At 39.5% G+C, this 72089-nt stretch overlaps 1 protein-coding gene across 1 annotated transcript; it reads left to right on the top strand.

Moving 5' to 3' along the window:
• Positions 1-17598: 17598 nt before the first annotated feature.
• SLC10A2 (solute carrier family 10 member 2) lies at positions 17599-35521 on the top strand. Its single transcript, XM_060079784.1, has 6 exons — positions 17599-17975; positions 24738-24856; positions 28981-29069; positions 30241-30416; positions 32655-32812; positions 35364-35521. Exons 1-6 carry the CDS (start codon positions 17599-17601, stop codon positions 35519-35521), a joined length of 1077 nt encoding a protein of 358 aa, XP_059935767.1.
• Positions 35522-72089: the final 36568 nt, after the last annotated feature.

Below are 72089 nucleotides of genomic sequence, written 5' to 3'. Positions count from 1 at the left end.
AAAGGCACCATAATCAGATGCATGGTGGTTCCATATATTGGAGAGTCTGTATTTTAAAAGAAGTATGACTACTGTTTTCAACAAGATTGCAAACAATTGATAGTTATGATCTGAGAACTGGCCAATTTCAAAATAATGAAAATTCTAAAAATAAAAGGCACAATAACTGAAATTAGGTAGATATGAATCAGTTTAGCAACAGAACAAACACAGCTAAATGAAAAGAGAATTGGTGAACTGGTAGATAGACCAGAAGAGAAGATTCAAAATAAAGGATAGAGAAAATATTATAGAAAATATATGAGAGAATAAGCAATTCAGAAGACACAATAACAAGACCTAAAATATATATAATTTGTGTCTGAGAAAAAATAGGGCAGAAATAATATTTGCAAAAGACAATGGCTGACAACTTGCCAAAATTGAGGAAAGATGTCAAACAACATATTTAAGAATACTATAAAGTCCAGGCACGATAAATAAAAAATATACCTAAATACAACATATAAAATGCTGACAACCAAAGACAAAGAGAAAATATTAAAATCAGGGAGATGGGGGAGGGAAAAAGGCAAATACCTTCAAAAGAGCAACAATAAGATTTACAGTTAATTCTCAATGAACGCAATGAAATTCAGAAGAAAATGGAATCATTTCAAAGCTCTGAAAGCAGGTAGCTGCTGAAATAGAATTTCACATCTAGTTTAAATATCCTGCAAAAATGAAGATGAAAATGAAAACTAGAAGAATTTTCTGTTAGAAGCTCCTCCCTAAAGAAACTGTTGAGTGCTGTTTTCAGGCAGAAAGAAAATCATCCCAGATGGAAGCTCAGAAATGTAAAAAATAATAAAGAGCAACAAAATATTAACTATATAGATGAGATCAAATAAATATTAACTATGCAGATGAAATAATAGTTTCTTTTTATTTAAGATAGAAAAAACATAAAATTCACAACATCAGTGGCATATGTCAGGAGTGGTTACTTGCAGTATCTGGGGATAGGACAGAAGTAACAGTAAACTTGGACTTGATAACTCAGGTGTGCATGTTGTAATTTCTACTGCAACCACTAAAATAACAATAATAGTAAGAGTGCATAAAACTCCCAAGGATGTAATAATAGAAAATAATAAACCCAAAATAAGGCAAGAAAGAAAGAAAGGAAACATCCAATATGTTCCAACAGAAAGGATTTAGTAAAATTAAAGGCTTAAACCCAAATATATAATAAATCACATTAAATATGAGAAAGAATTTTTCAGAACAAATAAAACTTAAAGTGAAACTCTAAGTGGCTGCAAGAAAAACATCTTAAATATAAGTAAATAGAAAGATTAAAAATAAAAGAATACAAAAAGATGTACTATGCAAGCAGTAACAAGAAGAAATTTATCATAGTCATATTAAAAATTGAGAAAATTTATTTTTTGACAAAACGTATTACCAGAGATAGAAACAGCTGTAATAAAGAAATGTTTAAATCATTAAGAAGACATAATTTGAGATTTCTAGAATTTAATAAAATAGCTCACAATACATTAAACCAAAGCTAATAGAACTTTAAGAAGGTGTAATATATTCACAATTATCACAGGATATTTTAATGTACCTCTCTATATAACTAATAGAACAAGCAGACAAAAAATGGTGGAAATACAGAATATTTTAAAAATATGATTAACAAACGTGACCTAAATAACACTATACTCAAAATTGCAGGATACACATTCTTATCCAGTGCACACAGAACATTTACCAAAATGGAACATAGGCTCATTCATTAAACAAATCTCAACAAATTTCAAAGGATTAAAGCAAAACATGTCCCTTAACCACAATGCAAGCTATAAATTTCTTTAAAAGATAATTAGGAAACTCTATATATTTGATAAATATTAATATATACCTCTAAATAAACCTTGTATTAAAGAAGAAATTTTTTAAAAATTATAAAAGATTTGCCACCTAAACATGCCTCCCTAAAGACCATAGTATGGTTTTGCTTCTTTTTTGCATTTTAAATAAATAATATCACAGAATATGGGTTCTGGTAATGGCAGAGTGGCTCATGGTGAGCTCATCCTCCTACAGATATCAATTATAAATTTTAGCAAAAATATTAAAAAGAACTATTTGAAGGTAATGAATAGCCACCAAAGGCAGGAAGAAACCAAAAGATATTTTATTATTTTTTTAAAAAGGAAAGGAACCACCTGGGTGAGATCTATGATGACAAAGCTTCTTTCTGAAGGCAGCCATCAGTCCATGCAGTGTGGTGTAGAATTAAAGCAGAAAGCCACACAAGCTTGAGATGTCAGAGAAAAAGAAATTGGGATTGCCAGAGAATCTAAAAGGGAAAATCCCAGGAAGAAGGAAGATATAGGGAGATTTCCCCAATTCTCCATATAATCTTCCCGAAATCCTTGGCTAACTCCTCAAAAGCTTATGTGCAGGGGAGCCTCTGAGGAGCAAGGCAGAAAGACAGAGCTGGGAGTCTGAAAGAGGTGGACATAATTTTCAGCTTCTGCCCACCGCAGAAGAAAAAACTTTCGATTTGAGCTCCTACAAATTAGAGGGGTTTTGTAAGCACTTCAGACTTCCCATCAAAATCAAAGAAGGGCCATGCTTCAAAAATAAAATCTATGTCTCAAGACTAAGAGTCTAGCCATAAGATTAAACTAAGTATGAAACTAAGAGCCTCACTCTTACAAAATGAAAAGCTGATACAAGTTCAGTGTAATAAGCCAGTAATTTAACTGTCTACTGGGTCAATAAGAAACACTCTTCAGAAGAAGATCCTATAATTAAGGTCTCTGCAACATGTAATGTACAATATCCAGTACACACTTGAGAAAATAAAACCTAGACATGTGAAGAAACAGGAAAATGTAACCCATACTCAAGCAAAAATGTAATGATCTCCAGAAAAGACCTAAAAATGTGACATTTAGTCTCAAAAAACTAGTAAAGTCCAGCACCCTTCCTCAAATAAAAAAAAGTCTAGAAACAAACAGGTTGGATACATAACCCAAAGGTAAGAATTTCAACATGTAGTATCCCATCCATGGGTGAATAGATGAAGAAGTTATCTATTCATATATATATATATATATATATATATATATATATATATATATATATATATATATATATATATATATATATATATATATATCATGGACTAGGAATAGTACTCAGCCATAAAATAAAAAGAAATCTTGTCATTTGCAGCAACATGGATGGACCTTGACAGCATTATGCTAAGTGAAATAGGCCAGATGGAGAAAGAAAAATAATGTATGATTGCACTCATATGTGGAATATAAAAAACTAATAAACAAAGAAAATAACAGAATAAATGAATAAACCAAAACAAACAAGCAGATATAGAGAACAGGGTAGTGGTTACCAGAGGGGAGTGGGCAGGAGAGAGGATGATGTGGGTAAAGGGAATCAACTGTATGATGACGGGGGAAAATAAATTTTTAGGGTGAGTGCACTGTAGGGTATGCAGAAGTAGAAATATCATGTATAAATGAAACTTATACAATGTTATAAAACAATGTTACCTCAATAATTTTTTTTTAAAAAAGAATATTTTACCTAGTCAAGTTGCTCTTCCAATAGGCAGGCAAAAAGTATTCATTCTCAAACAGGAAAGAACAGGTGATGAGCCTTTCTGGATAAAGCTAATCAATGGAATACACACAATTAAAAAGATAAATCAAAATCCAAAAATCATAAAAGGAGAACTCAAATCTTCTGTGATGAATTAAAATTGGCCACAATTTTTTTTGTCATTTTCCCCAACGAAAGATGAAGGTTTTTCTTCCCTACCTGGAATCTGCAACAGAAATGGCACTGTGCCAGTTCCAGACATAGATTTCAAGGGGACTGGGATGCTTTCTCTCAGAATGCAAGTGTCATGATGCAAGAAAGTTCTAGCCACATGGGGCGGCAGTGTATAATTGTTACAGGCAACAGCTCCAGCTGAGCTTCCAGCCAACAGCCAGCATTAATTACCAGCATGTGAGTGATCCATCCTAGATGCTGTAGTCAACCACAGAAGCATGGGAATTAATATTATGGTTATTGTTTTAAATCACTAAGATGTGGGATATTTTGTTACACAGCATTTAAAAAAACTAAAACACTAATATAGAAGAATTGATAGTAAGCAATAAATCCATTTTTAAAAAATCTAAACATCCGTGAAACATAATTATAAAGCAGGATGTAAATATTATAATGACTGCAATGAGAAAAAGAATATTATGACTCATCATGGCTCATACTTCACGTCGAGTATAAGCCAACATCCTTACAATGGTTTATAGGGCTCTGCTTGGTCAGCCCTTCCAATCTGTAAACTTCTGCCCTCTTCTGTTCCTCTCTTATTCACTCACTCCTGTCCAGCCCTGTTGGCCTCCTCACTGGTCCTAGAACTTCCAGGCATGGCTGAGGGATTTAATCTAGGTTTCCTATGCCTAGAATCGGTACACCAGCTATCTGACTCCACTCACATCTTTTCTGAAATCTTGCCTTCAAAATGAATTATTCAAGAGAATAACCTTCTCTCAACACCCATACCTGGCATTACCACTTCTTCTTACCCTTTGTTTTTCTATTTTTATTTACTAAATTATCATCATGTTTACTTTCATTATTTATCTTCTATCTCCCTCTGACTATACTACAAGCTCCACAAGGACAAAAATCTATTCATTCTATTCATTGACGTATCCCAAACACCTAGAACAGTTCCTGGCTGATAGTAGGTGCTCAAATATATATTAAGTAATACAGTCAGAAGCTGGCAGATTGAGAAGAAATGTGAGAATGATGATTTTCCCTATCTTTTATGCTAGGGAGTCAAAATTGCATAAAATTCATTATGAGTTTTTAAATGCATTCAATGTCTTATGCTTTCCTTAATACCCTCTCAATATTTACTTGAAATCCTTTATTTTACATTTTTCTGATAAATTCATATGAAATCACTTTAATGTATCTAATTTTTACAAGAGTGTGCATACAAGGTCTCATTTTTATAAGCTTATCTCTTTCTCTGCCAACAGAAAGACCTTACCCTTCCCTCAGTTTATCTGCATAGGGACACATTTGACCTGATGCTCACTTAATATTAACAAGGGTTATTTCTAGAGGCTGGTATTTGGACATTTTTCTTACTTCCTTCTTTGAACCTGTTTGCATTAATCAAATTCTTTATAATAAATATTTATCAGTTGTAAAAATTATAAAGTTAAATTTAAAAGATAAATTACTTACTGCTTAATGAGCTATCTGTACCCAAATGTCCCCAAGGTAGCTCATATTCAACACGTACCAAAAAAGTTGACTATCTTCATCCTATTTACCCCAAACTTGTTTTCTTGTGCTTCATGGAGGATGAGACCTGCTTATAAAATTGCAACTTGAAATTCAAATCTCTCTTTGACTCTGTCTTAACAAGGCACCTAGTTACCAAGTGTTCTTCGTTTATAATTTTAATTAGTGTCTCAGATCCATGTCTGCTCCTCAATTCCATTGCTGTGATCAAAACCCCTGTGCAGGAAGCAGTCCAAATTCCTTCATACATCACTGAAATATCTGATCATTTGTCCTTAATAGCTTTTCCTACCTCTGTCATTGTCTCTCCCCAGCCTAAGCACCCCTCCTGTATTCTTAAAAGCCTGGACAATTTGCCTATATGTAGTCTTTCCTGTATTTTATTAGTTTTGTTTTCTCCTCTCTTTGTATTTAGTCAAGTATCCTTTGGAAAGTCGAGTGTTTCAAAGTGCAAAGGAAAACAAGGAAATATTGTCTGTCTGTTTTGTTATCTTGGTTTCCCCCCAACCTAGAAGTTTGATAGGAGCTAGAGTACATGAAGATGGTGAAGAGATGGGGAACCAAAGGGAGAAAATCTGAGAAAGAAGACACACCAAAGGGCATATTCCAGTGTTAATGTCATCTGCTTAATTAGCTGCCCCTGACACTTGGAGAGGTCTATTGCCCGGATACCACTGCTCCAGTTTTGGTGGGTGGGTGTTTTATTAGAAAGCTTGGTACTCTGAACTTTGTTTTTCAAAGTACAATTGAACATGGCCTCCTGACATGATTGACATATAATTGGCATGCAATGGCTAGGCCCTGGGTCCTCTCTGAGGTCCAGGCAGTGGTGAAGCCACCTCCTAGGGCATCATCTCTGATGGGTTAGAGGTCAAGCTGTGGTGGAAATGACCAGTTCTTTGAGGACCAAGAGAGACAATGGAAATCCAGGCACTTGTAGAGAAGCATCGGAAGTCAGAGTGAAACCATGTTCAAGGACTTGTTAGGTTGGGGCTGGCAGTAAGGCTGAGGTCAAAGAGGGGTGGAGGAGAGTTGCTGAGCAAGGACAGTAGGTCCCAGTCACATAGCAAACTGATAGGTGAGGCAGGGAGGAAAGGTGGAGATGACTGATACAGTCAGAACACAGGAAGCTGCATATGGGCATCGACCATGGAAACACCCATGACAGGGCTTATCACAGCCTGATACAAAGCACTAAGCAAAGGTCCAACTGAATGTTGCAGGAAGAGAATATTCTCATGCATTTAGTTATCAAGGGCATCTTTCCTGACACCATTCTGGTGCCAAATATACAGTAATGAGTAAGCAAGAGCCATTCTCCAGAAGGAACTCATAGGGTTGGTGCTATGGATTAAATTGTGTCCCACGCAAAATTTGTGTGTTGAAGTTCTAACCCCCAGTACCTCAGAATGTGGCCTTATTTGGACATACAGTCTCTACAGATGATCAATTTAAGATGAGGTCATTAGGGTGGAGCCTAGTCTAATAAAATTTATGTTTAGGTCTCATTTCAAGTTTTATTTTTTTACTTTTCAATTATGTTTTATTGGAGTAGAGTTGATTTACAATGTTGTGTTAGTTTCAGGTATACAGCAAAGTAAATCAGTTATACATATACATATATCCACTCTTTTTTAGGTTCTATTTCCATATAGGTCATTATAGAGTATTGAGGTTCTTATTAGTTATCTATTTTGGGCTTCCCTACTGGCGCAGTGGTTGAGAGTCTGCCTGCCGATGCAGGGGACACGGGTTCATGACCTGGTCCGGGAAGATCCCACATGCCGCAGAGCGGCTGGGCTTGTGAGCCATGGCCACTGAGCCTGTGTGTCTGGAGCCTGTGCTCTGCAATGGGAGAGGCCACAACAGTGAGAGGCCAGCATACCGCAAAAAAAAAAAAAAAAAAAAACCTACAATGAGACATCTTTTCACACCGGTCAGAATGGCCATCATCAAAAAATCTACAAACAATAAATGCTGGAGAGGGTGTGGAGAAAAGTGAACCCTCTTGCACTGTTGGTGGGAATGTAAATTGGTACAGCCACTATGGAGAACAGTATGGAGGTTCCTTACAAAACTAAAAATAGAACTACTATACGACCCAGCAATCGCACTACTGGGCATATACCCTGAGAAAGCCATAATTCAAAAAGAGTCATGTACCAAAATGTTCATTGCAGCTCTATTTACAATAGCCAGGACATGGAAGCAATCTAAGTGTCCATCAACAGAAGAATGGATAAAGAAGATTTGGCACATATATACAATGGAATATTACTCAGCCATAAAAAGAAACGAAATTGAGTTATTTGTAGTGAGGTGGATAGACATAGAGTCTGTCATACAGAGGGAAGTAAGTCAGAAAGAGAAAAACAAATACTGTATGCTAACACATCTATATGGAATCTAAAAAACAAACAAAGAAATGGTCATGAAGAACCTAGGGGCAAGACAGAAATAAAGACCCAGACCTACTAGAGAATGGACTTGAGGATACGGGGAGGGGGAAGGGTAAGCTGGGACAAAGTGAGAGAGTGACATGGACATATATACACTACCAAATGTGAAATAGATAGCTAATGGGAAGCAGCTGCATAGCACAGGGAGATCAGCTTGGTGCTTTGTGACCACCTGGAGGGGTGGGTTAGGGAGGGTGGGTGGGAGGGAGGGAGACGCAACAGGGAAGAGATATGGGGACATATGTATATGTATAACTGATTCACTTTGTTATAAAGCAGAAACAAATACACCATTATAAAGCAATTATATTCCAATAAAGATGTTAAAAACAAACAAAAAGATAAAAATAAATAAATAAATATATTAAATGCCCCAACCAAAAGACACAGACTGGCTGAATGGATACAAAAACAAGACCCATATATATTCTGTCTGCCAGAGACCCACTTCAGACCTAGGGACATGTACAGATTGAAGATGAAGGGATGGAAAAAGATATTCCATGCAAACGGAAATCACAAGAAAGCTGGAGTAGCAATACTCATATCCAATAAAATAGACTTAAAAATAAAGACTGTTACAAGAGATAAGGAAGGACACTACATGATAATCAAGGGATCAACCCAAGAAGATATAACAATTATGTATGTTTTTGCACCCAATGTAAGAGCACCTCAATACATAAGGCAAATGTTAACAACCATGAAAGGAGAAATCAACAGTATCACAATGATAGTAGGGGACTTTAACACGCCACTTACACCAATGGACAGATCATCCAAAGAAAATAAATAAGGAAACACATGCTTTAAATGACACAATAGACCAGATAGGTTTAGTTGATATTTATAGAACATTCCACCCAAAAGTGGCAGAATACACTTTCTTCTCAAGTGCACACAGAACATTCTCCAGGATAGATCACATCTTGGGTCACAAATCAAGCCTTGGAAAATTTAAGAAAATTGAAATCATATCAAACATCTTTTCTAACCACAATGCTCTGAGATTGGAAATCAATTACAGGAAAAAAATGTAAAAAACACAAATTCATGAAGGCTAAACAGTGCGCTAGTAAATAACCAAGAGATTAAAGAAATCAAAGAATAAATTATAAAAAAAACATAGAAACAAATGAAAATGAAAACATGACAACTCAAAACCTATGGCACACAGCAAAAGCAGTTCTAAGAGGAAAGTTTACAGCAATCCAATCTCACCTCAAGAAACAAGAAAAATCTCAAATAAAGAATCTAACCCTACACTTAAAACAACTAGAGAAAGAAGAACAAAGTAAACCCAAAGTCAGTAGAAGGAAAGAAATCAGAGCAGAAATAAATGAAACAGAAACAAAGAAAACAATAGCAAAGATCAATAAAACTAAAAGCTGCTTCTTTGAGAAGATAAACTAAATTGATAAACCCTTAGCCAGATTCATCAAGAAAAAAAGGGAGAGGATGCAAATCAATAAAATTAGAAATGAAAAAGGAGAAATCACAACTGACACCACAGAAATACAGAGGATTATAAGAGACTACTACAAATAACTATATGCCAATAAAATGGACAACCATGAAGAAATGGACAAATTCCTGGAAAGGTACAATTTTCGAAGACTGAACCAGGAAGAATTAGGAAATATAAACAGACTTATCACAAGTAATGAAGTTGAAACCATAATTACAAATCTTCCAACAAACAAAAGTTAAGGACCAGATGACTTCACAGGTGAATTCTATCAAACATTTAGAGAAGAGCTAACACTGATCCTTCTCAAATTCTTCCAAAAAATTGCAGAGGGAGAAGCACTCTCAAATTCATTCTATGAAGCAACCATCACCCTTATACCAAAACCAGAAAAAGATATCACAAAAAAAGAAAATTAGAGACCAATATCTCTGATGAACATAGATGCAAAACTCCTGAACAAAATACTAGCAAACAGAATCCAGCAACACATTAAAAGAATCATGCACCATGATCAAGTGGTATTTATCCCAGGGATGCAAGGATTCCTCAGTATATGCAAATCAATCAATTTTATACACCACATTAACAAATTAAGGAACAAAAAACATATGATCATCTCAATAGATGCAGAAAAAGCTTTTGACAAAATTCAACACTGATTTATGATAAAAACTCTCCATAAAATGGGCATAGAGGGAACCTACCTCAGCATGATAAATGCCATATATGACAAACCCACAGCAAGCATCATACTCAATGGTGAAAAACTGAAAGCATTTCCACGAAGATCAGGAACAAGACAAGGATGTCCACACTTGCCACTCTTATTCAACATAGTTTTGGAAGTCCTAGCCACAGCAATCAAAGAAGAAAAAGAAATAAAAGGAATACAAATTGGAAAAAAAGAAGTAAAACTGTCACTGTTTGCAGATGACATGTTACTATATATAGAAAATCCTAAAGATGCCACCAGAAAACTACTAGAACTAATCAATAATTTGGTAAGGTTTCAGGATACAAAATTAATGCACAGAAATCTCTGGCATATCTATACACCAACAACAAAAAACCATAAAGAGAAATTAAGGAAACAATCCCATTTACCATCACAACAAAAAGAATAAAATACCTAGGAATAAACCTGCCTAAGGAGTGAAAGACTTGTACTCAGAAAACTATAAAACACTGATGAAAGAAATGTAAGATGACATAAACAGATGGAGAAATATACCATATTCTTGGATTGGAGGAATCAATATTGTAAAAATGACTATACTATCCAAAGCAATCTACAGATTCAATGCAATCCCTATCAAACTACCAATGCCGTTCTTCGCAGAATTAGAAGAAAAATTTTACAATTCATATGGAAACACAAAAGACCCCAAATAGCCAAAGCAATCTTGAGAAAGAAAAACGGAGTTGGAGGAATCAGGCTCCCAGCCTTCAAACTATACCACAAAGCTATAGTAATCAAGACAGTATGGTACTGGCACAAAAACAGAAATATAGATCGATGGAACAGGATAGAAAGCCCAGAGGTAAATCCATACACCTATGGTCACCTAATTTATGACAAGGGAGGCAAGAACATACAGTGGAGAAAGGACAGCCTCTTCAATAAGTGGTTCTGGGAAAACTGGACAGCTACATGTAAAAGAATGAAATTAGAACACTCCCTAACACTATACACAAAAATAAACTCCAAATGGCTTAAAGACCTAAATGTAAGACCAGACACTATAAAACTTTCAGAGGAAAACATAGGAAAAACACTCTTTGACATAAACTACAGCAAGATGTTTTTTGACCCACCTCCTAGAATAATGGAAATAAAAACTAAAATAGACAAATGGGACTTAATTAAACTTAAAAGCATTTGCACAGCAAAGGAAACCATAAACAAGACAAAAAGACAACCTTCAGAATGGGAGAAAATATTTGCAAATGAAACAACAAACAAAGGATTAATCTCCAAAATATACAAACAGCACATGGAGCTCAATATCAAAAAAACAAATAATCCAATTGAAAAATGGGCAGAAGATCTAAATAGACATTTCACCAAGGAAGTCATACAGATGGCCAAGAGGTACATGAAAAGATGCTCAACATCACTAATTATTAGAGAAATGCAAATCAAAACTACAGTGAGGTATCACCTCACACCAGTCAGAATGGCCATTATCAAAAAAATCTGGAAACAATAAATGCTGGAAAGGGTGTGGTGAAAAGGGAACCCTCCTGCACCTTTGGTGGGAATGTAAATTGATACAACCATTATGGAAAACAATACGGAGGTTCCTTAAAAAACTAAAAATAGAGCTACCATATGACCCAGCAATACCACTACTGGACATATACCCTGAGAAAACCATAATTCAAAAGGAGACATGTACCACTATGTTCATTGCAGCACTATTACAATAGCCAGGACATGGAACCAACTTAAATGTCCATCGACAGATGTGAAACATATATACAATGGAATATTACTCAGCCATAAAAAGAAGTGAAGTTGAGTTATTTGTAGTGAGGTGGATGGACCTAGAGTCTGTCATACAGAGTGAAGTAAGTCAGAAAGATAAAAACAAACACCGTATTCTAACACATATATATGGAATCTAAAACAAACAAACAAACAAAAAAATGGTACTGATGAACCTATTTGCAGGGCAGGAATAAAGATGTAGACATAGAGAATGGACTTGAGGACACAGGGTGGGAGGGGGAAGTTGGGGCGAAGTGAGAGTAACGTTGACACATATACATTACCAAATGTAAAATAGTTATCTAGTGGAAAGCAGTATAGCACAGGGTATAGCACAGGGAAATCAGCTCGGTGCTTTGCGATGACCTAGAGGGGTGGGATAGGAAGGATGCGAGGGAGACTCAAGAGGGAAGGCATATGGGGACATATGTATGCATATGGCTAATTCACTTTGGTGTACAACAGAAACTAACAAGTATTGTGAAGCAATTATACTCCAATAAAGATCTATTAAAAAAAAAAAGGAACTGATACTTCCAGGTCTTCCACATCTGCTTGTGTGATCTGAGCATAAGGAAGACTTACTTCCTCTGAGCCTCAGTTACTTCATCTGTAAATTGGGGGTGATAATACCTTCCTTACAAAGAGATAGACTATTATTCTATGTTACAATGTCATGATCTTACTGTTCCAAACTTGACAGATGATAACTGAATAATTTAAGACCCTGGTGACCTTCTCTAAGAAGCCAAATTTCACTTAATCTATTGATGGCATAAAAATTTACAGACGGTAAATGACTGAAGAGCTGAGATTATGAAACCATTCCTTGAAATTACGCATCTACGTTTCCACCAGCTCTTGATGATGTGATCACATGGTTGAATATTCTCAGAGAATCTGGCTCAGGTAGGAACACAGGTTCTCCATTTTTTTTAAAGATAGTGTCAACTTTCAAGTTTAGTGCCACTTTGAAATCATTGTGTGGGTTGCAGTGTGTGATTAGCTGTATTTGTATAAAAATGTTTGCAGGTTTGAACCACTGCAAGAAATAGCGATGGTCATCCTCCTAATAAGAGAGGACATGACCCAGAAAACAAACTTATGGTTACCAAAGGGGAAAGGGGCTGGGGGAGGGATAAATTAGTTTGGGGTTAACACATACACACCTTACTATATATAAAACAGATAACAAACAAGGACTCACTGTATAGCACAGGGAACACTACTCAATATCTTGCAAAAACCTATAACAAAAAAGAATCTGAAAAACAATATATGTATATGTGTATATATATATATATATATACATATATATATATATATATATATATATATATATATACACACACACACATATGTGTGTGTGTGTATAACTGAATCACTGTGCTGTACACCGAAAACTAACACAACATTGTAAATCAACTAAACTTCAATAAAATATTTTTTTTTTTAATATTGTGGGTCACTGAGGAAGCAAAAAGGACAGAAGCATTGCCTTCTATAAAGAGGATTTGCTTGGAGGTTTATCTAGAATTGATTAACCCAAAAGTACTTTATTAAAGATTCACAGAGATTAATGTTTTTAGATATTTAGAAAATGTTTGATCACCACAAAATTACTAAGCCATAGTTAGTTAGTAACCATAGGATGGTTAACAGAACCAATCCTTGTTAAATGGTAAAAGCAAAATATCCATCTCCTTACCTCCCTCCTAATCTTGATCCTTCCCAAACCCCCCACTTCTACCCCCTGCTTTATTCTCACACAAAATCATCTCAAGTCTAGTGTTATCTTCTGTCACTTGACTTCCCTAGGACAGGACATATATCTCCTCCCAGGCTGTTCCTACCAGGACAGAAGCATTGTTATTTTTAACTTCCTATTGAAGTATGGCATACTTCTGAGCTCTTCAGTCTCTTTTCTCCTGCATCCAAGGGTAATACCATCCCGACCTCTAACACCATAGATTAGTGCTGCCTGTTTTTGTATGGGCTCTTTTGAGTCTGGTCTCTTTCACTCAACATTAACCTTGTCATGGTAGATCATCCATCCTAACTGATGTATAAAATTACATTGTGTGAATAGATCACAATTTATGTACCCATTTTACTCCTGATGGACTTTTGAATAGTTTCCAGTTTGGAGCTATTATGAATAGGGCTACCATGAACATTCTAGTTCATGTCTTTCAAGGAACTCAATTTATGCATCTGTTTAGGTCTTTACCTGGGACTGGAATGACTGGGTCAGAGCCCAAGTGTATAATTTAGCTTTAATCGTTTTGGAAAATGGTTATGCCTCCCCCAGACTTTTAATAAGGTTTCACATTCATTCATAAAAGCCTTAAGAATTGGCCCAGTGTTTCCCACAGAAGAAGACCTAGAACTCAGATCTTCTGATTTCCAAGTCCAGTGCTTTTCACATTCAGTAAATCCTAAACCCTTCATACTACTTCCTCTCACCAATACTTTGCTGTTTTTTTTCTTTAATGCAACTCAGATGCGTGGACAGCTAGTCATTCATAGGCTATTCTCCCCAGGGTATTTTTGCCTCAAAGAGGGTCCTTGGAGACTCCAAATAATAACTCTAATTGTGGACTTGCAGGTTCCACAAAAGGATGGGAGAAAGGAGAGAGGAAGGTCATTTCAGTCAGAGAGAACAGTTCTCCGGAATCTCTCAAGTCCCAAAAGACTGTTGGTCTGAATAGAGCCATCCCTGATGAAACACAATAGAAAATAAAAAGCTCATCTTTTATCATATGAACTTCAGAGCAAACACCTTGAAAAGCTATTAAATCCTCATTTCTCCAGAGCGATACACCAGAACCAGAGGGGGAAGCCTGAGCTCTTGAGTTGACTCACAACCCTTGGTTTCTCCACCCAGAGAGCTAGGAACAGAAATCTGCTGCTGGTTTCTTGAAGACTGCCTATAGTTGAGCCCAGGGCATGAAGAAACTGAGCAGAAAAGATTGGAAAAGGTGACAATGGAAATCTAGCCCCAGCCTCCTGACGGCCCACTCAGGTGTGCATCTCTTCCCCGATTCTGTGTCGTAATGAAAGCAAATGATTTTTTTTCATATTTAGATCTTTCCTATTCATCCTGGTCTGATGCCTGAATTTAAATGCAGCTGAAGTTCAGGGTATTAATTAATTGTGAGTCTCTCCGATACTTGAATAGAAGGCCTCTCGAGACTTAATGTGCAAATTTATGTAAAAACAATGTGAAAATTAGAAATGCATTGGCACATTTGTTTTAACCAGAACTGTAGCACTCTGTCTAGTCAAACAGACTGCTCATTTGCAAGTTGTCTATATGCAAAGCATTCTGCCCCTGGGAGCCTCAAATCTCCTTAGCAAGTTGTCTGAAATTTGAGCAGAGCTTTGTTCTGATCCTGCCCTCTCTCTCTCCCTTCACTTTCTCTCCTGCGGACCAGAGGCTCAGTAGGCTTTCACCTGGCAACTCCAGGCACGGCCAGAACATGAAGCCCCTCCCGGGAAAAATCCTAATCCTTCACCCCACCCGACAGGACCCCAATATCCCTTTCCAGACCGGACCCAGTGAAGTAAAAGAGGCTGCTTGCAGGCAGGGCCTGGGCTAGCTTTCAGCCTCTCGGGTGATGCTGGAGGTCAGAGAAGCGCAGCTGCTTGGAAAGCTGACGGGCCCTGGGTATGTATGTGTCAAGTGCATGATTCTGCAGCTCTGCACCAGGCTGCCCCTCACCGCCCCCCAGCTTGGCTGGAGATGAGCCAGCACAGCAGGTGCCAAGGTGCAGCGGCAGGGGGCGCGTTCAGCTCATGCGCCCTTGGCTGGCTGGCACCTGAGCTGAGAAGTGGGTCAGAGATCAGGAGATGCTTGGAGCCAGCCAGCAGGGCAGGGCCAAGTCATTCCATACCTAGGAGTGGAAAGGGAACCCTGACGGGAATGAGCTAGCTAATCATTTAGCTGTGGGGGTGAGAAGGGTGGTGGGAGAGACAGAGGATCTCCAGGACCCGGCAAGCAGCCAGGCGGAGCTGATGGAGCCCACCCACGCGGGGAAGGTAGCTGATGAAGAGCGCTCCTGGGACAGGGGGCTGCGCCAGCAGTGAGTGTGAGTCACTGTCACTCTTTGAGGACAGAGTGCAAGGTTTTTCCAGCAGCTCAATCCAAGATGAAGAGGCCATCGCCAGGGACCCCAGGGGCTGAGGTTATTGGCTCAGTTGGCTCCTTTGCTTAGTGGCCCCCCTGTTGCCCATAGCTCATGTTCATTCAAGTTATGGAAAAGTTTAATTTCGCACATCAAGTTGCTCTGTAAACACCGTTTTCAGTAAGTTCTTCAGTAAGTAAGTGACCAGTAAATTCAATTTTTACCAGCTTGGGTGCTGTTAGGGTCACCCTGATGTCAGTATTCTGAGACCAGTGTAGTCCCTGGATCAGCATCATCACCGTGAACTGTGAGCTTGTGAGAAATGCGGACGCCTGAGGCCCACCCCAGACTTCCAGATTCAGAATCTGCATTTTAACAAGACCCACCCGGGAGTTGTGAGTACGCTGAGTTTGGAGAAGCTCCTTTCTAAGGTATTTCTCTCAGTCGCCTCCAAGCCAAACTGAGTTTCAGTATTTCCAGTTATCTGCTGGGTAATCTTGAATAAAGCACTTCATTTCCTAGACTCTCAAGTCCTCATCTGTAAAATGGGGATGCTAACCCTATTTAAGGTGATTAAATTGAATAATAAATTAGAATTTGTCCTAAAAATTGTGAATCATGATCCAAATATTCAATTTTATTCTTATGCCGCATCCTGACCCAAAAATTGGATTATAAACTCCTAAGAATAGGAAGAATCTCTCTTCTGCTTCTTTTTTATCTTCCCTATATGCTGAGGACAGCTTTCTGCTCATAATAAGTTTGACCATTTGACATGCACAGAAATCAACCTCCCTTGGAACCTCAGATCCCCCCCAAAAAAATTTCTAATTTCCATTCCTGACGTCAAGTACAAAGAGCTCCCATCACTTTGACCTAATCCTCTGAGGTTCACCCCTCCAAATAATTGTATTGTCTCTTGCTATGAAGCACTTTGTTACCATGGCAACGCATACATAATTGTGTGTGTAAGTAACTGACGGGGGCTTTCCTGGCCGCCTTCCCACCAGACGGAACAGAAAACATCCTACCCTCCTGCATGTTACTCTCCCATAGGTTTGCATCAAGACCCTACAAGTTTCTCAAACGTAAATATTCTTTATACACACTATAGACCAATACACACAGACAGAATAATACAGTAGGAAAACTAGTAGGGGAGGAAATTGATGGTCTGGGTTCCAGCTCAGAGTCTGATACTAGTGGGCAATTTGATTTGTCACAAGGCACTGGACTTCTCAGGACCCAGTCGCCCCCATGGCAAGGAGATTCTTTCCTGCGGCTTAACCCCTACAATGTTCTGTAATAGTCTGAGTTGATTTCAAGTGTCATTTAACTGACATTATTGAACAAAGCTTCCCAGCATTAAATATTAACACAGCTCTTTTTATATGGCACTGTTCATTATCATGTCAATAAATGATTAAATAGAATTCTCTGTCTGGACCAATAATTTGGCAGGACTTTTATGATTCATAATTTGTGCTGTGTTGTAAGGTTACCTCTCGAAACTGACATACTAGCATTTATTGTTTTTTATTGCCTCTCTGAGGTGGCTTTTGAAGGAGACACCAGGTGACATATGTTTCAAAAGGGTTTAAAAGTGACGCAGTTGGAGTAGACAGTACTTACCTAGTGAGGAGAAGAGGACGAGTGCTTCTGTGGACCTCTGTGAGCATTTGAGCAGAAAAGCCAGCAATGAATAATTCAACGGTCTGTTTGGCCAATGCAACAGTTTGTGATGGCGTGTCCTGTGTGGTGCCAGAGGACGATGTCAACACCACTCTAAGTGTGGTCCTGAGCACGGTCTTAACCATCCTATTGTCTCTGGTGATGTTCTCCATGGGATGCAATGTGGAAATCAAGAAATTCCTAGGGCACGTAAAGCGGCCGTGGGGCATATGTGTTGGCTTCCTCTGTCAGTTTGGAATCATGCCCCTCACAGGATTCGTCCTCTCAGTGACCTTTGACATCCTCCCCATCCAAGCTGTAGTGGTGCTCCTCATGGGATGCTGTCCGGGAGGAACCACCTCCAACATCTTGGCCTATTGGGCTGATGGCGACATGGACCTGAGGTAAGATATCTAAACCTCCCAGTACTGCAGTCACATTGAATTAATCTTCTCAGAAGCCTATGGCGTTGTGAATGTCCGTCTGATCTGCCATTGATCTAGGGTCCAACTAAGAATTGAAACAGGAGACGAAATGTCTTGACTCGCCTTCCTATGCAGCTGCTTAGCTCTGCGAATTTAGGGGTTCTATTTTGTGTTTGTGTTTTAAAATCTAACTCAGTTAACAAGGAGTTGTATAATTGCTGTTTCTCTTTGGGAAAAGAGTCAAAGTTTTTCAAAAAAGAAATCCTTTCCAAGCCACAAGCTGCAGCTGAGAAAGTTTTCCTTGTTGGTATCAGAAAAAAAGAAAAACAAAAAAACACTTTCTTTGTGGTGATGAGGAGCTTTGAATGCAATCGTGAAACTAAATTGTTCATTAAAAGTTAGACCCTAGGATGAGACAATGGCCAAGCACAGCCAGTTTTTTGGACAAGCTTTTTCTTGGTATAAGGTATAAGAAAGATTTTGTACATTTGCTTCACTTCTACTGGCATTAAACAAACAAAAAAAGAAAGTAAAGAAAAAAGAAAACCACTACAACAGCTTTTTTAAAATTATGCTTACCTTCCTATAAAATAAACAGAAAATGGTTTCTCTGCTTCCCACAGAGTAATCTAAATTGCAATGTTTGCCCAATTCATCCTGTGCCAGTCTGAACTAGCACTGGAAAAAAAATAAAACTAATAGGAATAAGACAAAGCAGTAATGCAAGGACACCAAGAATTTTAATGCTGCAAGTTGAATAGACAAATGTCTTTTTTCTTCCCTCACCATTCCTCATTTCCTGTGAAAGGTATGCCTTTCTGCAAACCTGCCAGGTGTCAGTGTAACGAGTGCTTATTAGATACCGTACAGTAGGCAATGGGCTCTGTGGATCACGTTATAACACTCAGAAGCAAATGTGTAGAAATATAAACAGAGCAAAATGTCAGACTGGGTTCCAGGTTGATCCAGAGCCTAGTGGGCAACTGGAAGCCTGCCACCTGAGCCCAGCTGGTGAGGATTTCTCCAGAAGCTTTAGAAAAGCCATACAAACGATATACCTTCACGTGACATCTCTCTCACATAAGGAAATACCATCTACTCCTTGCAATAGATTTTTTTTCTAAGGAAACTCTTGTGAGGAGCAAAGGATGACAAGTGCTCTTCGGGTTTAGTTAATCTGTGAACCACCCTATAGTGATAAGGCCTTGTTAGATTTCAACTTGGTGTGACCTGGATGAAGACACAGAGGTGAGAATTCTACAGGCAAGTTGCGGGGAGTGAACTGAATTGAATACAGGACTTTGCCACCAAACAGCTTTTACATAATATTTGTAACTTTTTAACAAAACAGAAGTCTTGTACCTCCACGAAATGCCACACGTGTCATCATTCTGTAAGACAGAAAAGTGTGTGTGATGCTGAGTTGAGCAGCTACTGGGGCAGATTCCCTTCTGGGGGCTGAAACTGTAAAAGCCTAACCTAAAAACTCTAAGGTACACTTTCCTGTGGTTTTAAGGAAATCTTATTTCTCTGGAAACAGGAGATGATTATGTAATCTTATCTCCCTCGCATAACAATTCCTGTAAGGAATAAAAATATTAAGAAATAAGAACCAGAATTAGAATTTGGAGCCTTGGTGGAAAACCCCCGGCTGAATCAGTATAGATGAATCCTTCAGCAAGTCCTCTCATGGGACACGTGGCATTGAAAATTGTTAATTTTCATTCTAGAAAGTGTGCACTCCACAGATCTCCCTTGTCTTGTGAACAACACCAGCACACATCCAGTGCAGTCATCACCTCTCTAGCGACTTCACCTAACCGGAACTCAAACAAGACCCAGTGAAAGACTCTGCACACCCAAAGTAAATCATACTTCATCTCATAGACGTTCCTCACACAGGACCCACTTACTCTCCCGATTGTAAAGCTCTAAAACTTTTCCCCAACACAGAGGATGAGAAACAAGAAGTGGGGTGGAGCAAGTTGTTACAAGGGGCAGGCCTATGTCCCAGAGCATCCAGTGGCCCCAAAAGCCTGACTGCAAATGAAAAGATCAAAATGCCTCCAAAGCAAAGATGATAAGTCAGAAAGCACAGCAGCTCTGCATCACTATTTTAGGGACAAACAGCTCTGTAAGCCTATCACCCAGAAGACATCACCATATTTTAGTGGAACAAGTAATAATGATAACCCATGATCACTGAAAGGACGTTAAATTACGCCTCTAGGAAGATGATGACGTTATGCATTGCCTATGTTAGAGGAAAAACTGTTGAAATATTTCTTCAGAGCAAATTAAGAAAGTAACACCTCAGCTATTGGGAAACAGTTTTCCAACACTTTTTATTCTTCTGGAGCGAGCAGTGGATAACTAAAGTCTCATGATCATTTATGTAGATACAATTCTATCTACCCTTTATATTTCCGATTCTGTCGTCTTGGAACTTTACCTTCTCCATTTCCACTTGAACTCTAGCACTGGCAGCTGAGATATGACTGTTTATACCAACAGGTATCTGCACTAGTTGAGCAGATACCATATAACACTGGCAAAACAACTCCATCTGGCTTTCACTTCCTGGGTGTGGTTCCTGGGAGAAACCAAGTCATCTCCCCTTCACGCTGTCATCTCTTCCCAAACCTGGGAAACCATTGCATTCTGCAGTCTCTGGTGACTTAAACACACACACACACACACACACACACACACACACACACACACACACAGCAAAAAAAGCAGACCTTGCTAATGGAATCCTTGCTCTTTGTCATGCAGCAAGTAATATTTCAGCTCCTTCTCAGACCACTCCAGCCTAGACAGTTGTGGGAATCTGATCAGTGAACAAGCATTTTCACCTGTACTAGCTCTGTCGTGGGCACATTATGAACAAAATGTCTCAGGGAGAAATGAAGGTGGTGCTCTCAGGTGAATTTGCTGGTGGCCCACAGTTTGGGGAACAAACACAGAGACTTCCACCCCCTTGTGTCTGATGTATAACCAAAGACTCCCCATTTTTAAATCTTTCCTTTCTTTAGCAACGGCCTCGGTCACACCACACAAGGATGTTCCTTCCTATTTTCCTTTCTTTATTTTTTTAAATTTTTGTTGGAGTATAGTTGATTTACTATGTTGTGTTAGTTTCAGGTGTACAGCAAAGTGAATCAGTTATACATATACATATATCCACTTTTTTTTTGGATTCTTTTCCCATAGAGAGTATTGAGTGGAGTTCCCTGTACTACACAGTAGGTCCCTATTAGTTATCTATTTTATATATACTCGTGTGGATATGTCAATCCCAATCTCCCAATTTATCCCTCCCCAACCCCTTAACCCCTGGTAACCCTAAGTTTGTTTTCTACATCCATGACTCTACTTCTTTTTTATAAATAAGTTCATTTGAATCCTTTCTAGACATTGCCATACTGAGTGAAGTAAGTTAGACACTGAAAGACAAACATCATATGATATTGCTTATATGTGGAATCCATTTTCCTTTCTCTGACTTCTTCTTTGGGGAATCCCTGCCTATGCATCCTTTCTTCAGTTTCCCCTAATTCCTTCACTGCTATGCACTGTCTACACTCCCTTTGATTATTTTCTAGATTTAAGAGTTTCTAAGTTCTCCTACTACAACCTTTGTTCTTTTGCCGCATGTTGTTATATTTTTCATCTTCCAACTTCATGTTCACTGTTATTTTAGTTGTTCAAAATCCCTGACCCTCTGGCTTATCACAAATTCAAAGCAGTTCTTCCCATTTCAATGACACAAATGTCCAGCTCCTCTCTAATCTAAGAATTAATCCAACACTATTTGAATTCCCCTTTATTGTCCCTCAGAGGAACCAAGCTTTGTTTTGCTCTGCAGCATTTCTTTTTATTTACTAGCTAATATTTAGTGGATACTGTTAGGGGCCACTCACAGTATAAGTCCTCTAGGTGCATTTTAATCCTCAAACTAATCCTCTGAGGTTAGTACTATTATTTTCTGCATTTAATAGATGATAAAATTAAGGCTCCTATCCTTGACAGAGGTCATAGTCAGTACATGTGAGAGTCAGAATCAGAATCCAGACCTATTTGCTTAGCCCTGTCCAGACTCTTAACCTCTGTGCAATACTATTTCTATCAATCATCATGTCTCCACCTTCTAGCCCCACCTGTGTACACTTTTTTGATCTTTCAAACTTGGTGTTTCATTTCTAATATGATTATAATCTTTGCATTCCTTATCACAGACTTCATCAAATTCTTCAACATTCACTGAATTCTCATTTATTGCTTTCTTTTAATTCCAAAAAGAAAAAAGAAGGAAAACAATTCTCCCTGGCAATGAATAGGACTAAGGCAAGAATTTAAACCAAGAGATTTTTTTCTGATGTTTTCTCTTATTCCAATATAAATGCAGGGTATAGTATTTCCACTGTTGACATTTTTGCTCTTTGTAGAACTTCAAATTTTTTACGTAAAATGATTTTTTCCTTGCTAATTTATTCTCCTACACTGTCCCTTAAAATCGTTTATCTGAGTTGGTTTTCATCTCATTTTGAGTGGTTCTGGCCATCTTTCCTCTTGCCCCTCTGCAGCATCTCATGGTCAAAATGGCCACTAAATCTAAACCATTCCCTTCTCCAACTCCTGTTTTGTCACTTCTCGTGGCCTTTAAGAAACCATTCTTGCCAAATTCAAGTCAGGACACAACTTCATAAATTATCTTAGCAATGAGTCAGAATTGAAGCTTTCAGAAGGAAATTTGAAAGAAAAACAAGGGGAGAAACAGACTTCCTTCTAAAAGTTGTTCTCATGGTTTAAAACAAAAAATGGTCAGCCTTCTCTTCATTGTGATGCAGGTAATGCACACTGCTCCCTTCTCCACCCCCATCCCATCATCTCCACTCTGTAAAGCATATTGGATGCATTGGAATAAAAGTAATTTTATTATGGGGATAACTTTAAATCCATCCTAATTTATTTCTTTAAATAAAAGATGAAAAAGAGAATGGCAAAGGAAGAGAGAGAGGGGAAAATCAAACTCCAGGATCTTACTTATAAGTAGGACAAAGCACTATTCGTAACAAATTAACGTATTATTCTGGTGTGGAACTCTGCCTTTAGCATCCTATTGCATATCTAAATTAAGTTAACGTGTCACCATAACAGATTGAACTTCTTGGAAATGCTTTACATACATCCCCAGCACTGGTTATTGTTACACAATTTTAGCTCTACTAAGACAAGTATTTTTTTCTAAATCCTTTAAACATGTCTTAAGTGACTTCATTCTGGTTTTTTAAAAAATGATTAGTATGCAAGGTAAGCCCCCTGATAAACACTGCCCCATCCTTTATTTTGCCAAAACTGCTTAGTTAGATGCAATGAAACGAACTTCCTCACCTCCAGCTGCTTTCCTTAGCAATGTGTAGGGTGGTTTGTGGTTTTTGGTTGTTTTTTTCAGAGGGGAGACAGTTATTGTAAATAACTTAACATTTCCTTGAAGTCCACATTTAATTCCTTTAAGAACTTACTACTCTGATAGTCTCAGTGCTACGGCTATTAGAAAAAGGGCCTTTCAGAAAAATCTCTCTAGTTTCCTGATTCTGTATTATGCTGAAACACAATGCACACACACACACACACACACACACACAATGGCTGGATAGGGTTAGGGTTAGGGTTAGGTTTAGATTTAACTGGCTTTTAATGAGCGTCTTGCATTATTCTAAGTACTGGACTCATTGGGTCCCTTAGTCCTCACAGCCTATGAGGTAGTGATGATTATGATCTTCATTTCACATTTCTTCATTTCACAGATAAGGAAACTGGCAAAGGGAAGTCAAGTAAATTACCCATGGTCATAAACGTGGCCACACCTGCTTCCAAGCCAGCCAGTGTCTGGCCCAGCTGTTTAAGGGCTCTGCTTCCCAGGAAGAGAATACGCCCCCCATACACAGGGCACTTTTCAGGGACCAAAAGACCCGCTACCCAAAACCTCTCCTCCATCCGCTGCAGTAGTGCTAAAAATAGCATAATTTCATACCCCCTCCACCTCCAAAGCCAAAGTCCACTTGTTCAACCATGTCCACTCACTCAAACACTGATGCTTCAGGAGGAGCGCTACCAGACCCTGGTGCTACTGAGCACCATCTGCTAAATTTCTTAGCAGAACTAGAACCCAGGCCCACCCTGCCTGCTTGCATGTTTTCCTTGGTTTTTGAAGTCAGCTTCCTCTCCTTCTCTCAAGCTTTGGGCATTAGGGGAATAATTTGTCTGCTTTAAGGAAAGGCATTGAGGCTTCCTCCCTTGGAATTGCATTCTCCTCCAGGGGCCACGGAGTCCCGTCCCGAGCAGACCCAGCACAGCCCCTGATGTCTTGGTGGGTATAAATGTGTTTGCTGTTCTCTGATTGGAGGTTTGAAGGGAGGCATGTCCAAGCACCTTGTACCTTGTTTAACAGTGAGTTTATACAGTCACAAAATATCTTCTCTGATCCTTGAGAACCAGTGGGGAGGGAGGGGTGGCACAAGACAAAGTAGAAAGACACGAAATACAGATCTCACCATCTTGCCCCCAGCGTGGCCCTACACAGACCAGGGTACGTGTGTATTTCTGTCCATCGGACCAGATGGTGCTGCTGGCGGAGGGTCTTCGGCAGGAATTTCTAATCACGCACTGAAAAATGAAACAAGCTCTCCCGTAGAAAACCCAGGTGGCTCTATCACCCTGCCCATTTCCTTTCAGCATCAGCATGACCACATGCTCCACGCTGCTTGCCCTGGGGATGATGCCGCTGTGCCTCTTAATCTATACCAAAATGTGGGCCGACTCTGGGATAATCATAATTCCCTATGATAAAATAGGTAAGTCATTCCTCCACCAGATTGCTTAACCAGCCCTCCTCCCCTCTGCTTGTCCCTGGGTAGATCCTCAGGCCAGGCTCACACCCAGCTAGACCTTACTTCTTGCACCAGCAGTAGTTTGTGCCCAGTTAGGATTTCAGGACAAGTCTCGCCTGTGTTTGAATGAGGATTGGCCGAATGTGAATTCCAAAGCTTGACGCCGAGGGAGAACTGGTTTTGTCCTCCACTGAAATCACCAGGGAGGGGGCTGATGGAGTGGAACCCCGTGAACAGCCGTGTGGACCTGAGGAGATGGGCTGCTGATGCACAGGTGGCTCTGTCCTTCCCTCATCCCAGGACACAACTGGTCCAGGGCACTCCGGAACACTCATATTGAACGAATACAAAAAACATTCTATTTATGGTTTCAAAATAGGGCACCCGGTAAGCAATGGGAACAACATTGTAATTCAGAAGTTGATCTACTGGCCCAGCTTGTGTACCAGGCCCTCGGAGTCAAACGTGCAAGTTATAACTCTGTCTCCACTCAACTCCCAGATGGTCACCCCCAGCCCCAAAGGGCTTTATTTCCTATTTCTGGAGAACAAATATTGGTGGGAGATTAAGTCATTGGTGGAATATGGGGTTAAGGGCAGGACAAGATAGTTCCTGGTCTACCCAAACCAGGCATCCGCTAGAGCCACGGTCATCAAAGATGAGATGTCAGTGAACTAGTACCTCAGTACCAATGGCCAGCTACTTGACATGCTAAATAGTCTTTTTTCAGCTGACCTTGCAGACCAGTGTCTCCCTGATGGGCTGCCTCAAAAAGGTGCAGGGGTCCTGTGGAAGGGAACATGTGAGCAAAGACTGAACGGTGCCTCAGAAAGATGTTTGTAAACAGGATTCGTGTTGACATGGGAAGCTGGACTGGATGGCTTCCATTTCTAAGAAAAATTGTTTCTGTGATAAAAACATGATTTGGGTCTACACAACTGAGTTAGAACAAACTTTGGAACACTCATGGGGGACAATCTGTATTGCAATATTTTCAGACAGACTCTACTCTATTCCTACCATGGCCATGAGACATCCTCCCCACACATACAAAAAAGTGTTCCTTTTTGGGACACCTTGTGCAATATAGGATTTCTCCTCACATGGTCCTTCTACAGACCCCAGGGAACTCCTTCTTATCAGATGTCATCTCCTGCAAGCAGGCTTTAGTGTGACCCTGTACAGCCACCTGCCTGTGCCTTACGCTGCTCAACTCTCAGTCTGCTCCCTGGGAGGACACCTTCCTTCAAGGAAAAGAGTTCAGTTTGCTTGAGTGGTGTGCACTGTAGGCCTCTCACAGAATGTGTCTGCTGAATGAGGAGTTTTAATTCTATATTATTTGTTGTTTAAGAAAAAAATGTAAGCCTTAAAATATTCGCCTCTTGATAGTCATTCCCTCCTGGAAAATGCCCCATGGTGATATTAGGAAATTCTAACTACAGTGTGAATGACTGATAGCACCTTCTTCAATGTGAATAAATTTTGAAAGGAAGAGAAAGTGAGTCATTAGTACCTGAAAGGAGGAAAAGGTCATCCTGCAAGGCAGAAAGGGCAAAAAGAAAAGAAAAGAGAAAACAGAAGGGGAGAGAAATGAAGAGGAAAAGATAAAAAGTTTTAAAATGAGTGTTTGAAAAAACAAAAGTATTAACTCTGCTTATTCACCATTTTGTCCTTGTCCTTTTTCCAACCTAACCTTCTTGCTACCCTTTAATGTAGAAAACACACAACCTGATTAATTCACAAGATGTTTTCAATACTTTTCAATGAGGCAATTAAGTAAGGCTCAGGGTATGTGTTTAATTTGTCCAAGATGACCAGGGAGCTGGAAATAACCCTCGGCCTGCTCTCCACTCTGCTCCGTTGGCCGGCCTATTGGGCCCAGTTTCCGTACGGTGCTCACCATGTTCTGATGATTCAATAAACACCCCCTGAACCCCTTCAGATGGTGACACTTGGATGGAGGAGGGAGGCAGCTTGTGCAGCTGGTACCACTGCAAACACTGCAGAAAACTCCCATGCCACCTCTTCCATCCCGTGCATGTCTAGGACCACAACCTGTGTATCTATTTCCCCATCTGATTCTCACAACAGCACCATGCATTAGACATAATTCTACCCACTTCACAAATGGGGAAACTGAGGCTGGGAGGCTTAAATGATTCACATGGTTCTCAAAGTTTGCAAATAAGGTTCAGCTCCGAGCCTGTCTGGCTCCAAGTTCTACCCCGTGACTCTGTTTCCCACTCGCTTTTCTTCTTTTTTCTTTGTCCCTTTCTTCCCTCCTGTACCTGCCATGTAAACTTGATTAAAGACCAAGCTATGGTTCGAACAGTGCAACTGTAAGCGATGCTCTCTCGTCTCAATGGACAGGCATTTGCCACAGAGAGCTCAGGCACATGGGGAATAAGAAACACAAATCTCTAGGCCTCTGGAGAGTAAAGAATTCCAGGTGGGAGTCACACGCTCTGAGTGGGATGAAGGGCAAAGAGTGTCTTTTCCAGCCAACTTCGAGTCCCAGAAAATCTTTATCCGGTCTCGTCTGGTCAAGAGGGGAAATGCAATTCTGCCATTATCTTTGGCCACTGGTCCTGCTTGTGTGTTTATCTGGTAGCCTTGGGTTGCCCCCAAGAGATTAAGACTCAGCAAAGAGGGGCCGAGCACGGGCTGGGCTGCCTTTGCACAGATCCAACACATGACAAATACATTACCAAAACCTAACCACACTCACATTCCAATCACAGTATTCGCACCCAGATTTAAGCGACCGCAGTGCAACCAATTTGTATCAAGACGGCTTTCCTTTAAGGCCTACAAACATCCATTTAGGAAATAGTCTGGACACCCAGAGGAGGAAGTCTCCTCCCAAAGTAGCAGGATGTAAGGATACCCAAAGGGGATTTTTCTGGGGGCTCTGACCAGTACATCCATCCGTGACCTTTTTCATTTTCTTTATTCCACCATTTTCTCCTTACTCTTTCATCCTTACATTTTTTTTTCTTTTCCTGCTCTTTGTACCCTTAGCTATTACTTAATCCCATTGAGTAATTTCTGGGGAAAAGTAATTGCAGACCCTTATATCACCAGGAGGGCCAGAAGGCTACAAAGACATTATGTTTTCATCATTATTGTATGCATTTTAAATTGATATTTACAGCCCTGGAATCTAGAATCCATTTCCCAGTCCTAGTTCAATCTACTCCAATACTAAACAACATCCACTCTCAGAATTTCATTACTCAATTCCACTTTCTCCTACTACTTTAAAAGGATGTTTGAAAAAGAAACAGCCTGTGAGAAGTTAGGAGTTGTTTGGTGCCATATTATATAAAAGCAGCCATCGGACAAATGAGTGTTAAATAACATGGAGAAACAAACCACATGTCACAAGAACAGCAGTAAATTTAACACAGAGAAACTGAAGTATGACTCTTTTATCTGGCTGGGTGAGCACATTCCTGAAAAGAATTATAATTACTTGAGAGGTCGACAAATATATTATCTCATGGAAAATTTAAAGCATGCTTTTTCAACCTATACTTTCACTTCTCTGCTGCAGATTTGAATCACCCAAATCAGTCTTAACCAGAAGTCATTAGCCACAGAATGTCTGGAGAATTTTGAACTTTTTTCTTTTATTTCTACTACCGTGAAGTAACAGACAGATGTTAAATATCATCTTTGTACACCCCAAGAATACACACACACACACACATACACACATACACATACTTTGAAAAGGTATTTTTCCTAGGATATAAAGATCCCAAGGGCACATAAGCCAAGATTCTGACAAATTGAAACTAAAAGATTTTGATTGGCAGTATAAAGAACTCTAAAAAAATTAATCCAGGATTTAGGGAAAGGACTTATATAATCAATATTACCAATCTTCGACCAGTAATATTGAGTTATTTACTGGAGTAGGTAAAGAAGTAGAGTTTGGGGGGGTGGATTGTTTTTTAAATTATTTAGTGTATTCAGGAAGGGAGCCTGTTCTACATCCTAAACCTTTTTGGGGGCCGCTTACTCTTGTTTTCCTCTTTCTTGTGCTGTATTCTGTTGATCAAATTGCCCTCTGTCACATTTAGGTATATCTTTGGTGGCTCTTGTTGTTCCTGTTTCCATTGGAATGTTTGTTAATCACAGATGGCCCCATAAAGCCAAGATCATACTTAAGGTAAGTGTCCCATGCCACAGGCAGTGTGGTCAAGTGTCCCAGAGTGTGCACTGCAGCGATGGCTCTCTCTATCTACTGAACTGGTTTTTCTCACTGTATTATAAAGCCCCTTCTAGAGGGTCTTAAAGTTATTAGACATGCAGCCCACTCTTCTAGAACACCCTTCCCTGTCCCAACCACAGGGCAAGTTTCTATCTACCCTTTGAGATTCCCAATTCAAACTTCACCTCTTGGTTTTATTCTACTCTGTACACCGACAGCACTTTGCTTTTATCTCTGTTATGTGGGTTTGTATTACAAAATATATCTAGACAGCTGTCTTAGAAAAGAAATCGTATCTTTCTTATCCCTGTATCTATATGGCCAGTTCTGTGCCTGGCAATTGGTAGATTTTATATACACATTTATATATACATAAAGATAATAATATATAACTATATATATAAATGATGATATACATAATTAGTAACAATTCATTCCCTTTTACCAACTATATTCTAGCCACCTGATGGAGACAGACAATATAGATGATATAGACAGATATAGACAGGGATAGATTCCACTTCTCAGGGGGGCAAAATAAGCCACTTGGTGTTCTTTGTTTCTCTGGATCAGAAAAAAAAATGTTAACATCCCCGATTTTTTTTTAATTTTAAGGAGAAAGCAATAACAGTGTTTTGTTTGCCCATGCCTTTTTAACTTTTATAGAATTTTATCTCCATTTTCTCATTATCATGCCAATCATAAAATGTGACTCAGGTAAGATTTCATCCTCAATTACAGATGAAACATCTAAGACTCACAGAGCTTTCATGATTGACCTAAGGAAGGCAGGCAGGAGGACTTGAATCTGGAAGCCAGCTCTTCTAGTTCTTATTGGAGTGGGTTTTCTTCCTCTCTGACAAGGATAATTTGCAACTAGAACATCTTCTTCAGGCTAACCGAGTACGGACACTCAACTGGTCCTGTTAATCTTCTTAAAAATTAAACCGTGGGACAAGCACCAGCATTTCTGGTGGGTCTACCATGGCCATCGGGCAAGGGTTACACAGAAAGATCACTTATTCTCACTTTCCCAGAGAGAAAGAGATGCTTAGGCTTCTTCTCTGACAAGAATATTTGGATTTGCATTGACTCACGATTGTTGCATCTGCTTGTGTCTTTCTTCCAGGTTGGGTCCATCACAGGCGCCCTGCTCATCGTGCTCATAGCTGTGGTCGGAGGAGTACTGTACCAGGGTGCCTGGATCATTGAGCCCAAACTCTGGGCTATAGGAACCCTATTTCCCTTGGCCGGTTACTCCCTAGGGTTTTTTCTGGCCAGAATAGCTGGTCAGTCCTGGCACAGGTATGGTGTTTTGGTAAATCAGACTAGGAATTTTCTTCTGTAATAGCTGCTGTATTTGTTTGCTAGGGCTGCTGTAACAAAGCACCACAAACAATGGCTTAAACAACAGAAATGTGTCTCCCAGTTCTGGAGGCTAGATGTCCAAAATCAATGTCAGCAGGATTGGCCCTTTCTGAGGGATAAGGGAGACCTGTTCCAGGCCTCTCTCCTTGGCTGGTAGATGACCATCTTCTAGCTATTTCTCCCCACAATGCCTTCCTTCTGTGCATGTCTCTGTGCCCAAACTTCCCCTTTATATAAGGACACCAGTCATATTGAATTAGGGTGCATCTGAATCACCTTGTCTTAACTAATTGTATCTTTAGTGACCCTATTTCCAAATAAGGTCACAATCTGAGGTACTGAGGGTTGGGACTTGAGCATATGCATTTGGGAAAATACAATTCAACCTACAACAGCTGTACATACTGATGCAGATTCAAAGTTTCTCACCTGTAATAACATTACCCTATTTCTGAATACATCATTCTATATAGACTCATTCATCCCTAAATTATGCAAGTCCCCCAGAAAGAAAACACTGACTGCCTCTTTTTTTGTTCAAATCCTCCTGGACCATTCCCCTTACGGTGTAAGTTGGCCTCTTCCACTGTCACGCGTCCTTATTCTCCAAACAAAGTGACTTCAACCAAAGCACCCAGGTTGGCCTTGTGATCCACAAGGGTTCCTCAGGCCAGAAACAGGATGCACTCATGATCCACCAAGTGCTGGATATTAGAACTTGTTTTAGCATGTATGGGCTTTCCTCTCCAACTAGAGCATCAGAATCAATAGGCAGAGAGAAAAGCAGGTGTCGGAGCTGGTACATGTATGAGGTCAGGGACAAGGTGGGAGGTACTGAACAGTGGAAAGGGTGTGATGTGAGTCAGGCTGACCCACCACTCACCCACGGTGGAACCCCCACGCCAAGCACTTACTCTTCCTTTGATTTTCTCATCTGTAGAATGGGGCCAGTAATGCCCACCTTGCAGATTTTTGATCAAGATTTAACCAGAAGAACAACACCAATTTAACAATAAAACAACAATAACAAATACTCTACCTTGAGTGTTTTCTCAGCCTCTGCTCTGTGCTCTGCACTGTTACCAAGGACATAATTAAAAAGAGTGACATGAACTCCCTCTGCCATTTATGGAACATTAATATAAATGAGCCTGCTCCTTTCAGATATATTTTTTAATTTATATATATATATTATATATATATACACACACATATACATATATATATCTGCTTTCAATGTGTATATATTTATTCAACATATAATTTTATTTTGTAAATAAATTTAATCAATATTATATTTAATAAGGATATATTGCTTATTAATAAATGTTATCCATATATTAAATATAATATAAATAATCTCTGTGTATATATGCACATATAGAAATAGATGACACAGATACTTCCACTGCTCAGAGGGCAAAATAAGCTAATTGGTGTTCCTTGTTCCTCTGGACAAGAAATATTATAATCCCCAATTTTTTAAATTTGAAAAGGAGAAAACAATAACAGCGGCTTTTGTTTACATAAAGTTTTTTAACTTTTGTAGAGGTTTATGTCCATTTTCTCATTATCATAACGATCATAAGGGTGACTAGAGCAAGATTTTATCTATGTATATGTAGAGAAAAAGTGATAAAATATTTATTTATATTATAATGTATTATCTAATAATATGTTAATAAGTTACATATTTGTTTAATATAAATAAAACTATATAGTGAATAAATACATACATTAAAAACAGATATATGTATACACACATACATATGTACTTGTTCTCATATCTGCTTTTTTTTCTGGAGTAAATATTTTTTTAATTGAGGCTTACTTGACAATGTTGTGTTAGATTCAAGTGTACAGCAAAGTGATCATTATACATATATGTATATTATTTTTCAGATTCTTTTCCTTTATAGGTTATTATGAGATATTGAATATTGCTCCCTGTTCTAGATAGTAGGTCCCCTTGCTGTTCACCTATTTGATATATAGTTGTGTGCATCTATTAATCCCAAACTCCTAATTTATCCCTCCCCACCCCCCGCTATCCCCTTTGGTAAGGGTAAGTTTTCTACATTCATATCTGCTTTTAATGTTATACAATAACAAAGCAGAACAACTACACCCCAAACAAACCAATGAAAACATAGGTTCTCGGAACATTTCTTTCAGGTGCCGAACAGTTGCTTTGGAAACTGGGATGCAGAACACGCAGCTGTGCTCCACCATCATCCAGCTCTCCTTCACTACCGAGGAGCTCAACCTCATGTTCACCTTCCCACTCATCTACAGCATCTTCCAGCTCACCATGGCAGCAATATTCTTAGCACGTAAGGAACATTGATCATCACATTTCATTGTGATGTGCTTCTTTGAGAAATCCTGGAGTTGCTAGTATGGCATTTTTTAATTCCCTTTTTCTGGCATTGAAATCAACAGGTGGGGAAAGCCACCCATAATATTATCACGACTTCCCAACTGCTGATGAAAAAAATTATAATCTTACCAAAACGTTCCAGTAAAGAGTATTTTTAAGTGAAAAGTAATGGAGGTTGATTCTCTCCACTGACTTTCTTTTTCTCAGTAATTAAGGAGCATATTAACCTGTTAGGACCATTTTATAGTGTGCCTTCCTACCTGCTTCCAGGAACCCTGAACTGGTCATTTTTCTCAAATCATCATCTTGATATGCTTAGTATATATGTAAGATATTTATCAGAAAATTAGCATACAAGGGATATTTATCAGGCTAAGTTATATTGGAAGACATGTATGTATGTGCATATATGTGTGTGTATATATATATTTTTTTTTATAATAACCATACAATTGAAATAGTTAAAGCAAACATGTTCTTTATTTCAAGTACTAAGAATCGCCAACTTGATTTTTAATTTCACTCTAATGTAGCATATAGCTTTGATCCATTAGCCCCTGCCACCTGCTGGCTTTCACCTACTTGAAACTTTTTGTTATATTTTGTTTTCTAAGGACTGGTCATATTTGACCTTTATTTTCAAATTCTGGGGATTTTGGGGGGGGGTTGGTTTAATAAAGAAACTTCCTCTTAAAGCTTAGTGGCATTTTAATGAGGATTGTATAGTGAAAGTGAATGAAAAAATAATGTGACTCTTAAGTGATACAATGACCAGAGGTACAGTTTTGTATAGGTTGAGGTTTGGTTTTTCACTTAGCTCCAACAGATGTTTAACTGGCCCATAGGAGTTAATCGTTCTCTGTGCTATCATCTTGAATGTCATTCTCGAAGCTGAGCTGTCCTTTCCAGTACAGGACCCTCTGGACCCATTAGAAACGTTCCACTGACTTATCACTGGCACAGGAGGGAGGGCTCCATGGCCTAATTACCTTGCTTACCTGTATGATGGAGACATACCAAGTTTGGTACACTGTGGGATTTTCCCAAATAATACTAGTAGTGTCTACTAGCCAAACGAGAGAACGTAGATTGGTGATAGGACAATTACATAGATTTACTAGTTAAATAACTAATTCAAAAAGGGATTAGTAGATAAGCTGAAGGAATCATGGAAAAGTGGGCAATAGTATTGGTCTTGTATTTTCCCCCAGTTTTAGCAGCAAGAATGAAAACAAGAATATGCAATGCCGGGAAACATATTTTGGTGTAAGGATTAGAAGTCTAAATACTTTGGGGGACAAGGAAAGGAAAGAAGGAAGGGAAGAAGGAAGGGAGGGAAATAAATAGTTTGGTTAAATAAAATCAGTGATAAGTTGAGGGATTCCCGGTTCAAAACCGTTTATAATAAAAGTGTTGGGATATTGTAATTAACCACAAGCTCAATTCAATAGAGTCAATAGCTCAGTGGCTTCAAAACTAATATATTAGTAGAAGGGCAGAGACCAACCTAGGGGATATTGACTTGACATATTAAGACCTTGGAAGCAGGCTATTGTCTCTCTCAGCTTTGTATCATCACAAGAGTTAGTGTTTACTGAGCACTTACTACTCTCACAGGGCTGTGCTAGACCCTTTACCATTTTATCTCACAATTGCCCTATGAGATAGATGACAGTATTATTATACCAATTTTAAGTGTGAGGTATTGGAAACTGAAGGTGCCAGTAAATAATACTTTCTTTTCCCCTGTAGACTTTGGAACCAGATGAGAAGTAGAAGAAAAAAGAATCAGATATTTAGATAACAAAATAGCACTTTTATTATAGATAAAGCTTAATTAGAAAATATGGCTCAAAACAATGACCACATGGGCTTGGTAATACCGCCCCTCTCCACTGCTTCCTACATGTTCATTTAGCACACGCATACACACATCAACTGCAGGTCAGTCTGTCCAGGTGTGAGCTGACCTCAAAAATATGCTGAGAAATGGCCGCCACCAGAGACTAGCAGCTTCATGGAAGAAAGGAAGGCTGATCACCCATCAGCCAAGGCTCCCCCATCGTAGGAAAGAGAGAGTGAAGGTTGGGAGAGACCATTATTCCAGCTCAAGTCCTCCAACACAGACCAGTACACCAAGGTCCTGACAATGCCCCTTAGCTTGTAGCGTATTACTGAGGACTAGCACATAACTGGGAGACAGTAGGGACGGAATAAATGTTTGCTGTTGTTGTTATTGGTAAGTACCACCTACAGGGCTGATGCCTGAAGAAATCTGATGAGCAAATAGCCCTTAACTGTGTGCTAGGTCCTTCTGAAGTGCAGTCACCCCTCTTACCATGAGTGATCATGGAACTAAGAATGGTGATCGTGCTCTCTAAGTAGCCTCCAGCCCACAGAAAATGCCAACTGCTTTTTGAGACATAGATTATAATCACTGTCCAAAGTAAGTTTGCAGCTTATTATTATGAAATTTGCTTAACCTGCTGTGTATTGTTTTCTAGTCTATGTAGTATACAAGAAATATTACAGAAAAAACAATATGGAACTTCCAGAGGGCAAAGGCAATGAACCAGTCCCTGAGTCATCATTCCAAAAGGTGAATGAAGGATTTCAACCAGATGAAAAGCACACACCAGTGGACCAAAAAGAAAAATTCTAAAGAACACACATCAGCTATAACAATATTTAACTATTTGTTTTGATGGGATATTTGGCAGAAAAAACGTTAAGGAGAAAATTTAAGTTTGAATTGAATTCATGTATTGGTTTTGGTATCATGTGACTGGTGGTCCAAATCCTTAATGTGACAAATATTTATACATACATACATACATACATACATACATACATATATATATATATATATTCTGTCTTTGAATATGCCCCCAAAATATCCTCAAACCTCAGACTAAGCCCAACATAAGAAACACTGAGAATTTAATAACCAAATTAGAATCAAGCCCATAACTCGTCAATGGTTTTGTATAAGCATTGCTCTGCCGTGGGAGTCCAATGATGCCCACTTGATTTTTTTAAGAAAAACAGAAAGCTTTCAAATGGCTTGAATTTGGCAGCTCTTCAGGCCCTGGAGAGAGACTTCCTCTAGGCTTGCCTGTGTGACACTGGCTACTATGACAGCTATTTGGTTCATACGAAGCTTCCACAGTAGGCAACATAGAGCAGGGAGGTGGTGGAAGACACAAAGACAGAAGTATTGGAAGAAACTCGACTGCTCTAGTGGGTGAACTCCATTCAATGGGAGATCATAGGAAATACATGGAAAAGCACAGATAACAGAAACTTGCTTGCAATGCAAGACGAGAGTCAATTAGATGTGCAGAAGTAGCGGTAAGAATGAAGTCAGGGAGCCACGTGGGAAGTGAGTAAGTATTAAACAGTGTTTCAGGAAGAAGAGGACAAGCCCAGGGCCCAGAAATGGGAAGAGCATCTCCAAGAGAGTCCCTTGGATTCTGTAAGCCGATCTAACAGGAGGAAGCAAAGAGGATTTGGCCAATGGTAGCAGAGTTTCATGGCAAAGGGGAAACAGCTGGCCGACAGTTGGGTGTCTCCATTATGGGGCTAATTTAATCTCCTTTCCCTCATTCCGCAGCAAGATGTGGTACCTTCTTAATTCAGTTCAGAGTGGCCTAGTTCCATTTTCTATTCGGACATTTTCACTAACTCATCCATTCCCTTTCAAATGTGTTGGTTTCCAAGGGCTTTTTGCACTTGGTTGATGTGAGTTCAGGCCCAGCTGGTGCCCCTCAACATTACAGGAACATGAATATCAGCTCTAAACTTAGTTCTTCCAATGCCGAGGGGGAGGGATTCTGCTTTTAAATGTTGTAACATTAATACCTTTTTATACCTCGTTCACATTTACAATTGAATAAGGCGTCTATATTTTTTCATCATTAGACAAATATATTAAAAGGAACTAAGGATTTTTTAAAGGCTAGTAAAGAGTTGGTACTGATCTTCCTATTAGGGAGGGTCAAAGACTATGCTTCCAACAGTGCAACAGGAAGATTTTTCAATCTATCTGTCAAGTCTCTCCTATACTTTCCTCACCAAATGGAAAACAGGCAGGTTCATTAAAGACACACTGTGAATTCATATCATAATTTCAAGACACCCAAAGTCAAGGGCCTGGATGCCAGCAGCTGCAGCAAGCAGCTTTTTCCTCCCTGTTGATCCAGATATGTAAGTCAAACAGAATGTGGCTCTCTTATACAATGTGGTATCTTGTGAGTGGTTTTTTTTTTTCCTAATGTGCTAGAGGGAAGAAAAAGATATGAGCTTTTTCAATAAAAACTCTCTATTTTTAAATGAGTTTGAAAAGCTGATTAAATTATGTATTTTATTGCCTCTGTGAGTATCCTATTAAATGAATATTTTATTTTAAAGGCTTGAATAAATGAAAATAATTTTTGTAATGGTTAGTCTATTTGGGTCTTTTTGACAACTGTCAAAATGTCTTCACTCTTCAGTTCGAGAGATATAAATAAGGTGAATTTTTTAAAATGTTAAATTGCTTTTTGAAAGGTGCCTGAAAGAAACTCTTAATTAAATACCCTAATAATTAGGTCTCCTACTGATACTGACTGAGGTGGTCCCCAAGAAAATCATACTGGGGGAACATTAATCAAATATTCTTAAAGATAGTGTGATGATACCTGATTTTAAATAATGGTAAAAGTATTATGTGTACTTATAAGACCATCACCGCCTTCTATGAAAAATATATATATATATAGAGAGAGAGACAGAGACAGACAGACAGAGAGATGCAGAGATACAGAGAGACAGAGATAATTCAATTATGGTTCTGGTGCATTAAAATCTCTCATTAAAAAGAAGAAGAGGGCTTCCCTGGTGGCGCAGTGGCTGAGAGTCTGCCTGCCGATGCAGGGGACAGGGGTTCGTGCCCCGGTCTGGGAAGATCCCACATGCCGCTGAGCGGCTGGGCCCATGAGCCATGGCCGCTGAGCCTGCGTGTCCAGAGCCTGTGCTCCACAACAGGAGAGGGCACAACAGTGAGAGGCCCGCGTACCACAAAAAAAGAAGAAGAAGAAGAAGAAGAAATTCAGGTTATGAACCTCTTTTGACTACTCAAAGACATCACTCTGTTCTCCATCTAGGAAACTCTCACTCTCTTCCAGAAGGAAACAGCTTATCTTTCTGGGAATATTTGGCATCTCATTGCCTATTAAGCCTTTATTTCTCAAAAACCACATTAGCTTAGAACAAGGGTCTTCAGGCCTGTGGTATGGATACTCCCAGTTCATGAAATTTCCCAGGAGTATGCAGGCATGGAGGGGAAGCAGGTCCCATTTCTTCAACCTGCATACATACACTTTCCCAAAACTCCCCTGCTTAAATGCTCCAGTGCTTGAGATGTTCTCCCTTTCTACCTCCTCCTTCCTGGCAAGACGCTCCCCCTTGAAAAAGGAAAGCCTTATTCTCACCAGCCCTCATCTTACTGTGGTGCATTGGCCCAGGGTAGAATAATTTTGCACACAAACTAAAGGAACAATTCAGAATATTAGTGTCTAAGAAAGCCTTCTCATCTTTCTCAATTTTTAGAAACATTGAGAGAAGACACTTTTTTTCATCCAAGAGATGACAAACTTATGGCAAATATCCAAACTTTATCTATCTTGAAGTTGGAATTCAAATGTGAGGGGATTGACACAAGGACCCATACTGATGTATTTGTTAGAATTGAAGATGAAGTCAAACATTTTTTTTCTGACAGAAAGTGTGATATCGTTAATGGGTTTGACAGCGGCCTTTGCTTTGCCTGTTAGGAAACTCGAAGGGCATTTTTCCATGAATTAGATGAGCAAAATCTGTAGCACCAGGGTTTTAAAAAATATAGTTAAAAATGTGATAATATAAAAAGTACATTACAAAAACGATTAATCTAGAATATATAAAGACTTGCAACCCAATAATAAGAAGGAAAAGGATGATTAAAAATGAGCAAAAAATCTGAACAGATTCTTGAGCAAAGCAATAAAGCAAATAAGCACGTGGCCACGGCAAACAAATACATGAAACAATGCTCAACACCCTGAAGAGTTAGATAACTTCAAATCAAAACCACAGTGAGGGGCTTCCCTGGTGGCACAGTGGTTGAGAGTCCGCCTGCCGATGCAGGAGACACGGGTTCGTGCCCCGGTCCGGGAAGATCCCATGTGCCGCGGAGCGGCTGGGCCCATGAGCCATGGCCACTGAGCCTGCGTGTCCGGAGCCTGTGCTCTGCAACGGGAGAGGCCGCAACAGTGAGAGGCCTGCGTACCGCAAAAAAAAAAAAAAACAATGAGGCACCACTGCATCCCAATAAAATAGCTAAAATTTAAAAATTACTGATGATAGCAAGTATTGCTGAGGATATAAACACTCAGAGATTGCTGGCGGTAGGGTCACTTCAAAACCAGTTTGCAGTGTTTTATAAAGTTAAACACACACTAACTGTATCACTCAGCAATCTCACTCCTAGGTTTTTACTCAGATACTAGAAGTAAAACATAGTAACAGAAAGATAAGAGGCCAGAAACCTGTAGGAGGCATGGACTGCGACAGGAATGAGGGAACAGTTTTTGGTGGTGGAGATGTTCTATATCATGATGGTGGTGGTTATACAACCTTAAAACATTTGTCAAAATGCACGGAACTGTACACGTAAAACTGGTGAACTTTATTCTATGTAAATTACACCATTAATAAAACTGATTAGAAATGTTATTGGTCAAGATGAAGCAGGTATATTTATTCCATTCCCAATGCTCTCTGAGAATATTGAGTTAAATTTGAAGCCTGTAAGTGAAAGAGTAATAGGCTCTAAGAGCTATTCGATAAGGCTAGTCAAGCTTTCTGCAGTCTATTTCCTAGAAATTGAAACAGTGAATAGCACAAGTTCCAGAGACATTTTGAAAACCAGGTATTTCCAATTCTTTGCTTTCAACAAAACTGAGAGGTTCGGGTCAAGTTGTCAATCTTGCATAGTTTCCTTGATAGACGGCTGTGATTTCTTTGGCAGGTAACTTGGAAGGAGTTCAGATTCGAGCACAATAATACATACCAAAGTCCTTTCACTGTTGTCTCTCTCTTTATGTGAAACAAGGTTGATCAGCACTTAAATCCATTTATTTTATTTTATTTTTTTTTTTAAAAAGGAGCAAAGTGGATGCTGATCCCTATCTCAGTCTAAAAATAACAACAAAAGTTTACCTGGTGCTATTGTGTTCCAGGTTTTCTTTAACTTCCATACTACGTGAATTGATTTCGTCTTCACAGCAATCCTATGGCACAAGTAATATTTTCTCCCTTTTACAAAAGAGGAAATTTAGGCACAGAGAGTTCAGTAACTTTCTCAATATCACACAGCTGGCAAGTGGCAAAACTTGAACTCAAGAAACCCAGCTCCACATTCTGTGCTGTTGACCACATTGCTAACCTACAACATATTCATCCACAGGTATATGGAATCTCACAGTTTTCACAAATTCATTAGATTAGAATAATACTCTTCAGTGGAAATGAAATTAAAATATAAATTCAAGTAGAAAGAAAAACAATGTGAAATTCCCAAATATGAACGCAGAACTTGTCCATATTTTTTTTCCTTTTTAAACAGCTTTGTTGAGATATAATTTATTTACCATACAATTCATCCATTTAAAATATACAGTTTTATGATTTTTACTATATTTACAGACCAGTGAAGTTATCTCCATATTTTGAAACAATTTCACTATTTCAAAAATAAACATTATGCATTTTATCTGTCACCCACCTATTCCTTCATCCCTCCCAGCCATAAGCAAATGCTTAGTCTACTTTTTTGTCTCCATAGATTCCCTTATTCTAGATTTTCATATGAATTAAGTCAGGTAATATTTAGATTTTTTTATGATGGTTTCCTTTCACTTAGCATAATGTTTTCAAGGTTTATCCAACCTTCCACATGTACCAATACTTTGTTCCTTTTTAATGGCCAGATAATATTCTATTGCATGGATACCCCAAATTTTATTTATCCAGTCATTTGGTTGAATGTCAGTTGAAGGCAGAACTTGTCCAGATTTTTTTTAATTGACAATGGGTATCATGCCTATGATGTATGCAAATTCCATTGGATACATTTAAAAGTGATGTAACAATTTAATTTAAAAAGTTCAGTATTTACAAAATTGTGTTTGCAACTATAGTCAGAAATTGAATTTGTAATTATTTTATCTTATGATGACAAATGGCAAATAACACCTAAAAATGTATAAGGTATTCAAAGGTTTTAAAAGTTATTTGGAGGGTATGAAATCTAGTTTTCTTTTTTTTAATTCTAGTGTTCTAGCCATCTATTAACTTGCTGAGTATTGCATTTAAAAGCCTGGTCAGTGTTTTAGAGGTGGTATGGGAAGCTGAAAAAAGATCGTTTTTTCTGCAAATAAAATAATACAGACACAAACACACACACATGCACAAACACATATAGTGCAAGAAGTAATAAAAAAAGATAGTATCATTATTCAAAATTAAAATAGTGGCTTGGGATGTTTAAATACAAAGATTACTTGCATGTTGGACCAGCAGGGTTTTCAGCTGACTTACTGATGTTCATTCATTATATTGAATTATATTGATGTTGACTTCATTATAAAAGTTCTTAAGTCACCATGGTTACATCATTCTCAAACCAGGAGAATTTAAAAGAATAGCTTTTCAAAAATAACAAATATGATTCAATCCTTCTGCTACTGTGGATTTAATGACTTTTTTGCAAGTAGTCTCTTGGAACTAAGGAACGTTATAATGGCTACTAAATGTCTACCCTTTAAAGGAATCAGTAAGGACAATACAGATATTCATTAAGGACAAAATGAAACAGCAAGGTGGACAGGGTTATGAAATAATGTTAAGTGAAAAAATAAATTAGTATTTAATTATCTTTACACTGAAGTACATGCAAATGATACGGGTCCAAAGGAAAATGGAAACATGAAAACTGTTTAAGGAAATGGAAGTGAGAGATGATTTTTCAGTATATTTCTTTATTAGTATATAATATGTGAGAACCAGGTAAACTCAAGAGGGAAAGAAAGAAACATTAAGAATCGCCTCGAGGGATAACCTGGGTTCGCACATGTCAATAAACGGATCTGGGTGAATGTGGCTGGAGGGGGAGAAATACACGCCTCTACTGGTTTTAACATCTTCTGCCGCCTGTGCCTTTTCTCTTCCCAGCAGGTCCCCATAAGTCTCTGTTCCTAACCAGTGGAGCACAGGCTTTCCAGGTGTGGCCAACACTATCGTCTGGTTAACCCAACACCCATTTCCGATTCCCTTCTCCCGTCCACCCCCTCAACTAAAAACTCATGCTCCCACTTTTTTTTTTTTTTTTTTTCAGTATGCAGGTCTCTCACTGTTGTGGCCTGTCCGTTGTGGAGCACAGGCTCCGGACGCGCAGGCTCAGCGGCCATGGCTCACAGGCCTAGCCGCTCCGCGGCATGTGGGATCTTCCCGGACCGGGGCACAAACCCGTGTCCCCTGCATCGGCAAGCGGACTCTCAACCACTGCGCCACCAGGGAAGCCTTGCTCCCACTTTTATTTACAGCTAGGTGGCCATATGCCACAGTTCTAGACAATTACATGTCAGCAGAAATGTCCAGGAAGATTGTAGTAAAGCCTTTGGTAATTTTGTTGATGTTGCTGTGAGGTAGCAAATGCATCCAGCATTGCTCCTTCTTCCACATCCTTCTGCCTTCAAGACAAATGGGTGCCTGATGCCACTCTAGTGACTAGGAGGGAATAAACAGGGACCCGCGCAGACACCAGCCCTAGGACAGCTGAGCCACTGAACCAATGCCAGCATCCACCTGCCTCCAGACTTACTGATATCTGAGGAGAATAAAACCTACTTTTTAAAGCTGCTGTTACCCTGACATTGTATTACTGGCAACTAGAAACACTCCTAATATATAGACCTGGTAATTACTGTAAGTGGAGCTGTCTTGGCTATAAGCCTTCCACACTAACATCTGAGGACACAGTGATGGTGGACAAGAAGAGGTTGAAAGTCGTAGGGGGACAGTCAAGACAAAGATTCTCCAAATACAATTTTGTTCGGGGCACAACAAGGTGACAAGTTCTGTAAAGGCAATGAATTTTTTGGGGGGGGCCTCACCGCGAGGCTTGCAGTTCCCCAAGCAGGTATCGAGCCCAGGACCCTGGCAGTGACAGCACTGAGTCCTAACCCCTGGACCACCAGAGAACTCCCAGTAAAGGCAATGACTATAACATTTAGTTTGCTTATCTCTTATCAAAAAAGAAGCTCAGTACATATTTGTGACATTGAATACATTGGCTCTGAATCAGATTATGGAAAATGTTGCATATTTTCAAGCCAAAAGAATCTCCCCATAGACTTAAAATTAAAAGTAATAAACACGGAAGTTACAGATATAAGGACTAGGAATATTTTATATTATTTCCAAGTAGCTACTGCCAAGCTATGTGTTGGAATATTTCACTTTGTACTACATAGCACAATTATAATTTTTATTAATTCTTCCCAGACCATGCAAATTTCTTTAAAGTATATTTACACTATTCATTTGCTCTAATGTAAACAAAAGTCCTACCCTACAGTGATCGGATGGGATTAGAAAAACAAAACAAAAATTCAAATTATATAATTCTAGTGTGTAGTATATCATTTAAAGCTTTCAAATACGTACTTATTACATTGGGTTTCCAACTGTACATACAGTCATGACTCAGACGGTTCTTTTATTGAGTAAATATGCATTAGGTGCAATTTTAAGCACTCATTATTAACTCAGCCAACTGGAACAAACCCATTAACAGTGAGCTTATCTGGTTTATCAAGTGAATCTAGACTAGGTTCTTAGGAATATGCTTAAATGTTATATTTATTCATTAGACCTCGCTAGAATCACAAAGTAACATATTCATTATGCCATGGATTTTTAATGGACTGTTGCAAATGATGTTCTCCAAAATGCTGAAGTGATATAATACAATTAACTTCATAAGCCAGGTGTTAATTCTCACGATGTAAAGGGCCATAAATGAATCACCAACATTATAAAGAATTTTGTTACCTTTGGTCTCTAAGCTCCCTATATGATGTCTTCCCAAATTTCCAACCCCCAGTCTCCATTCACCTTAGAAACTTTGATATCTTTCTTCTTTACCTGGAGATTCTATGGTTGAACCTGAGAAATTTACTGAAAGCTGATGCTTCCCCCAGACCACCAGCCAAGGTCCACTGCTTGGGGCTTCTTCTAAATCCAGGCTCCATTGATTTAGAGCCTGAGGAGGTGAGAATAGAATCACTTGTCCAGCATGAACTGATATCTCTAAAAAATAATAATAATTTTATCTTACATAGCACATACCACATCGACCAAAATGCTGAAAATTATTTAATTTTCAGATTTGGTGATCTCCTTATTATTCTCTACCCATAGATTTTATATCTACACTATCACTTGGCACTTCCCAAAGGCTTATTTGGTTAGTTTTCTTTCTCCTTCCCCAAGCCTCGTAAATAGGTAGGGTTTGATGAATATTCATTGAATAACAGTTATTTTAAAGTACTATAGAACTTTAAAACACTCAAAGTGTCTTTATTCCTTTTTCATGCCACCTGGCCAAAATTTTCTTATTCTTGTGTTTCAAAAAATCATTAGTCCTATAACATTATTTCATAACTCATGAAATATACATTGGTTCCACACGTAGGTATCAGCAGCCCACTTATAGTTACACCTTCCTGTTCCTAACTAGTGTTTCCAGGCTCACAGACATTTACCTAAGGCTCACACTTCACACTTTGCTGAATTACAAAATCCTTGGAAAGACCTTCAATGATGAGGGCAATTACCAAAGGGCACACTGCGATTATGCCTGTGTGTGTGCATTCTTGCACTCACACAGGTTTCGTGTGTCTAATTAGTACAAACAGGATCCTGATATTTACAGGGAAGATGTTTTCCATGAGAAACAGCCCTATGCTTGCAAAGGTAGGATACATCTTTGCAAAGGAGAGACCTTTGACTATAACGTTAGTGTGTGTTGGCCGCCTTCTGAACCTTGCTTGCCTTTGTTTATTGCACTCATTTCTGACAATTCAGAAAAGGCCATGTCTAGCAGTTAACATCTACTCAGCAGCTTCATTTCCTGAGAGAACGTGCCTTAAGGGCCCTGCCCCACCTCTTCTACAACTCCCTTCTTCAAGGACTTGAGCATTTTATAGACTTGTAAAAACACTGTGTGATATCAGATGATGACGATGTACATCTGTCATTTACCTAAAGTTCTGTTCCTTCCACACTCCATCTTATCTCTTTTTTTATAACTCTATTTTATTGTTATTGGGATTACTGAATCATAAACCTAAGAAGAAAAATGTTCCATTTAAAAATATCTTTTATACTATTGGGGGATTACACTCATACTTTGAAGCTTCATCACATATTGCACAGCAGTTCTGTGCAATGTTGTATCACACAGCATGAGAGTATTTCAACCTCTTTTGCATTCCCCCCCCCGCCAATATATAATTTCCATGTGGTCAGGGACATTTATACTCAATCCTACATAACCTTGGCATCTAATATAGTGCCTAGCTCATAATAGGGGCTCAATGATATTTGTTAAACAGAAGTATGAAAATCTATTGTTTAAAATATTGACACGTGAAACATTTTTCTTCTCCTATTTTCTTCCAATTTTAAATCTCCTTATAAATCTTCTCATCTTTCAATAATCCCTTATACCATCTGTGACCATCTCCATTATTTAGTTCTTGGCTCTATGCTCTTCAACTACAGTATAAGTACAGTCAGCCCTCGATATCCGTAGGATATGTGGATATCCAAAACCCCCACAGATACCAAACTCAGGATGCTCAAGTCTCATATAAAATGTGGTAGTATTTGCATATAGTCTATGTACATCCTCCCCTATACTTTATCATCTCTAGATTATCTATAATACCGAGTACAATGTAAATGCTATGCTAATAGTTGTAAATACAATGTAAATGCTATGTTAATAGTTGCTGATGTGCAGCCAATTCAAGTTTTGCTTTTTGGAACTTTCTAGAATTTTTTTTTCTGAATACTTTTCATCTAAGGTTGCTTGAGTCCTTGGATATGGAACCTGCAGATACGGAGAGCCAACTATAATGCGTCACATTAAAATAGTATTAATGGTTTAACTTTACACTGTTAATGACATATATCCAGGCTTGATCTCTCATTTCAGCTCTAGCCCTGTAACTCTAATTGCATGCAGGGCATTGCTACTTTAAAATAACATCTATCCTCTTTGTACCAACGTTGTATCCACTTAACTTAATTTCATTTTTTCTATCAATAACATTCTCCAATTCAGCCCAGCTTGAAAATCTGGAGCCACCTTCTCCTCTTCCCTTTCCTTTATCTCCTATAGCCAACCAGTTAAAATGACAGGTCCAGTATGAATTCAAAAACCTCCTAAATCCAGCCCCTCCTCCTTACTTTCATCTCCATACTCCAATATTGCCCCTCATTTTCTCATATCTGGACAAGTTCATTTGCCTCTTGGTTTCCCTTCCTCCAGTTTCTCTTCCCACCAAATTCCCGTCCACCCAGGCTTTGACAGCATCTCCTACAAATATTAAGAGTCGACTACAATTTGTTCAATGAATGAATGGAAGAATGGATTCATGAATAAATGCTCTATTATATAAAGTGCCTTAGATCTTTAGTTCATTGTAGTCTACAATCTGACTCCAACTTTTGTCTACTATTTCCAAACTACCCCACCATCCCAAGTAGCTTTCCCTAAGCGGGCCAGAATCAAGTTTCTCTGGCTTTAAAAAGCACCCATCCGGGCTTCCCTGGTGGCTCAGTGGTTGAGGGTGCCCCTGCCGATGCAGGGAATGCGGGTTCGTGTCCCGGTCTGGGAGGATCCCACATGTTGAAGAGCGGCTGGGCCCGTGAGCCATGGCCACTGAGCCTGCGCGTCCGGAGCCTGTGCTCCACAACGGGAGAGGCCACAACAGTGAGAGGCCTGAGTACTGCAAAAAAAAAAAAAGCACCCATCCCTCTTTATACATGCAAACTTCGCCCCAAACCTCCATGAATAGATGTCTAGAATGACTTGTGCCCCTCACTAGCTGTCCATCTTCTCGGAATTCCTATAACATCCCCTATACAATAGTGATAAATTTTGGCATTCTATCTGCAATGACATTTCACTATTTCTTTCCCCTATGTCTTTTTTCTTCAGCTAGATTTACATAATCTTGGAAGACAGATGCTATGTCTTAAGGTCTTTGCTCAACTGACTATGATGATTTAAAGGGCTATGCATTTCTTTAACTCTCAACAGGCTTCATTTTACCCTTGTATACTTCCTGCAAAGAATAAAAAGGAAACAAACTTTAAAGCAAAAAAAAAAAAAAAAAAACACTATACATAACAGGCTCCTGAAAGGAGAGGAAACCACATGTTCTACGCCAGTTAATTAATATGGAGCATATAACTCGAGACCTTTATAAGTAGAACTTCCTAAAGGCTTCCATCTACAGCCATGAAACTGAGAAAAGGAAAAGAAAATCAGAATTAGAAGCAGAATATTTTATTGTTTTTATTATTGCTTTCTGAAATGCCCAAATTAACTTATTATTTATTAGCAGTAGGATGAAATGGGAAATATATATATATATATATATATATATATATATATATATATATATATATATATATATATAAACTTATTCCTGCTGCTGTGGAATAACTATCTAGAGAAATTTATTTAACGTGATGGTTTTCTGTTGCTGAAGAATAACAAACTGTACAACCTGTTTTTTTAAAAACATCCAGTAATAGTAAAGTCAAAAGACCGAGAATAAACAGAGACAGAAATCAGATATCAAAGAAAGTACCGTATAATTTTATTAAGGATGTTGTTCCTACAACTCAAAAGTTGAAAATGCTCTTATCAGATAAATTTCAAAGATAAGAAGAATAACTGAAGAGTTTATTTTTGACCCTCCAAGGAATAGCAGGCATTTAGTAAAGTATTAAAAGTAATAAAGGAAATAACTCACATTTTTTGGCCTTAGGAAATATCCTGCTGTTTATGGAAATAATTCCCCAATCTTTATCCCTTGTTTTTTCAGATAATTATTTCAGTATTCATTTAGCTTTGTTGCTTAATAATAAGAGTTTCAGGGGAAAGATTCTAGACAAAAAGACTAATATGTAAACAGAGCAACCCCAGGCCATTCTGTGAGGTGAATTGTGCATCTTCTCCTCCCCCTGCATTCTGCTTCCTCTTCCTACCAGGTGCTCACCGTGGGTCATTAGAAGTTTCTAGTCTTATCTGGCATTCCTTCCCCAGAAAACTTATTCTCCAATAAGGCCGACCCTCTTCAATATTTTACCATCACTCCTCATATACACTTGACTCCACACCTTAATGTGAACCATTTCTGTAGCCTCTGACACCTTCCTCTCGCCTCTCCAGATATCTAAGTTTTGTAATCCTTGGAGGTTCCACTCGAGTCTCACCTCCTCTGTGGAGTCCTCCCTGATCACATCAGGGTCTTCAGAAATGCAGCAGAGCTGCAACATTCATACAAATGCTGTATCTTCCCTCCTCAAATAGGTTTGCCTGTCCTGTTGGAATGATACTGCCGACAAAAATAATCAGTCAACAATCTATAATAGGAATAGACAGACAGAAGTTTTATTTCAGCCAAGCTGAGGACTACAGCCTGGAAGCCAGCCTCTCATATAACTCTGAGGAACTGCTCCAGGGAAGCACGGTTTCAGCACAGTTTTAAGTCTTGTCAGAACAAATAACACCAAACAAGTCAGAGATACATTCCTTCAAGGTTTCAACAAAACAGATAAGCACCTACACAGTGAGTCAGGATGGTCTTGGCCCCTGGGAAAGGAGTCATCATCGAAGGAGTCCCAGCCTTGGCATCCCAGGAAGGAAGGCATTTGATCTTCATTTTTAACATGGACATTTTTTACCTCTGGTCAATGAGCCCTTTCCTTTAATAATTCCAGCAGATGTACAATGTACATTTGATAGGCCACAGACAGGCTGTTTTAGTTAGCATAAAATTCAAGTTAACTCATGTGTAAGCCAGAAAGACTTCCCCATACTTCAATATGTGAACATTTCTTTTATCAATATCATGTTTTATGCTTCAAAAGACAAGTGGTGGGGGCTTCCCTGGTGGCGCAGTGGTTGAGGGTCCGCCTGCGGATGCGGGGGCACGGGTTCGTGCCCCGGTCTGGGAAGATCCTGTGTGCCGCGGAGCGGCTGGGCCCGTGAGCCATGGCCGCTGAGCCTGCGCGTCCGGAGCCTATGCTCTGCAACGGGAGAGGCCGCAGCAGTGAGAGGCCCGCGTACCGCAAAAAAAAAAAAAAAAAAAAAGACAAGTGATTGGGGTGCAAAACATGAGCCTACCTTGTTTAAAATGCCTACCTCTTAAGTCTTCACATCTTGTTTACTGCCTTCTATTTTGGTGAGTTTTTGTGGAAACACATCTTATCTCTCCTGACAATAGGAGAAGTATCTTAAGATCAGAGCTATGTCTGATATTGTACGATTCAACCACCAATATGAGCAGTATCATATACGGACTAAGAAATAACTGGGAACTCTGGAAGTATCTGTTTAATAAATGTAATATAGTGCTTTAGAGTTTGAGCATCTGGAATCTAAGTATGGTTCTGTCACTTACTACCAGTGCCGTGTGACCTGGGGGTTGTTATTTATCCTCCACCAGCCTCAGTGGCTGCATCTGTGAAACATAACAGCATCAGTGATTTTCGGTACTGTTTTGGGTATTCCCAGGGTTGTGGTGCTTTTAGCAGTCTCCTTCCATCTATAACTGGGAGAACGGCCATGTCTGCGGTGAGAGACAATGCTTTATTTAAGAAATTTTAACTATCCCCTTAAACTGTCTGCAGAAAATTTACTGACTCTTATCACAGTATTTTTCTGAAGTTTTCCTTCCAAAGTCGTAAAAGTATGGGAAGGCAATAAAAAAAAGGAAACATTTATAATATATATGTTCACTCTTAATAACCCAAACAAATGATACTGCAAAAGCCTTTGCTGACAAATATCACTTTGTAATCCTCTAGGGGTATCCAACCTCAGTTAGGAGCCATAGGCTGAATTCTAGAGACGGTTTTGTGGTTCATTGCAGTCTTGGTGGAAGTCTTTAACCCATGACACTCACTTCAGTGAAAAGTTCAAAACCACCTTCAGTCATTTCACACATAACAACACGTACTTGCTTTGTGTTATTGTGGCTTGGCTGCAGCATGGAGCTACACCAAAAATGGATCTGAGCCTCCAAGTGGCAGGCTTCTGGAAACTTGACATTTGCTTACCTGCGTGACTCCCTGATTCTCACATGCCAAAACAATTAAAGAAGCAGGAGTGGGTTAAAAAGTGTCCTTTTTCTTTTTTCTTTCTAAGTCATTGCACACAATTCCTCTGCATAATTTGTTTTCCATTTTGCAGACTTCAACATCTTGTTTACCACCGCTCAGATGGACTGTTTCTATTTAGAAAAGTTTCTGAGTTTCTGTGAATTTATTAAGAGTGAGATTTTGAAATATAAAAAGTAGTCATTATTCAGTAAAAGAGGCATTGCCAATCAACCGTGAGTGTGTGCGATGAGGCACGTGCCCAGGAAGTGAGCTGACTCTGGACCTCTCATTCATCGGAGCATCACTTATCTCTTGTGCAAACCTTGTCTTACAGGTATTGTGCTCGGCATTGGGAGTAGATCAATTTCCTTGCTTTAGGATCCCATATATTGTCTTTTGTATTTGCAATTTGTAATTAAGATGATCTGATTAGCAAATCAAAGAGAGAAATGTTACCATTCCAGAAGATCCATCTGAACACAAGAAAGAGTTTAAAATCAACCTCTCAACAATGTGATACGGTCAAATTAACTTCCTAGCCATGGTCTTTAAAGGTCTTCCATAAGAGCACCTCTCCAACTTCATTATGTAACCCCCTGCACACTTTCAAGCCATGAATTATATTATCTGAGCTAAAATAAGTTAGTCATAGGCTCTGTGTTATAAATGCATACTCGATTTAGCCCTTTTAAACTTTTATTCCACTATTTTTTGCTATCCTCTCCCTCCTTGAAAAATACTTTTTTCTACTCTGTGTCTATCAAATTGAGACTGCTTTTCTCAAATTCAATCAAATAGAATCATTTCTTCTAGAAAATCCTTTTATGCCGAGTTTCAGTCACGATGTTCACTTGAATAAAGGACATTCCACTCAATCTCATACAGTATCTAGATTATTCTAAAATATAAGTGTAAATATGCATTTACTATGCACCTTGCACAGAGCAGCTGTATAATTAATATCTAATGAATGCATAAAATTTCCTTCAATTTCTCATCTCTCTGCATGAAGAGTCTTTCCAATATACCATCAATCTCTACTAGTGTACATTTTGGCACATCGACAGTTTTGTTATGAAGAGAAACCAATTACAAAGTTATAAAGACCATTAGAGATACTTAAAAAAAATGTGTGGGGTTTGCGTAAAGAGAAAAGTAAAGGTTTAGTCATGTACTAGTATGAGCCACTTCAAAGGGGCCTTTGATTTTTAGAAGTGAGTCCTGGGAAACGTAGACTAAGACGAATAGAAGAGATGCTTAACAAGTTAGCGCCAGTTTTCTAAGAAAACACACACACACACACAATGACTGGTCAAATCATAAATGATGTCTTTTATCTAGAAATTTCAGTAATGAATAGACAGATCCAGGAAATTTGCACAGAGAAAACTAGATTTCCATGTTAGTCACCCAATGGATGTAGATCAGCAAAGCAGTTACAGTTCTAAGTTGGACTCCCAAAGGTCTCCTTGGCCAGAAATGGTGGAGGCCCATAGAAACTTCTCAAATTAGGCCAGAATCCTGAGACTGACCTAGCACAGAACCATAGAGAAGCTGGAAAAGAAGCCAACATTGACCTCAGCATGAAACTGCCAAATACAAGGCACCATCAAAATTTTAAGAGAATTACCCTCAACTACACAACAGTCAGAGGGCTGAGCAAGGATGAGAACGCATCTTTTTAACATATCTCTCCTGAGCTCAGAGCATTGACTCTTGCCTAATATCTGACAATAGAAAATATTATTTCACCCGTTTTGTGTCAGAATCAACCCCACGATAAGACCTTAAGTCGAAGCATGATAAGTGGTTGAGGCTTTTTCTCATGTAGGCACAGCAATGCTGAGGAACATGAATGTTAAAAGGGAAACTAGCAGTTTGCAGGACCTAAACTGAGAAAACAGAATATTATTTATATAATATATATTATATAAATATATATAATATATATATGTGTGTATATATAGCTTAACTTATTAAACTTGATGTTCCTTTCCATTGAATTCCTTATTAAAGGAATGGGAAAGAATCATTGCTTGGTTATTGGCCCCAAAATATAGTTTTCTGTCTAAGTGTATCTCAATACGTGGTCACTTGAGACAGTGATTCAGAATTGGGTGCTGAAGGGATTTCAGCAGAGATGCCATCTTTATGACATTGCAATACAAACGTACAAGTTAATCAAATGCCATGAATTTTCTCCTTGCTAATCTATGCAGCCAACACTGTACTGGCGAGTAGCTGTTTAAATTTACAGCTTCCAAGCAGGGGAAGTTTGCTGACAGGGAGGACACAGACGGTCTTAGGAGGAAAAGACCCGTGAAAGCAATTTTTTTCAAGTTCTTAACAACCTATGCCCTACCTCTGCAACCAGTCCCAGGAAATGCAACTTTTGAGTCATGACACACAATCTGTTGGCTTCAAACTCTGCGAGAAGTTGGATGGGAATCGTCTTCAGACTTAACTATATCCTCTGTTTACCGTGTGACTCTCAACACATGCCTTTTTGTGTGCATGTCCTCAGCTATCCCCTCTCAAGCATCCTGTTTCTGAGTCGGTGAGGCTGGGTTCAGGAACACCACGTCCACCTTGCCCCAATCAAGTGGCTTCACTGTTGATCTTAACCAGTACTAATTAACTCAGCCCTTACATGTAAAGTAGACAAGACAGAAAACAGCGTGTCCTCGATCATCTAATTACATTACTTTCAGCACATTCTGTTCTTTTTTTATATTTTTTGATCTTTCACTCTTACTAAACTTAATAATCTAACACCATAACTGATTTTTTAAATTCTATGTATACACACAAAAAAGGGAGACTTGAGTGACAAGGTCAGACACATAAAAGTGTGATCTCCCCAGTCAGAGCCAAATTCCTAAAGGGTGAGCCCATTAAATGGCCAAACAAAATAAGACACATTGTTAACTTCATTTTCAAAAAGTTCCCACGTGTAGGTTTATAAGGGCCAGGAAGGATGAGTTGCCCTCAACTCTGTCTTGTTTAATTTGGCCATTTAAAGGGCTGACTCTTTTCTAACTTGGCTCTGGTTGGAGATATCACACCTCTACGTGTTGGAACTTGATTCTTAACTTGGCTTTTTCAGGGCCTATTAAATGTTTCTGATTTGGTATCACTCTAAAAGAATGTGTAAGTGGTTTCTTTGCACTAACGTCTGGACAGATTGGGGTCAAGTGTGATTGGTAGGTTTCCACTATTAAATTATTTCACACTCCCTCACCCCCGCCTAACAGCTGTAAGCTCGGAGTTCATCTTCTGTGTAGGAGGCCAAAATATTCTGAGATCAGACACTAAAGAAGTTGGATGTACACATTGCAGTTGCAACAAAAACAAAAATGATAGATGGCTTTGTAGAATAAATGTGTTATCTTTACCAAGGGCTACTCATTAACACTTTTTACTTGGACAAAAATAAAGAGGAATTGCTTAATCCAGCAGATAGAAGGCAGAAATTATGTCCTTGTTTCTGTCTGTTTCTTCATTTATTAAATGGAGAGACTACTATTTCTCACAGGATTAACTAGTGTATGATTTAGTGGGAAGAAACTCAAATGGAATAAACTCTGAATTCCTTCATGGAAATGCACTGTATTTGTTTCTTTCCCCAAGAAAGAATTAACTTCAGCCTACAGAGACACATTAAAGCACTAGAAAACCTAAATTAAAATAATTTAGAAAGAAGATTCATGAAATGGAGTGAGGAATGAGTAGATGGATCATGAATGTCAGAGGCAGAAAACAACATTGGAATCCAGACTTATTAGCTTTCTAAGCCATTTCACCTCATGGAGCCTCAATTTTCTTATGTGTAAAATAGAAACTATACTAATTTCTACCTCACTGGGTTTTTGAGAGACTCACATGAGACTGTAGACGTAAAAGTACCCTACAGAGTATAAATCCCAATAAGGTATTTCACTAACATTATAAAAGAAGTAGAGAATAACCGTTAAAATATGGTGGGACTATAGCTGTAAGGGTTCATAGCAAGGGGATAGAATTGAATCGAAGAAGATTAGAAATGGGTTCTTTGGAGCAGGTGTAATTTGAGGTGGGCCTTGAGGATCAGTCTAATTTGAGAAAGTACAAGGGAGGAAGAAAGTCTTCTGGGTGACAGGAGTAGGAAGGAGGTTGGGGGAAAAGTGAGGCTGGAGGGCAGCAGATGCAAAAGCAGTGACAGTCACAGCATGGGGAAGGGGTGTTCGTGGTGAGAACACTGGAGCTGAGGATGGGCACCCAGGAGGACAGAAATGAGTAAGAGTACTGTTGTGGACAGAGTATTTGTGTCCTCCCTAAATTTGTCGAATCCCTGACTCCCAGTGTAATAGTATTTGGAGATGGAGTCTTTAGGAGATAAGTAGGGTTAGAAGAGGTCATGAGGACAGGGCCCTGGTCTGATAGGATTAGAGCTTTGTAAGGAGAGCCACTAATATTATAAAAGAATTAGGGTACATATATACAATGGAATATTACCCAGCCATAAAAAAGGAACGAAATTGTGTCATTTGTAGAGACATGGATGGACCTAGAGAATGTCATACAGAGTGAAGTAAGTCAGAAAGAGAAAAACAACTATCACGTATTAACGTCTATATGTGGAATCTAGAAAAATGGTACAGGTGAACTGGTTTGCAAGGCAGAAATAGAGACGCAGATGTAGAGAACAAACGTATGGACACCAAGGGGGAAAAGCGGGGGGGGGGGGGGGAGGATGAATTGGGAGATTGGGATTGACATATATACACTAATATGTATAAAATATATAACTAATAAGAACCTGCTATATAAAAAAAAAATAAAAGAAAATTCAAAAGAAAAAGAATTTGGGAATAATTAAGAGGTCTTGAGTACACTCAGAGAGATAAGGCCTCCTACAAGCCAAGAGAAGAGACCTTAGAATAAAAACCTACCTTGCTGGCACCCTTGATCTTGGACTTCCCAGCCTTCAGAACCATTAGCAATAAATTTCACTTGATTAAGCAGCACCATCTATGGTAGTTTGTCATAGCAGCCCAAGATGGCTAAGACAAGCACCAAATACAGAAAGCCTCAAAAAGAAACCAGAGAGATGAGACTGAATACAGTGGGCTGTAGGTTCCTGAGAGGCATGACAAAATTAAAGGGGTGTCTTTGGAAGATGGTCTTGGTAATGGTGAGCAGGGTGAAATGGAAAGGAATGAAGCTGAAAGCAGAGAGATGAGAGTGCGATGAAAATAGTTGGAAACATAGCAGTGAGGGTGGAGAGACTGAATCTAACGGGCATGTGTAGGACTTAAACAACAGTATCCAGAGACTGGGAATAAAAGAGTGGGAAGAGTTAGCCTAAATCCTAATTTTGGCTCTCATCCTTGTACTTTTTTAAAAAATGGTTGAGGGGCTTGGAATGAGCAGGCTGAATTGCTCAAAATAAGAAACTCAATTATTATTACAATCCATTTTCTTCATTATTAATATAGAGCCCTAAGCCTTTGCTCATGGGTTGGCCAATCAAAGATCAGATGCTAGAAGGACTATGCTCAGTTTGGCTTAATTCCAAGTTTCCAAGAAAGTTGCTTGGAAAGTTACATATATATATATGTATAACTGATTCACTTTGCTGTACAGCAGAAACTAATACATTATAAATCAAGTGTACTCCAATAAAAATTAAGTTTAAAAAGATACGTACATTTGAAATAAGGCCATTGCACACTTAATAGACTACAGTATAGTGTAAACATAACTTTTATGTGCATTAGGGAACCAAAAATTTTGTGTGACTCACTTTATTGCAATATTCCTTTACTGTGATAGTTGCTTTATTGTTGTGGTCTGGAATCAAACGGCTAATATCTCCAAAGTCTGCCTATATACAGTCCACGGATTCCACATCCACAGATTCAACCAAAGATCAAAAAAAATTTTTTTAATTCTGGAAATTTCCAAGAAGTAAAACTTGAGTTTGCCCTATACTGTCAACCATTTACATACCATTTACACTGTATTAGGTATTATTAAGTAATCTAGGGATAATTTAAAGTACTCAGGAGGATTGCATAGGTTACTTGCAAATACTCCACCATTTTGTGTAAGGGACTTAAGCATCCTCAGATTTTGGTATCCTCTGGGGGTACTGGAACCAATACCTGTAGATACTGAGGGACCACTGTGTTCACATTTCACAAAGAAAAAAAAACTGAGGCAAGAGAGTTAAAATTATTGAGCAAGATCATTTCCTGGGTGCGTGGCCATGCTCAGACTAAAGCACATGTCTGGGATTCAGAACCTGTCCTTTCCAAAGCCCAAACTCATGATTTTTTCATTTTGTCATCCCACCAGCCTGTCTTCTTCCCAGCCTGTAATCCAGGAGGCAACATTCAGAACCCAAAGCCAGCCTAAGGGAACCAGAGGAAGTCACCCTGGGCCTAAAAACACCCAAGAGAGCCAGTCAATTTGGAGAAGATCCAAACTTATCCTTAACCAGGTCTGCTGAGATCTGATTTCTCATGCAGTTACTGAGTTGAGCTCAAAACCAGATCTGAACTGGAGTTCAGAACAAATACATAACCCCTGTTTCCTTTGACCTGCCCTTCCCCTGGCTTCCCTTGGGAGGCTTCCCTTTTTGCCCTCTGAACTCTACCTACGACCCCTCCCGTGTACCTTCTGCTTTAGAAGCACTCAGGTCCCCACTCTGAGCTCCATGAGTGCGGCCCCTCCGTCGCTTGAAATCAGAGGCTTGCTTTCCCACCTCTGCTCTCTCAGTTTCCTGATGTGGCAACCTAATTGTTACAAAACAGAATTTTCCAAACTGTTTCTCTAAACATACACATAAACAGCTTTTCAAGTTCAAATAAGTTTTGCAAACTTGGTTGACTATATTCCCTTCTTGGGAATTCACTCTACACATATTAAAGCTTTGGGGAAATTCATAGCTAAAAATAGAAGAAAAAGAGATGGAGGAGGAGGGCGAGGAGGAAAACGGGGGAGAAGAATTTGTTTCTATTTAACCCAGTGTTTGCCACGCTCATCTGACCGTAGACCTCTTTGTTTGCATAATTTCTCAAAAATAATATTCTGTGATATGTGTTTTAGGAAAATTTGCATTAAAGTCTTTATGCCTGTAATTGGATTAACATGTGACTTTTACCTGCTAATGTATTTGTGATTTAACTTAAACGTCCTAGAAATATACCTTAACCCAAAGGAACAATTCCCAGAGGGAGAATCTAATACAATTGACAGTCCTTTGAAGGAGCAGAGAGTGACAGTCTTTCCAGCTCCAGGAAACGTCATCAGGAAATGCAGCCAGCCTAGCCCGGGTCCCCAGAGGCACCTCCATGCCTACTCCCACACCTACCAGGGGTTCAGGAGTCATGGCGGTAGAGCTTTTTTGTTTTAATCACATTTTTCTACATAAAAGCACACAGATCTAAAAAGCCCTGAGGAGAAAATTGAAACGACACGGTTTATCACACAGTTTTCTTTCTGCAGCGTTTATTGAAAAAGGCATCATCACATGGAATCCTTTTGAATTGAGTTTTGATTTTGTAATTTTATTTATTCATGGTTCACTGATGTCAAGGTATTGTGAGAGTTTCAAATTTATTTCAGATCCACCTAATTGTGCTTGAAAAGATCTAGGAAAACAGTTCCCACCGTGTGAATTATCTGCGTTGTCTGTGCTCTAGGTAACGGCTCCCACAGCTTCCTGCAGGACTCAGACCAAAGGGTGGTCTTCCCTCTCACCATCCTCTCAACAACTTGCTCCAACTGAGCCAAGTAAAGCCTGATTGACCCACCTCAGGAAGACCCATCTCCCTTCACTGATGCTCCACTACCTCTCCGGAAATGATGTTGCTTCAAACGTTTTCTTTATAGTCAGTGATGGATTAACCAAAGCCCACACTAGCTTGTACTTCTGTTTCTCCCGCTCCTATGTTTATTGTCCACTGTCTGAGCTTGTCGGTTACTCTATCTACTATTCATATTCTACTGCAGCTGCAGCAGTAGATGAGCTGCAGGATAAATAGAGAAAATTCCTTCTAAGGTAGCCTCTCTGCAGCAGTGGGACTGGAGACTGACAATGGCTTGTTGAAGCTTCAGACCAGCTCATGATTTTGTCTGTTTGCATCCATCTCAGTCACCTAATATTCATTCATTCTTCAAAAGAAAAATGGGGGCTTCCCTGGTGGTGCAGTGGTTAAGAATCTGCCTGCCAATGCAGGGGACACAGGTTCGAGCCCTGGTCTGGGAAGATCCCACATGCCTCGGAGCAACTAAGCCCGTGCGCCACAACTACTGAGCATGCACTCTAGAGCCCACAAGCCACAACTACTGAGCCCTCATCCCACAACTACTGAAGCCTGTGCGCCTAGAGCCCCTGCTCTGCAACAAGAGAAGCCACCGCAGTGAGAAGCCCATGCACAACAACAAAGAGTAACCCCTGCTCGCCACAACTAGAGAAAGCCTGCACGCAGCAACGAAGACCCAATGCAGCCAAAAATAAATAAATAAAATAAATAAATTTATTTAAAAAAAAAGAAAAAGCTTTAAAAAAAAAGAGAGAGAGAGAGAAATGGAGGGCCTACTTTTCTCATGATGAGGGCATATGAAGAATCACAACCCGGGATTATTTCTCACCGAATTTGCAATGTAACTGGGTGCACCACTTTATAACAAACAAAATGTGAAGGACACAGTTACAAAACAACAAGGCAAGCAATGTCTCAGGATGATCTTTTATTCAATACATTGACTTTTTTTTCCAGAAAAGCGTTATTTAGCTCCTACTTTGTGCCAGGCAATATGCGCGGGGTTAGGTATGAATTAAAGAAGAGTTCCTGCTGTCAAAGTGCTCACTGAAGGTCCAGGGAGAGAGGGAGAAAAATGAACCAGCACCTACACAACAGCATAGACTTCTACAAATGCTTTGAAGGAAGTATTTCAAGAGCGCTGTAGGAAATCAGAAAGTCCAGCCAAGGAGAGTCTAGAAAATAAGAAAGAGACCCTGAGGTGAGCTTTGAAGACAAGAAAACGTTTATCATGTGGATAAAAGAGAGAAAACCATTTATGCCAGAGAGAGTTGGGGAATAAAGGCTCAGAAGTGAGAGAGAAACTGCTGAGCCCAGGGCCCTGGGTTCCTGGTCATGAAGTGAGCATTTGTGGCCCACAAGTATGCCAGGGAACAATGACAAGACAGGAGGCAGCAGCCCAACCATGGAGGGTCTGATGGATCCTACAAAGAAACCTGGACTCTCACCTTAGGGCAGTGGAGAGTCATAGTAGCATTTCAGACAAAGAAATCATATCATTTAATTTGAATATGATGAAGATGACTGCCGAAGCACTAGAGGGGTAACTGGAGTAGAGTCAGTGTGGAAACAGAGGGAGCCTATTCTCCCAGGACAGAGTGGCAAGGAACGTAGGGCGATCTCCCAAATTCCAGCTTCGAAGAATGAGGAGCTGAGGGTTCCATTCACTAAAAGAGAACATGTCTGTAGAGGACTGAGTTTGGGCTGAGTAATTTCAGGTTGCCTATGGGGTAGTCAAGTAGAGGTGTCCAGTAGGAGGTTAAGGCTGGAGATTGAGGTTGGAGACCAATTTGAGTATTTTCTGGGTGTAGGTGGCAGTGGACGCCATGTGGAAACAGGAGTTTGTCAAATGGTGTCAGATCATCCAAAGGAGATCACGAAAAAGGAGAGGAGCAGAAAGAGCAGGAGGAACTCTAGGCAATGCTGACGCCCACTAGGCAGGAAGCAAAAAGGAAAGACACAACAGTTGAGTAGTCCAGAAAGAGCTAGGGAACCAAGATGACAGTGGTGTTTCTGAAAGAGCTAGGGAACCAAGATGACAGTGGTGTTTCTGAAAGAGCTAGGGAACCAAGAAGACAGTGGTGTTTCTCAGGTGGGTCGCCCACACTGCTAGCCTGAGTGGGAGGAGGGATTCCTCACATGGTGTAGACAGGTGGGACCTCTAATTTTTGCAGGTTTCCCTGGGGACCAAGGGCACGACATCGGAGACCTAGCTCCTCTCATTTGTGTTCTGAATATCGGGATCTATCCTTTATTCTGCTCTTTTGCTGCTTCAGTAATCAACCAACGTGAAAGCAATCTGATTCATCACCCTTATGCATCTGCAAACTGGGAAGATTTCTGTGGTTTTTCCAACCCCATTTCGTTATCACTTTTATTTTACAGATAAGGAAAAGAAGGCTCAGAGCAGTTGAGACTTCGTTACTCGCAAAGGTAATAAGAATTAGCACCAGTACTAAACTCTCACATGGCTTTAGATCCTACCATTTGTCACTGGATCCACTGGTTCTGATAACATTCCCCATTTGTACTCTTTTTGTCATTTCCAATTCTTTCTTCCAAATGAATCCATATTGAAACTGGAGACTGCTCACACAATTTCACCTTGCCATCCTCTCGTAAATGGGAATCTCAATGCACATTCTGAAAAAACAGCTTATAAAAAACACAAATCGGTGAAGATATTTAATTTCTGTGCTGTATCTGTCTCTGCTATTTGGGAAAACAAAAATAAAAATAAAAATGAATGGATGAATGAAAACTTCAACAAATTTCAGTTAGGAAATAATGGCCTTAAGAATAATACCATTACACGTGGAACAACTCCTACAGAACACCTACTGAACGCTGGCAGAAGACCCCAAACCTCCCAAAAGGCAAGAAACTCCCCACATACCTGGGTAGGGCAAAGCGGAGAGATCCCCACACAGAGGATCAGTGCCGAGCGGCACTCACCAGCCATAGAGGCTTGTCTGCTCGCCCGCCGGGGCACGCAGCACTGGAAGCTGAGGCTCGGGCTTCGGTCAGAGCGCAGGGAGAGGACTGGGGCTGGCGGCGAGAACTCAGCCTCAGGGGGGCTAATGTGCCACAGCTAGCCGGGAGGGAGTCCGGGAAAACTCTGGAGCTGCCGAAGAGGCAAGAGACTTTTTCTTCCCTCTTGGTTTCCTGGTGCACGAGGAGAGGGGATTAAGAGCGCCGCGTAAAGGAGCTCCAGAGACGGGCGCGAGTCGCGGCTGAAAGCGCGGAGCCAAGTGACGGGCGTGGGACGCTGGGGCTGCTGCTGCCACCGCCAAGAAGCCTGTGTGCGAGCGTAGGTCACTGCCCACACCGCCCTTCCGGGAGCCTGTGCAGCCCGCCACTGCCGGGGTCCCGGGATCCAGGGGCGGCTTCCCTGGGAGAACGCACGGCGCGCCTCGGGCTGGTGCAACGTCACGCCGACCTCTGCCGCTGCAGGCTCGGCCCGCACTCCGTGCCCCTCCCTCCCGCCCGGCCTGAGTGAGCCAGAGTCCCCGAAGAGGCTGCTCCTTTAACCCTGTCCTGTCTGAGCGAAGAACAGACGCCCTCCGGCGACCTACACGCAGAGGCGGGGCCAAATCCAAAGCTGAGACCCGGGAGCTGTGAGAACAAAGAAGAGAAAGGGAAACCTCTCCCAGCAGCCTCAGAAGCAGCGGATTAAAGCTCCACAATCAACTTGATGTACCCTGCATCTGTGGAATACATGAATAGACAACACATCATCCCAAATTGAGGAGCCCGGAATCAGTGCTGTGCCTCTGAGGTGGGAGAGCCAACTTCAGGACACTGGTCCACAAGAGACCTCCCAGCTCCACATAATATCAAACGGCAAAAATCTTCCAGAGATCTCCATCTCAACACCAGCACCCAGCTTCACTCAACGACCAGCAAGCTACAGTGCTGGACACCCTAAGCCAAACAACTAGCAAGACAGGAACACAACGCCACCCATTAGCAGAGAGGTGACCTAAACTCATAAAGAGTCCGCAGACACCCGAAAACACACCATCAGACGTGGACCTGCCCACCAGAAAGACAAGATCCAGCCTCATACACCAGAACACAGGCACTAGTCCCCTCCACCAGGAAGCCTACACAACCCACTAAACCAACCTTAGCCACTGAGGACAGACACCAAAAACAACAGGAACTACGAACCTGCAGCCTGCAAAAAGGAGACCCCAAACACAGTAACATAAGCAAAATGAGAAGACAGAAAGACACACAGCAGGAGAAGGAGCAAGATAAAAACCCACCAGAACTAACAAATGAAGAGGTAATAGGCAGTCTACCTGAAAAAGAATTCAGAATAATGATGGTAAAGATGATCCAAGATTCTATTTCCCAGATCCAAAATCTTGGAAATAGAATAGACAAAATGCAAGAAACAGTTAACAAGGACCTAGAAGAACTAAAGATGAATCAAGCATCGATTAAAAACACAATAAGTGGGCTTCCCTGGTGGCGCAGTGGTTGAGAGTCCGCCTGCCGATGCAGGGGACACGGGTTCGTGCCCTGGTCCGGGAAGATCCCACATGCCGCGGAGCGGCTGGGCCCGTGAGCCATGGCCGCTGAGCCTGCGCGTCCGGAGCCTGTGCTCCGCAACGGGAGAGGCCACGACAGTGAGAGGCCCACATACCGCAAAAAAAAAAAAAAAAAAAAAACACACAATAAGTGAAATAAAAAATACTCTAGATGGGATCAATAGCAGAATAACTGAGGCAGAAGAACGGATAAGTGAGGTGGAAGATAAAATAGTAGAAATAACTGCTGCAGAGCAAAATAAAGAAAAAAGAATGAAAAGAACAGAGGACAGTCTCAGAGACCTCTGGGACAACATTAAATGCAACAACATTCGAATTATAGGGGTTCCAGAAGAAGAAGAGAAAAAAGAAAGGGACTGAGAAAATATTTGAAGAGATTATAGTTGAAAACTTCCCTAATATGGGAAAGGAAATAGTTAATCAAGTCCAGGAGGCACAGAGAGTCCCATACAGAATAAATCCAAGGAGAAATACGCCAAGACACATATTAATCAAACTGTCAAAACTTAAACACAAAGAAAGCATATTACAAGCAGCAAGGCAAAAACAACCAATAACACACAAGGGAATCCCCATCAGGATAACAGCTGATTTCTCAGCAGAAACTCTACAAGCCAGAAGGGAGTGGCAGGACATAATTAAAGTGATGAAGGAGAAAAACCTGCAACCAAGATTACTCTACCCAGCAAGGATCTCATTCAGATTTGATGGAGAAATTAAAACCTTGACAGTCAAGCAAAAGCTGAGAGAGTTCAGCACCACCACACCAGCTTTACAACAAATGCTAAAGGAACTTCTCTAGGCAAGAAACACAACAGAAGTAAAAGACCTACAATAACGAACCCAAAACAATTAAGAAAATGGGAATAGGAACATACATATCGATAATTACCTTAAATGTAAATGGACTAAATGCTCCCACCAAAAGATACAGATTGGCTGAATGGATACAAAAACAAGACCCATATATATGCTGTCTACAAGAGACCCACTTCAGACCTAGAGACACATACAGACTGAAAGTAAGGGGATGGAAAAAGATATTCCATACAAATGGAAACCAAAAGAAAGCTGGAGTAGCAATTCTCATATCAGACAAAATAGACTTTAAAATAAAGACTACTAGAAGAGACAAAGAAGGACACTACATAATGATCAAGGGATCGATCCAAGAAGAAGATAAACAATTGTAAATATTTATGCACCCAACATAGGAGCACCTCAATACATAAGGCAAATACTAACAGCCATAAAAGGAGAAATCGACAGTAACAAAATCATAGTAGGGGACTTTAACACCCCACTTTCACCAATGGACAGGTCATCCAAACTGAAAATAAATAAGGAAACACAAGCTTTAAATAATACATTAAACAAGATGGATTTAATTGAAATTTATAGGATATTCCATCCAAAAACAACAGAATACACATTTTTCTCAAGTGCTCATGGAACATTCTCCAGGATAGATCATATCTTGGGTCACAAATCAAGCCTTGGTAAATTTAAGAAAATTGAAATTGTATCAAGTATCTTTTCCAACCACAATGCTATGAGACTAGATATCTATTACAGGAAAACAGATGTAAAAAATACAAACACATGGAGGCTAAACAATACAGTACTTAATAACGAAGTGATCACTGAAGAAATCAAAGAGGAAATTAAAAAATACCTAGAAACAAATGACAATGGAGACACGACGACCCAAAACCTATGGGATGCAGCAAAAGCAGTTCTAAGAGGGAAGTTTATGGCAATACAATCCCACCTTAAGAAACAGGAAACATCTCAAATAAACAACCTAACCTTGCACCTAAAGCAATTAGAGAAAGAAGAACAAAAACATCCCAAAGTTAGCAGAAGGAAAGAAATCATAAAAATCAGATCAGAAATAAATGAAAAAGAAATGAAGGAAACGATAGCAAAGATCAATAAAACTAAAAGCTGGTTCTTTGAGAAGATAAACAAAATTGATAAACCATTAGCCACACTCATCAAGAAAAGAAGGGAGAAGACTCAAATCAATAGAACTAGAAATGAAAAAGGAGAAGTAACAACTGACACTGCAGAAATACAAAAGATCATGAGAGATTACTACAAGAAACTCTATGCCAATAAAATGGACAACATGGAAGAAATGGACAAATTCTTAGAAATGCACAACCTGCCAAGACTGAATCAGGAAGAAATAGAAAATATGAACAGACCAATCACAAGCACTGAAATTGAAACTGTGATAAAAAATCTTCCAACAAACAAAAGCCCAGGACCAGATGGCTTCACAGGCGAATTCTATCAAGCATTTAGAGAAGAGCTAACACCTATCCTTCTCAAACTCTTCCAAAATATAGCAGAGGGAGGAACACTCCCAAACTCATTCTACGAGGCCACCATCACCTTGATACCAAAACCAGACAAGGATGTCACAAAGAAAGGAAACTACAGGCCAATATCACTGATGAACATAGATGCAAAAATCCTCAACAAAATACTAGCAAACAGAATCCAACAGCACATTAAAAGGATCATACACCATGATCAAGTGGGGTTTATTCCAGGAATGCAAGGATTCTTCAATATACGCAAATCAATCAACATGATACACCATATTAACAAATTGAAGGAGAAAAACCATATGATCATCTCAATAGATGCAGAGAAAGCTTTCGACAAAATTCAACACCCATTTATGATAAAAACCCTGCAGAAAGTAGGCACAGAGGGAACTTTCCTCAACATAATAAAGGCCATATATGACAAACCCACAGCCAGCATCGTCCTCAATGGTGAAAAATTGAAACCTTTTCCACTAAGATCAGGAACAAGACAAGGTTGCCCACTCTCACCACTCTTATTCAACATAGTTTTGGAAGTTTTAGCCACAGCAATCAGAGAAGAAAAGGAAATAAAAGGAATCCAAATTGGAAAAGAAGAAGTAAAGCTGTCACTGTTTGCAGATGACATGATACTATACATAGAGAATCCTAAAGATGCTACCAGAAAACTACTAGAGTTAATCAATGAATTTGGTAAAGTTGCAGGATACAAAATTAATGCACAGAAATCTCTGGCATTCCTATATACTAATGATGAAAAATCTGAAAGTGAAATCAAGGAAACACTCCCATTTACCATTGCAACAAAAAGAATAAAATATCTAGGAATAAACTTACCTAAGGAGATAAAAGACCTGTATGCAGAAAATTATAAGACACTGATGAAAGAAATTAAAGATGATACAAATAGATGGAGAGATGTACCATGTTCTTGGATTGGAAGAATCAACATTGTGAAAATGACTCTACTACCCAAAGCAATCTACAGATTCAATGCAATACCTATCAAACTACCAATGGCATTTTTCACAGAACTAGAACAAAAAATTTCACAATTTGTATGGAAACACAAAAGACCCCGAATAGCCAAAGCAATCTTGAGAACGAAAAATGGAGCTGGAGGAATCAGGCTCCCTGACTTCAGACTATACTAAAAAGCTACAGTAATCAAGACAGTATGGTACTGGCACAAAAACAGAAAGATAGATCAATGGAACAGGATAGAAAGTCCAGAGTTAAACCCACGGACATATGGTCACCTTATCTTTGATAAAGGAGGCAGGAATGTACAGTGGAGAAAGGACAGTCTCTTCAATAAGTGGTGCTGGGAAAACTGGATAGGGACATATAAAAGTATGAGATTAGATCATTCCCTAACACCATACACAAAAATAAGCTCAAAATGGATTAAAGACCTAAATGTAAGGCCAGACACTATCAAACTCTTAGAGGAAAACATAGGCAGAACACTCTATGACATAAATCACAGCAAGATCCTTTTGGACCCACCTCCTAGAGAAATGGAAATAAAGACAAAAATAAACACATGGGACCTAATGAAACTTCAAAGCTTTTGCACAGCAAAGGAAACCATAAACAAGACCAAAAGACAACCCTCAGAATGGGAGAAAATATTTGCAAGTGAAGCAACTGACAAAGGATTAATCTCCAAAATTTTAAGCAGCTCATGCAGCTCAATAACAAAAAAACAAACAACCCAATCCAAAAATGGGCAGAAGACCTAAATAGACATTTCTCCACAGAAGATATACAGACTGCCAACAAACACATGAAAGGATGCTCAACATCTTTACTCATTAGAGAAATGCAAATCAAAACTACAATGAGATATCATCTCACACCAGTCAGAATGGCCATCATCAAAAAATCTAGAAACAATAAATGCTGGAGAGGGTGTGGAGAAAAGGGAACACTCTTGCACTGCTGGTGGGAATGTGAATTGGTACAGCCACTATGGAGAACGGTATGGAGGTTCCTTAAAAAACTACAAATAGAACTACCATATGACCCAGCAATCCCACTACTGGGCATATACCCTGAGAAAACCATAATTCAAAAAGAGACATGTACCAAAATATTCATTGCAGCCCTATTTACAATAGCCCGGAGATGGAAACAACCTAAGTGTCCATCATCGGATGAATGGATAAAGAAGATGTGGCACATATATACAATGGAATATTACTCAGCCATAAAAAGAAATGAAATTGTGCTATTTGTAATGAGGTGGATAGACCTAGAGTCTGTCATACAGAGGGAAGTAAGTCAGAAAGAGAAAGACAAATACTGTATGCTAACACATATTCATGGAATTTAAGAAAAAAAAAATGTCATGAAGAACCTAGGGGTAAGACAGGAATAAAGACACAGACCTACTAGAGAATGGACTTGAGGATATGGGGAGGGGGAAGTGTAAGCTGTGACAAAGTGAAAGAGCGGCATGGACATATATACACTACCAAACGTAAGGTAGATAGCTAGTGGGAAGCAGCTGCATAGCACAGGGAGATCAGCTCGGTGCTTTGTGACCGCCTGGAGGGGTGGGATAGGGAGGGTGGGAGGGAGACGCAAAAGGGAGGGGATATGGAAACATATGTATATGTATAACTGATTAAATTTGTTATAAAGCAAAAAAAAAAAAAAAAGAACAAGTGCCAAGATATGTAGTGAAGTTTTTCCAGGGATCTGAATGGTGTTAATCATGACAGCAAATGTTTAAGATATGTGGTGTGCTGAGCAGAAATTGTCGTGTGTTCTTTAATAAATTTGTTATATTCAAGGAAAAAAAAAAGAATAATACCATTGATCACATTTTAAGTGGAAAGTACCCTGAAGGGGGTGGGCGATCAATCTAGGAGAACGTATACAAATGGTCTGTAAATAATACGTTAACAGAATTTTCATGACTATGTATCATATCCAGGAATATGCCCCAGGAAACCCTAAAAGACAATTGGTCTAAAGGTTAATATTTTGAGAGTCAAGACCACTAAAATCCTAAGTAAAATACACTGTGAGAATGGGATGCTGTGTAAGATTAGGTCAGATTAAGGGGGGCTATCCCTGTTTAGTCAAGGAGCATAACATTTTTTTTAAAGGTGGCAGAATGTGTCCCTGGTGATTTAAATTATTATGCTGCTACGAGGAAAGAAATTGGGTCAAAACTCATTATCAAGTGGCATTTCCACAAGTAGCAAGGGAATACTCTATTTCCTATCAGACATTACCTCCAGAGTCTGGGTAGATTTCATTCCTGAATCTGAGCCTAAAAACCTACCTCATTTCCCCATCTTTTCCCAGTATTTATAAGGATCCAAAGTTCAACAGTGACCATGAATAGCAGACAAACTACTCCAATTCCCTGTGCTGTAAAACTTATTTTAAAAAGTGACTTGTAAATTCAGCAGCTTGCATCAGTTTCTTCCTGTCAACCAATAATGGCCAACCATCACCATTCCTTGGGACAGACAGAGAGAAACCTTCACAGCCAAAAACTATTTTCTTTTTTTTATTTAGAATAAATCATTTTTGGCACAACTTTGCTTCCATTGCTTCCTCCCTGGAGGATCATTATGGAAAATTTAGTAGCCTGCACTTGCATTATCAGCTTTGGTTTTTGCTTTAGGGCCATAATTGTAAGTTACTGAGAGCATTAATTGTGGTGTTCTTTTGTTCCCCTGGCATCTTTCTTCAGACAACTCTGGGCAATACTGTTAAGTGTTTTATCTTGAATTCTCACAGAAGCCCTAGGAAATAAAAATACCACTATGATTAATCTACTTTTTAAAATATGTGCTTCATTCTACCCACTGAAGTAAGATGCCTGCCTATTTATAACTTCGTAATCAAACAAGAGTCATGGTCTATTCCTGACATTTAGGCTTTATGAGGGCAGATATTTTATGATGTTTACTGGATGGATGGATAGATGGATAAGTAAATATATACCATATTCTTGGTATATTTTATTCTTTTCCCCATTTGTTTTATTTCTGATAAAAATGAATGGAAAAATGGATGAATGGATGGGCAGATGAAGAGGTGAATGAATGGATGTAGGCTATATATATGGAAGGATGGATGAATGGATGGTGGATGATTGGAAAATGCATGGTGGAGAGGTGAGTGGGTGGATAACTGGATGGGTGGCACTGCTGATCATGACCCAAGATGTCATTTTATGCCACAAATGAGTCCACAAAGAGGAAGAATCTCAAATGACAACTAGTAGGAGCTCCAGCTGGGAAAATAGAAAATCCATAGAGACTAAAGGAAGAACTACACTGGATTGGAAATGAGTAGTGTTAGCTGGAAGAAATCTTCAGGTAAACAGAGATTATTTGTTTCACCAAGTTTGGGATTAAATCAAAATTCAGGATTAAGTGCTGCTTTAGTTCTACAAACATGCCCCAGGGTTTGCCACAGGATGATGAAGAGGAAACAGAGAGCAAGGCCAACCCACCCCTTCAATCCTCCAATTGAACCAGAATAGATCCACTGGTATCACTTTTATGTACTGTGGCTCCATATAAGAGTTTACCAAAAAGGGAGCTTCCACTGCTTAAAATAATTTAAAAATCCATCTCTAAACTAAGAGGAATAATGTCTTGCTTATTTCACAGAATCGGTACAAGAATCAAATGATCTACTGTAAGTGAAAAAAGGTTTTGAAAATCACCAAGGGCTTTATACGTATAAAGCATCAACAAAATCATAAGAAATTTTTAGAAGATCTGAGATTTAAGAAAGAGCTAATTCATTTTAATTATGCCTTTACTTTTTCTTCCTTTCTCACCCATCCACCCAGCCCTAGGTCTTTGCAGGTTTGATCTTCTTACAAAATCATAATCTTCATATATCTTATCCTTTCCTCTATGCTTTTTACATCTGACAAAGACTGAGGCTATGAATATTAGAACAAGTTAAGAATTTGGTTGCAAGTATGAGGGTTGGAGAAGACAAAATAGTGTTGGAAAATATTTTGATTTCTGAGGCTAAACTTCTGGGTGGGTGGGTGGGTGGATGGTGGGGGGCATGAGGAAAGTCCCTGAAAGCATCCTTCATGTCTGAATTATATGGGTCATCTTGGAATTCTAAGGATCCTCAAAAGTAAGTCATTGGATCTTTTCAATGTAAGCTTTACCTTAAATCAGAGTTGAACCAGTCTTCCAGCAACATCAGCCTGTCCAATAGCAGTTGGAGCCCTCTTGGAAACCAAGAAACAATTGTTTTCCAACATGTATGTTCTATCAGAGATTTTGTGATATGATTTTGATATTTTGATACTATTTTAGTTATCTACTGCTGCAGAACAAATCACTCTGATGGTCTGTCTCCCTTGGAGTCCTTCATGAGATTGTAACCAGATGTTGGCAGGGGCTGGAGTCATCTGGAGGCTCAACTGGGACATTGGGAGACTGAGCCCTCCTCCCTCCCCTTAGGGGCTCAGGGCCTCTCCACATGGTTTCTTCAACAAGGTAGCCAGACTTCTTGCACTCCCAAAAAGGGATTGTTCCAAGAGAGAGGAGACAGAAGCTGCTGGTCTCTTAAAAGCTAGACCTGGAACCGACACAGGGTCCCTCCCTTTGCATTCCATGGTCAACATGAGCCACAGACCAGCCCATACCTACCGGGGGAGAAGACAACACAAAGACGTGGATACCCTGAGGCATAGTTCATGGGGCTGTCTTTGGAGACTTGATGCCATATAGCATTACTATATCAGTAGAAAAGTGTTTCTGCTGATCAAAGCCATTAAAAGGGAGAACTTGTAACATCACATACATTATCATTCCTCATAATAAGAAGAATCAGAATCATTTGGCAGGAGGATATTATTCCACTGGCATACTTTAGATGCACACTGTGCACACAGTGGCTATGGTCACGAGGAATTTGATTGAGGATCTATCTCTGCTTATGAACTAAGATTATGAGTGTCCTCTGTAACCTCAAACTCCTTTCTTGATTTTGAAATATTATTAGCTGTTAAGAAAGAAGAAATGAAAGTGTAAACACAACCTGTGTTTTCCAACACACTGTGGTCTGAACATTTGAGTCCTCTGCCCCTCAACTTCATATGTTGCAATGCTAATACAAGAAAACTGCAACTCAAAAGACGGCCTCACCTGACCATGCTGGCACCCTGATCTTGGACTACCAGCCTCTAGAATGGTGAGAAATAAATTGCTCCTGTTTATAAGCCACGCAGTGGGTCGTATTTTGTTATAGCAGTCTGAACAGACTAAGACAAAATGCTATTCCTGAACACACAAATTACCTTCTTTAATTTGATTCCAGGTATCTCACTTACTTAGGTCACTTGCTTTTCTCAATAATCCTCTGAAGTAGACAGGATTCATGTGTCCTTGTGACTCCTAGACTACCCTATAGATGTGCCCCATCCTGGTTTATCTTACTATTTTCATTTACGTTTGACAGGTCCAATATGGGGATGGGGGAGAGTGCTCTAAATGGTATTCACCTTGATCCATAAGCAAAGAAAGAGAAGAGAGAGAAAGAAAAAGAGTAAAAGTGGAGAGGCTCATCTGATCAGCATAACTGATAAATCCTAACTTTGGAGCTTCATGTAACAAGAGCTGCCACACCCTCTAACATTAATAACTCAAATAGAGAGTCACAGACTCAGACCCTGTCCCTTCATCCACAACCCTGACCTTCTGATTATCCTGCTTTCTTGGTTGCAATAACGTAGTCACACGTTAAAGCCTGTGACAGGTCACTGAGTTCACAACATATCTCAGAAGAATTGAAAACAAGCAGTTACTACAAAGGCTCCATCCTTACCAACAACAACAAAGCCAAGTAGTAAGTCCCCTACATACAAGCTTTCAAATTGCAAACTTTCAAAGACGCGAACGTGCGTTTGCATGTCCAATCACGTAAGTTAGTTCATGTGTCTGGAGTACTTTGTCACGTGCGTGCATCCTCTACAAGTGGTTGTGCTTTTGTGTACTTTACTGTGCAGTACTGTGTAGAGCACAGTAGTACAG

Source organism: Mesoplodon densirostris, chromosome 17 (genome assembly GCF_025265405.1).
Source record: "Mesoplodon densirostris isolate mMesDen1 chromosome 17, mMesDen1 primary haplotype, whole genome shotgun sequence".
NCBI classification, from domain to species: Eukaryota; Metazoa; Chordata; class Mammalia; order Artiodactyla; family Ziphiidae; genus Mesoplodon; species Mesoplodon densirostris.
This window is presented reverse-complemented; position numbering and strand designations above follow the sequence as displayed.

Coding starts and splice junctions, on each gene's coding strand:
- SLC10A2 (XM_060079784.1), top strand. CDS start 17,599: ATGAATAATTCAACGGTCTGTTTGGCCAATGCAACAGTTTGTGATGGC. Junction 29,070..30,240: donor AAGCCAAGATCATACTTAAG/GTAAGTGTCCCA, acceptor TCTTTCTTCCAG/GTTGGGTCCATCACAGGCGC. Junction 32,813..35,363: donor GGCAGCAATATTCTTAGCAC/GTAAGGAACATT, acceptor ATTGTTTTCTAG/TCTATGTAGTATACAAGAAA.